At 40.2% G+C, this 71,486-nt stretch overlaps 4 protein-coding genes, 2 long non-coding RNA genes and 1 other non-coding gene across 8 annotated transcripts; 3 read left to right on the forward strand and 4 right to left on the reverse strand.

Annotated features, from left to right (window-relative positions):
* Positions 1 to 8,694: 8,694 nt before the first annotated feature.
* Positions 8,695 to 15,500, reverse strand: LOC141599415 (uncharacterized). 2 transcript variants are annotated; one of them, XM_074419415.1, is made up of 7 exons: positions 15,363 to 15,500; positions 12,011 to 12,231; positions 11,141 to 11,237; positions 10,787 to 10,909; positions 10,413 to 10,493; positions 9,451 to 9,549; positions 8,695 to 9,013 (listed from the first exon to the last, which is right to left on the reverse strand). In XM_074419415.1, exons 2-5 carry the CDS (start codon positions 12,208 to 12,210, stop codon positions 10,413 to 10,415), a joined length of 501 nt encoding a protein of 166 aa, XP_074275516.1. In that variant the 5' UTR covers positions 12,211 to 12,231; positions 15,363 to 15,500; the 3' UTR covers positions 8,695 to 9,013; positions 9,451 to 9,549. The 2 variants fall into 2 exon arrangements, with proteins under 2 accessions (XP_074275516.1, XP_074275517.1); XM_074419416.1 differs by lacking the exon at positions 10,413 to 10,493.
* Positions 12,485 to 14,464, forward strand: LOC141602527 (uncharacterized). Its single transcript, XR_012524505.1, has 3 exons — positions 12,485 to 12,662; positions 13,101 to 13,159; positions 14,131 to 14,464. It is a non-coding gene; the product is annotated as an uncharacterized LOC141602527 (long non-coding RNA).
* A 10,035-nt stretch (positions 15,501 to 25,535) lies between the features above and the next one.
* On the forward strand, positions 25,536 to 26,543 carry LOC141602528 (uncharacterized). The gene is made up of 5 exons (XR_012524506.1): positions 25,536 to 25,565; positions 25,669 to 25,778; positions 25,877 to 25,958; positions 26,080 to 26,145; positions 26,278 to 26,543. It is a non-coding gene; the product is annotated as an uncharacterized LOC141602528 (long non-coding RNA).
* Positions 26,544 to 27,699: 1,156 nt separating this feature from the next.
* On the reverse strand, positions 27,700 to 30,237 carry LOC141600739 (protein FAR1-RELATED SEQUENCE 5-like). Its single transcript, XM_074420985.1, has 4 exons — positions 30,092 to 30,237; positions 28,995 to 29,968; positions 28,693 to 28,896; positions 27,700 to 28,044 (listed from the first exon to the last, which is right to left on the reverse strand). The coding sequence occupies exons 1-4, from the start codon at positions 30,222 to 30,224 to the stop codon at positions 27,700 to 27,702; spliced, it is 1,656 nt and encodes a 551-aa protein (XP_074277086.1). The 5' UTR covers positions 30,225 to 30,237.
* Positions 30,238 to 59,963: 29,726 nt separating this feature from the next.
* Positions 59,964 to 60,797, reverse strand: LOC141600740 (uncharacterized). Its single transcript, XM_074420986.1, has 2 exons — positions 60,336 to 60,797; positions 59,964 to 60,263 (listed from the first exon to the last, which is right to left on the reverse strand). The coding sequence occupies exons 1-2, from the start codon at positions 60,795 to 60,797 to the stop codon at positions 59,964 to 59,966; spliced, it is 762 nt and encodes a 253-aa protein (XP_074277087.1).
* A 1,752-nt stretch (positions 60,798 to 62,549) lies between these two features.
* LOC141600741 (uncharacterized) lies at positions 62,550 to 63,593 on the reverse strand. The gene has a single exon (XM_074420987.1). The coding sequence runs from the start codon at positions 63,591 to 63,593 to the stop codon at positions 62,550 to 62,552; it is 1,044 nt and encodes a 347-aa protein (XP_074277088.1).
* Positions 63,594 to 65,272: 1,679 nt separating this feature from the next.
* On the forward strand, positions 65,273 to 65,379 carry LOC141603698 (small nucleolar RNA R71). The gene has a single exon (XR_012525555.1). It is a non-coding gene; the product is annotated as a small nucleolar RNA R71 (small nucleolar RNA).
* Positions 65,380 to 71,486: the final 6,107 nt, after the last annotated feature.

Raw genomic sequence — 71,486 nt, forward strand, 5'->3', positions numbered from 1 at the left:
TATGTAGGGATACGAATAGTAGCCTCCTGCATGGTAATCAGACCCGACATACCCGTCCCGTTCAACAAACTACAAACCTCCTCAAAAATACCTAGGGTCTCTAGGTCAGTCCGTGCAAGGAAACGGGTGGAGGAGAGAGGGCAACGAAGTAAATCGGCTAACCGTGTCCGGTGAGCCGTGGAAATGAAACGTACCGTGGGCATCCGCGGTAAGGGAGTGAGAGTGCCCTCTCCCGTAACAACAGCCTCAGAAGGGCTGGAAGTGATGGCTAACTGGCTAGCCTGCTGGTTCGGCCTCGGTGGCACCATACCAGGCTGCGGGAAACGAGGGGTGAGTCCTCTGTCCAGCATGGAGAAAGGCCTGGTAGGAGTGGTGGCTGGTGTAGCCTGAACTGAACTCCCGGCTGAGCTAGCTGAGGTGTAAACTGTCCCTGCAGCTGAAACAAGGAGAACCGGTGCTGCAGTGGTGACCAAGGCGGAGCTAATGGCTACAGCAGGAACCACTGGCTCGCTCGCGGACTGACTGGAAGCGGTGCTAGTGGAAGGTAAAGAGCCACTATCCATCCTGCAAAATGTTAAAGGCATGATAAGAAAAGATTGCTGCTAACCGTGGTCAAAACATGACGTTAACCAACATGTGACAGCAAAAGATGGCCCTAACAGTCGAAAAAATTCAACTTCCAGCATGTAAAATTCCAACAATCCTCAATAAATTCGAAATACAGTATGCGAGTGCTTATAAAGTGGCATAGTGATGACTGCTAACAGGGACTAAATGAACAAGAGAACTGCATATGGCAACATATAGGACTACTAGCAGGCGAAAAAGTCGACTCACAGAACAAGATTTCCAACAGTTTATAGCATGTAAAAACGACAGGGGACGGAGAAACGGTTAACAACAGCAGCAAGGAAGCATGGACTGAAGTTTAACAAAGCAAGGCAACATAAGACCGTCTGACAGTCGACAAATTTCGACTCAGGAACCCTAATCGCGGAAATCTTGTGCGAATTTCGAAATAAACATGTGGGAACAGTGAGGAATTGGGATGAGATCATCAACAAGCTAATTAAGGGCATATAAACACAATTAAATCGAAAAAATTTCGACTAGACATGGATTTTTCGAACCCTAATTCAAATCACCTCAAGAAATTCAAATTAATCGAAGAGAAAATGCAAAGAGTGTGAATGAAACACTTACTTGATGATGACGATCCTATAAATGCAATTAAACTTCAAATAACAAAGCAACAAAGGCGGATTTTGATCGAAAAAACCGCAAACCCTAATTCCCTTTAAAAACAGTGAAGATGAACACAAATAGAGGGGAAAACAAGGGGCTGTTGAAGATTAAAGTGCTAGCAATGAATTGTAGGTGACGGATTTGGTGATTGGGCAAGAAATGCAGGGATTTGGGGGTGAAATCAATTGCACATTAAGGGGAAGTTAGACGGAAATTAGGGGTGAAATGAAAATAGAATTAGGGGATAAAGAGTTTTAAGAAAGAAAACTCCCGTGTCCGCTGTTCATTTCACTCGATCGAGTGATTTTAAGTCACTCGATCGAGGACTATTGATGTCCCCTTTGCTCGATCGAGTAAGAATCCTCTCGATCGACCTGTTCCTCTTTGGCTTTTTCTCGATCGAGTACCTAGACAGCTCGATCGACCCAATTTCCACTCGATCAAGTACAAAAAGTACTCGATCGAGGACTTCCTCTTGTAGACTCTCTGGATTTCGTCCTTTTTTCCTCGGATTGCGTGAAACTTCCCCAAACCTGCATAAAACACATCCAAACACATCCCAAAATACCAAATACGCAGAAAATACAGTCTATAGTCTTAATCTAAGCTAAAGAATTGTCTAAACTAATCGTCCTAATTAAAACGTAATAAAGCAAAGTTTAAAAGAAATTCAAACGAATTGTCTATTACAATGTGTTACACGGGGCATTTCCCCGTTTAATTCCCATCAAAATTCAGTAGCCCCTTGGTGGGCTTCTGACTGGAGGACGTCACTTCAGCGATACTGACCGTCCTCTTTGATTTCCATGAGCTTGAATTACTGTTTGCAAGAGGAGGAGGAACGTAGTTCCAATCTATGTAAGTTCGAACTTTCTTTGTTCTCGCTCCTCTATCATCTTCTTTGGCATCCTTGGCTCCAGTTTGATTGACAATGGTTGCGCCGTGTCCCTTGACAGCTCCTTTCTTGCTTTCATCTGTACCTGCAGTAAGGAAAACAGACGAACTTTCCTCCTTTTTGCTCTCAGTATGAGGCGGAGGGTTAGCAATAACAGCAATATTCCCCAAATTTTCATCTGGAGTGTCAATAATAGGGTCAACAGAAGAGAGGGCATTGCAAGGCTGAGCTTGCATGGGAGCCCTCCGGAACTTGACCGATGAAAAGTCGGCTCCTCGTCCCCTACCTGAAAGGTCAAAGTCTTCCCCCCGACGTCTATTACTGCACGGGCAGTGGACAAAAATGGTCTCCCTAAAATGATAGGGGTGTGTGCATCTTCGGGGATATCTAAGACGACAAAATCAACGGGAATAAAGAACTTCCCGATCTGAACAGGTACGTCTTCTGCTACACCTAGTGGCCGTGATAGACTACGGTCGGCCATCTGAACAGTCATACTGGTACATGTCAACTTTGTCAAACCAAGTCTCTTAGCCAGAGACAAAGGTAGGACACTTACGCTAGCGCCTAAATCGCATAGGGCATTATCAATCAATCGCATACCGATGTGACAAGGGATCGAAAAACTACCCGGGTCTGATTGCTTAGGGGGTAACTTATTTTGAAATAGGGGTGACCCTACCTCAGTCAAAGCTACGGTCTCATTATCGTTAATACTCCTCTTACGACTCACAATTTCTTTCATAAACTTTAAATAAGAGGGTACCTTAGTCAGCAATTCAGTGAACGGCACGGAGACTTCCAAACTTTTCAAAAGTTCAACAAATTTGCCAAATTGTTGATTAACCTTGGTATTCTGCAGCCGCCTCGGGAAGGGAACCGTGATTGGTATCTCGAGTCCCTTGTTCCTCGCTTCCAAAGTATCTTCCGGAGCAAGTTCGGTATCTTTTGGACGCCTCTTACCTCTCGAACGAGGTCTTTCCGGTGATTCCTCGCTTAAACGAGCACTAGCAGGCTCTCGAATAAGCTTCCCGTCATCAATACTGCTCGATCGAACAACTTCTCCAGTCGGTCGAGCAGTTTCTTCTTCAAAACCAGTCGATCGAGCAAACTTACCACTCGATCGACCAACCTCATCATCTGCTTCACTCGATCGAGCAGGAATGCTACTCGATCGACCAGCTTCTTCACCATTTCCACTCGGTCGAGCATCAAGAGGTTCTCGATCGAGCTGTTTCTTGTCTGACAGCTCTTTATTCACGCCTGAATACTGTTCATCATCAATGACAGCTTCCCTCGGGTCTGATTTCTGTACTTCCGGTCCCTCATAAGAAAGACCGCTTCTCAACTCTATCAAATGCACCGTCTCATTTGGGTTCTTGTCATTTTGAGTCGGTAAATGACCAGGCTTCCTTGAAGATTGATTTTCAGCCAGTTGGGCAACTTGAGTCTCAAGTGCCTTGAATGCCGTGTCCTTCTGTTGTAATTGCTTTGCAATGGACTGCATCATGGACTTTAACTCACCCATCTCACTCACCCCACTAGATGACGAAGCACCTTGGTTAGGAGGGTTGAAAGACGGAGGCTTCTGATAGCCTTGTTGCTTCTGGTGTGGAGGAATATATGGCTGTTGCGGCTGATTTGGAGGGGCGGTGGGTTAGCAATAACAGCAATATTCCCCAAATTTGTTAGCAAATTTGTTGAACTTTTGAAAAATTTGTTGAGAAAACAGTTGTACCCTCTTGTCAGAATTGAGAAGAGGTTCGAAGATGTACAATCGAGAAGAGTTGTTTGTTCCAGTTAGTATTTTCAGACGGTGTTTAAAAAAGGGAATTTTGTGACCGTCTCACTCCTCCACTCTTATTCTATATTTTTTGAGGAGATTGTGTTTGAGTCTAGTGAGTTTTGTGCCAATTGAAGGGCACCTGTGTTTAGTCTTTCAGTCAGTTGAGATCCGGATGGTTTATTATGGTCCTGTTAGGAACTAGCTTGACGCTTTTACCTCCACATTTCCATAACTTGTTTTGCCTTTTCTCACCTGAACCTCACTATTCCCATTTTATTTGCAAACCCTCGGCTGTGACGGACATTATTGGTTGGAGTGTGTGCATTAGTACTTGAATTGTCTTTCATTTTTGTTGCATGCATGCTATGTAGGTCGCAGTTAGGTGAGTGACTGTCTTTTCTTCTCTCTTTTACATATAACATTTGCCCTTTGCTTCATGAGAGAAGAGTGACCACGTGAGAGTCCAGTTTTGTTGGTCTTGCAAGGTCGATAGGTCACTTTATTTACGAACGACTTATAATTCGTTTGCGTATTGACCGCTTAGCTTTAATCGTTGATTTTTTTTGCATTAAACTGGTTCAAGTAGACAAGTTAAGCTAGCTCTGAGTTATCATTTCCGTTCCATTAGTTTAGTTTTGAGTTTACTCGAGGGCGAGTAAAGGTTTGGTTTGGGGAGATTTGATACGTGCCTAATGTATAGTCTTTTTAGCCTATTTCAGCACGTATTTCTATGCATTTCTATACTGTTTTTATAGTATTTTGCCCCGAATTGGCTACTTTGGTGTATTTGGTCCTTTTTGTAGGAATGATCGCGAAAGTGGTGGAATCATATTCCTTTTCGTCCTTTTTGCATGCATTTAGAGGAGACGGGATTGTCCCAGAGTAAGATATTGTACTTGGAAGCATCGTTGCACGCACTACGAGGCACTTGGGTGAAGACGTGAGCTGAATTGAAGATACAAGTGCTCGATCGAGTTGTTTGCTGGTCGATCTAGTGATTTCTAGCCCCCATGATGCTCGATCGAGCTACTCCTCAGTCGATCGAGCAAGCTGCACATGACTAAGTCCTCGATCGAGTAACCTGCTGGTCGATCGAGGGACTTCTGCCGAGTTGTTGGGTTACCGTAGTGAACCGAATTCCCGACATGTCCCTCTCTTATTGATAGTTTTAAATCATTTTCCTGCTTTTACTGCTCTCTACTCTATTTCTCTTTCCTTTCAACTCCGTAGTTTAGAACCAAAATTCAATTCAACACCAATTGTTACCATAGGATTAGAAATAGATAGCTGTAGTTGCATTACCTCCCTGTGGATTCGATACTCGACTGCCTCTGCTACATTTTAGTTGAGACCGTTAGGTTTTATTTTTGACAGGTACGCGACAGACATGTCAATCAGTATCAGAATGATGAGGTAGATGACGACGGGTACGAGCAGCATGTTGGTGACGATGATGAAGAGGAGGACAATGGTGATGAGGACGAGGTAGATGAGGAGGATGGTGATAATGTTGACGATGAGGAGGATGGTGATGATATGGAGGATGATGGATCCGATAATGAGAAAGAGGTGACTGTAGATGTTGGTACAGACCGTGAAGGCACGGTGGCCGCCTCAATTGTTTCGGATGAAGCAGCTAGTGAGAAAGCACTGGAGGTGTCTACACAACAGATAATGGAGGCCGTGCAATTTTACGACTCGGCTGAATTTGCGGACTCTGCTAACAGAGACGAGTACAGTAAGGACACCGACGTGGATGTTGGTAGTACTCGTGAGATTTCCGTTATTTACAGAAGGAGGAAGGTAGATAGAAAGCAGGTGGCTGTTAAAGAACCACCAAAATTTGACCGGGAAATTCTCGAAGATATATATTCAAAAGAAGAGCTTGATGAGGCTGAGAAGAAGTTCTATGCGAATGCTGCAGCTGCAAAGGAAGAAGAGCAGACGATGGATCTGGACGTGCATGTGGTCGGGGATAGTGAGACAGCTGACAATAAAAAAGAGGACGAAGAAGAGCAGACGATGGATCTGGACGTGCATGTGGCCGGGGATAGTGAGATAGTTGACAAAAAAAATGAGGTCGATGGGCCCACCGTCGCTGATCCACCCGTCACTCAACAGCTGATTTCGTCTGCGGAGATTATTGAAGCAGACCGCCGAGCAGAATTGTCGGCCAGAGAAGACCATGGAATTGGAGAGGTAAGAGAATTGGTGAATGTGGCCTCCAACGCTACGGGAGCGGTTGTGCATGTGAGTGAAGTTCTGAATGCCGAGGCGGACAAGGATGATGACAAGATTGGGAAGGGTAATGCTGAACCTGGTCTCCAATGTTCAAGTTCAATAGTGGTTTCTGCAACACTAGACGATGCTTGTACAAGTTATTAACATTGTGTTCCCGGCCAATTTCTTCCCATTTTGCATCGAACCTGCCGCTTCAATGTCTTCATCCCATATTATGGCATTCAATTTCTTTAGAAACACTGAATAATCATCTCTCGCCATTCCATACTTGCTTGGAACCTTGTTCATGATATGCCACATACAATAGCGGTGGCGCGCTGTCTTGAACACCAACGGCACCGCTTTAAGAATACCAGCATCCTGATCGGTGATAATGTACTTAGGCTCTTTGCCACCCATCGCACCCAGAAAACGGTTGAACACCCATTTAAACGAGTCTGCATCTTCATGAGCAACAAGCGCTCCACAGAAAGTGACTGACCGTTTATGATTATCAACCCCCGTGAAAGGTGTGAATGACATGTCATACTTATTGGTGGAATACGTCGGATCGAATGACACCGCATCCCCAAAACCGAGTAGTTCCTTCTAGCGATCCCGTCGGCCCATATAGCTTTACTAAGGCTACCGTCAGAATCAACATCATAGTCAAAGAAGAACCCTGGTCTAGTAATGTGACCAATTCCTTAAAGTGGTCCACGAACATCCGACCGTCCCGTTCATGAATGTAGCATTTCACATCCCTGTGAAAGTTCTTAAAAGAATTCAAACTAGCACCGATGTTTTCAAACCCATTAACATGTTCCTTCAGAATTTTGTAAGTCTTCGTAGCTCCTATCTTGTTTGTTGATTAATGACAATCTTTTAGATGTACGGATTTTAATCATCAAAAACATAATTAAAACAGATACAAATATATCAGTTCAAAAAAAGAAAAGTGTTGTTTTAACAATAGAAAATGTAATTGTAGACTCAAAAAGTGTCATTTTAGATGACAAAAGTGTAATTCTAACAAAATAAAGTGCTTCCTCTATTTCCAGGAACTCCTGACCAACATAGGGGGTGAACTTAGCTTCAACATCTTTGCAAAATTCTTCTTCGTTCGGCTTTCGTTTTCCATTTTGCTCAATATTACCTGACAATAGCGTAATAATTATCAATTGTTTTCATAACAACTTAAAGTAACCCATATATTTGTTCAAATTATATATTCCTTAAAATTACACTTTTCGTTGTAAAAATTACACTTTTGCCTGTTAGAATCATACTTTCTACTATTACAATTATAGTTTATAAACTTGCAGCTTTTCTGTAACAATAAGCCCTTTGGTTGTTAAAATAACACTTTTCTGTGTTACAATTATACTTGTTTCTATTAGAATTACAGTTTGAAAACTTACAGAAATTATCTTTCGCAATCACACTTTTACTAGTAATAATTAATGTTTACAAATTTAGAACTTTTGCCTGTTATAATAACAATTTAACTGTTAAAATTAGGTCAATCTGTTAGAATTATACTTTTTATTATTACAATTACAGTTTCAAAACTTGCTTTTCTGTTACAATAAACCATTTGGTTGTTATAATTACACTTTTGTCTGTTACAATTATCCGTGGTTACAGTTTGAAAACTGACATATTTTGTCTCTTACAATAACACTTTTACCTGTTACAATTATACTTTTATCACATATAATTACTCTTTTATAAGTTGTACTTACGATATTGACAATTTCAATTTAAGATACAAATTTCAATTTAAGATACTTTGGTGGCTTAAATTCACACATTTTGCAGTTAAAATTACAATTTCATCGAATTCACTATTATAAATTTCAAGCCTGACACTATGATGTTGAACTTATTATTCACAGAGTTTAACTTCCATCATGGAGAAGTTTAACTTATTATTCACAGAGTTGATATTGAACTCCATAATGATGGAGTTCATGTTAAAAGAGTGGATTTACAGATTTGCACTACTACACATACCTTGCATTGGTGACGCTTTTTCAGGCGTTTTTCGACGCTTTAAAGCGTCAATTTTATTTTTATCGACGCTTTATAAAAGCGTCAAATTTTGGGCCGTCGGTATTTTATGACGCTTTTTTTAGTCCAATAATTATGATGCTTTTTAGCGTCTTCATGGACTATTGACGCTTTAAATTGTCAACAAATTTGACGCTTTTAAGCGTCTACAGTGATTACTGACGGTTTTTATTGTCAACATATGTGACGCTTTTAAACGTCTTTATGGACTATTGACGCTTTCTTTTGTCAACAAATTTGACGCTTTTAAGCGTCTCTATTCACTATTGACGCTTTAATTCGTCAACAAATTTGACGCTTTTAAGTGTCTTCAGCATCTATTGACGCTTTTATGTGTCACTCAATGAGACGGAATTAAGCGTCAACTATTTATATATTGACATTTCTTATTGTCACGGTATATATTTGCTTTTAGATTTTCGAGAATTTGTTAAATAGACCTATAAGCAGTAGTACTATACTAACTATTACTAAATCATAAAAAAATATAATTCAGTATATATATAACGAAGTAGTACGTACCCACGTACTAATTACGTACTAGCATTCACAACTTAACTAATATAAACTAATACGTACTTTATAGTACTTTATAAACTAGCTAGACAAGCTAACTCCAAGAGCCAACATTTCCACAAAACATAGTCGTTTACTCGTGTTTATACATCCATCTACTACACAAATTTTGCCAAAAAATAAATCTATATAATGCATGACAATCTAACTCGTCGCCATTCTAATCATCGTCTCCTACTACTGCACCTCGACTTGCTGCCAAAATAATGGTTGTGTCCCTGCAACATTAACCATTTATTAGTCATTGTACATAACATGTCCAAAAAAGACCAATATTCTATTGAGTAAACACTAAAATATGCATAAAGAGATTTTTGTTGAGCAATACATACAGTGATATTGATAGATCTAAAAGACCTGACAGAAATATCGTCATATAACTATGGGCACAAGTCCTTTAACTACATTCATGAGACGACAAAGACTAAGGTTATGCTTAAATAAAAGTGACAGGTGAATTAACCTTTTGATCACCATCCAATGGGTGATGAAATGAATACATGAGAATCAAAATGGTTGTAAAGACTCCTCAATTTCATCTAAAATGACGTGCTTTGCTAAAAATATGGTATATGTCTCCATATAAAAAACCATATTTGACCTGAATTAATATGGCAGAAAGTTCTAAAACTATATCAAACAAACAAGTAAATACCTCAATTGGGAGATGCAGATCATCATAACATTATGTGTTTGATATCCATGTTTTTTGAAGGAGATCGTCGCAACCTTAGTTGCACAATTAATGCTCTTTCTGGACATCAAATAAACGTGAGGTCAGAAAAACGACACTGAATCAGCTCAGACAAAGAAGTATGGGATTTATCCAAAGAATCGCTAATATAAAAAGGGTTGACCATAGTTTAGAAGATATACCGTCTAACTCAAGATATAAATACTTCATCCTCAAAGAATCAAAGCTACTCGACTGATTCTAATCCTCAAACATTGATGATTAGATAGGCCAAAGAACACGTATCATTGAGAAAGTAAGCGTACGTATTAGCAAGTCACTAAACTCTAATTTTAAAGAAATCGCAGAACTATCAATTAGAAGGTCTAAAAAGTGTTAACACAAATCCATGAAACATGATCTTGACTAATATACCAGGGTGTTTTCGCACCATCGAAGCGAAGCCTTTGCAAAAACTCATTCACTATATAATCGTTTTCAAAAACTAACATTACAACCAACAAGCATAACGTAGCGACAACATGATGCGACAATAGGCTTAAATTCCTATTTTGGGTGTTTTCGCATATTTGGTTTAGAATTAATCTTATTTACGAATCTCCATCAAACCCATATCCACAACATCAAAACTCTTACATAATTACATCAATAAAATTGGGAAATTAATATCACTTAACACCCAATTTTCATCAAAACCAAGTTTATCACATCAACCCTCTGAAAAAATTTACACCAAAGAAATAATTATAAATGATAAACATTTACTTATAATAGGTATAAACTAATCATGTGAGGGTATATTAATAATTCATACTAGTTGATATTAGAAAAAGACATCTGAGCATCTTGAGAAAATTTAGAAACAAAGTAAAAGAAAGAAAAATACTTTTGTTGAAATCAATAAATTTAAGAATGTTAACAACCTAAATGATAGTTGATGTTGTATCATTGCCAGTGTAACACAAGTTTAAACCCTTAGGTTCGTCTATTCTAGTTCCGTTTACCTGAAATTGAAAAGAAATAAACAAAGAAACTACATAAGTAAACAACCATACATGGATCTTTAAAACCTGCACATAGTAGGATATGGGTCTTATGATAATACATGCGAAAAAACGAGATGAGCTCAATCAATTCTAAAAATCAAAGATGCGGAAATTAGAATAACCAGATATAAACTTTAATCTCCTTTCCGTAAAATTAAATTAACTAATTAATTAAATGATGCAGAAATTAGAGTAACTCGATAGTATGACGGAGAGCAGTCCAAAACTGGAAGATTGTAAAGAAGAGGTACCTGGAGTCCAGCATGACCATCATTAACAGCATTAAGAGCAGATTTGAGTACCCTGATTGCTGTCGGACTGTTCCGTAATATCTCCATGCACCATTTTACCGTCTCTTTCTCCAAATTCTCCAACTGAAAAACACCATAAATCATTAAGAATAGCATTATAAAATCCAAGTTTCAACTGAACTACCCGTGTGATATTAGGCGCTCGAGAAGAATATGACCCTTCATTCCAAGCCAATACAGACTTTTTTTCATGAATAGTCAAATTTAACACTCGGATGCAAACCCGCATTAGATACTTATTAACATTCAAATGTATATATGTATTTTAATGTTAAACAGCTGAAGGAAACTCACAGGTACTACTGTGTTAATGAGCCCCATTATTTGTGCTTCTGATGTTGTGTAGAACCTGGTAAGAAACCACATTTCACGCGCCTTTTTTGGGTCCGATCTGCTTGATCATAATTTTAGATGAAAATCACATACTAAACAAATTTTTGCTGCTTGATTTTATAGATATACATGCTGATCAGACAATGAGTTTGAGTTTATAAACTAACCAAACGAGACATAATGGGGTATGATACTTGGACACTTCATTTTAAAACAAAAAATGAGTTTTTTCAACCGTGTCCTCTATTGTTTAGTTCACAATACATAACCCTTTTGGGTGTCGATGAATGCTAAAAGGCAATCTAAATGTCATGATAAGGTCATCATAGTCCTCAACAGCAGTAGCATCCAGAATCCATAAATATGAAGAAAAAGTTGTGTGAGTAGTCATTAATCACAATAAACATAGACATCCATTTAAGCAAGATAACCAGAATGGAAGTTTGTTCAACCAAGGCACCTTTCGCATATTAAATCAAGTAATAGCAGTCAAGGCTTTTTTTTGTCAAAGACGTTGCAAGTTTAACCTTTATTATGATAAATATTCTAAAGAGTCGAGTTCACATAGGGTGGTATTGAAAATAGACGGAAAAGTGGTAGCTGAAGACATACACAGCTATATTCCCAACAAGTCAAACTTGGAAGCATAATTCTTAATCCGAAACCTCAAAGAGGCCCCCATTTAATCACACAGCTGGCAAAATCATGTATGAAAGTCAATAAACTTAAATGTTTGGGCAGATAGTTAATTCTAGACAGATCACAGAGCAGTACTAGCCAAATTCTCTCAATCAAACAACTGGTCCACAGAACTTGAAATTAAAACTTCACCTAGACAAAGTAGGATGAAGACGAGCCATATGGTAAAGAATGGAGCCAAATAACAAAGGGAAGGCTGCTCCAATAGGTATTTCAGCCAGCAACTTAGAGAGTAGATATGGACCTAACATATAACAACCTTTTGCCCGCTCCTTATCCACAATTGCACGCTCCTTGGGGAACACACCAACATTCTTTGTCAAAGCAGCCATAACAGTATTTATAGCAGCAACCTGACAGTTTCCAAAAGGCATACAAAACAATTAAGGGAATAAGTAACGCAACATAGAAAACGGTTAAGTTAAATAAGCGTTTTTTACAAGTAAAAAGAACGGTCGTCTAACCGAACTGTTCTCTATTTTGAGAAATAGAGAACGCCTCGGTTGAATGAGCGTTTTCTTGAAAGTACAGAGAACATGTGTTGAACTTAACTGTTCTCTATCCACTACCGTTTTCTCATCATAAGCGCCCCCCCTCCCCAAACTTCTCTTCATTTTCCCTTTACCATTAATTTCAATTTTACCAACCCATCTCCACCACCATCATCTCGCCCACTCTCAAATGGGATTGACGTCAATTCAACACGGATACTACACAGCCGACTTTTGAGCCACCGCCAAAATCAGATCCCAGCCACCGCCAAAACCAGATCCCGCCACCGATGGTACAAATATTAACTTCTAATTCTCATCTTTTTCTTACTTTTGGAAATTCATACTGTTCATTCATTAATTAATACTGTGGAGTATGTTTTTTTTCCTTTGACTTCGATCACTTGGAAATGAATATGTTTTAGATTGTTTAAATCATATTTGAATGAGGGATTTTTATTTGATTAAGAAGAAATTAGGGTTATGTTTAATTTGGGGATCTCAATTGATATTCAGAAATGGATATAGTTGGTGATATCATTACAAAAAGTTCTAATTGTTGACTTCCTATAAAATCATTGTTATCAAGTGTACTGTTGGTTTAGTTCAATAAGATGAGAATCAAACCAAAACTTGTCAATTGTGCCTTTTCATTACTACTGTGAAACTCTTGTTAATTGATAAAGATTACACCTTCAACGATTAGCTTATTTAGTTCACTTGTTGTTCAGATTACAAGTCAACTTTGGAGTGTTAAGCGATTTCCGGATTTATTACTCTCAAAGTTGAGGTAAATAGATAATTGTTTTATGTGTTGGGTTCCTTTAAAGGTATGCATTATGATGGATGTGAATAATGTCGTGATTGTATATATACGTATGTTATTGACGTCTTTATACACATCTAGATGCACATTATTGACATAAAATCTCTTATCTATGTATAAACTGTACTTTTTTTTGCTTGTCAGTGAATTAACAAATTTTGTTATGATACTGCACCAAGCCTGTTATCAGCTGTACAAGCATATTGCTTTTCTTGACGGAATAAGTTTGATGATTGTTTGTAACTGTGTGAATTAGTAGGAGTATGTGGCAGGACTTATTTGTTAAGAAAACGGCTTATACACTTCAATCTGTATAACTGAGTATTATGGCCCCAACTTAATATTTTGCATTTGGAGCTTGAAAGCTTAAAGATGACTTTGAATTGGCGAAATGTAGCATCTGTTGCTTGTTTACTCAATTATGAGACAGTTTAGGTGAATTGCTAGTACAAATTTAGGCTTAAGCTCTACACTATTGCCATTCATATTTAAAGGGTGTGTTTGGCTTGATATTTATGTTAAGATCTCTGAGACTGCTTGTAATTTTCTGGGAAAAGTCACGCTTATTATGGATGCTCAGTTAGGTGAGTTTTATGCTTGAAATTGACAGATTTATGAAGTGTACTTAATTACTTGGGGCTGATTCTAAGCTTATCCCAAACTTAAAATTGGGTTAGAGTGTTAGACCAATGTTTCTCCTTGCCTCACATTTTCGTGTATTGAAGCTTAGTATAACTGGGTAACTTATTTTTTTAAAGCTTCACATTACGCCATGGGTAACCTGGTGATCTCGATTCTCTCCCTCCTTGTTAATGACCCCGAGTTCTTTATCACCCATTTGAATGTGAACTTCTTGTGATTCTTATTTGTGTTAAATGTTTGACTGTTTTTTTTTTTTAACTCTTCTCTCCACTTGCTCTGTCTCACGATTGCAGATGAACACACCCAAGTACCCAACTCAGTAAAATGGCCTGGCAGACCGTGCTTCCTTGCTGATATAGTTTTTTGCTATGTAAGTACACTCCTATCATGGGTGCTCATGCAAGTGCAAGATATCAGAAAGTACGTGTTTTTCTAAGGCTCAGAAAGTAGAGACGAGGCGGAGGAAATCATCGCATTAGCTCTAAGTGCTCATAATCACTTGTTGTAGTCTATATTTGTACAGTATATATTATTAGGTGTAAGTTGAACTATAATAATCACTGTATAAACTTTCTTGATAATATGAATTATTTTAACTTAGGTAATATATCTTATTATCTTTGTAGATTGACGGATCTTTTTATTTAATTGTGACATCTTTGAATAATATTTGGTTATATTATAAAATAGCTAATATTTGTTTTATGATTTTTTTTTAAAATATCAAAGAAGAATAGAAACCTGTTGGCTTTGAAAACCGTTCTCTATTCATAGAAAAAGAGAACATACAGTGGACCTCACCGTTCTCTATTCTTCGGCAATAGAGAACTGTTCTTAGATGCAGCCGTTCTCCAAGGGTAGGCATACAAAACGCCTCCACAACCCGTTCTATAAAGAATATAGAACGCTGAGTTAAAGAACGCTCCTAAGGCGTTCTGTATGGCTTATTTCGACTGTTCTCTATGCCTTTTTTTGTAGTAGTGATACTCCATCCGACCCACAATTACTTTCACAAATTCACCTATCTAGTAATTCTCCTATTTAATCTTAAGCAGATAGTTGGCAGTAAAAGTGAAATGAAAATATACTCCAAACTGATAATCAATGATACCAAAGTACCAGTTACAAAAGCATCATTTAGCAGCAAAAACAACAATTAGAAACCAGCAACAAAAGCGAGCCTACACTACTACGAATTTGAGGTTTCAACACAAGTAAAATACTTTATGAAATAGAAATACATTATAATTGTGTTGCAGACCTATCAACTAGGCCGAGTCATACCACGGATCAGGTCACGAAGAGGGTAATTCCCAAATCCGATTGATTAATTATAAATCGAGTAGCAACAATAAACAATTGATTGATTAGGGAAAACATATACAATCAAAACATAAACGTGAATTGAAGAATTAGAATTGACTCCACAATTTCACAAATCATGTATTAATACAATAGCAAATTCCAGAAGAATACATACAATCAAAACAAAAAAAAATTAGAAAATAGAGCAGTAGAGCCGTACCTTTGATGCGTGATAGGAAGATTGTAACTTTGTGAATTGAAGAATTAGAATTGATTGGAAGATGTAGTCGCCCTTGATGACGATCGAAGAAGAATTTTCCAGATTAGGGGGTTAGGGTTTTTCTTTGAGGAAAATGACAGAATAAAACGTATTGTATGAATGGGTTATTAGGGGGGTTTTTGGTGAAATTGAGGAAAATGCGCCTTCCAAAATATTTTTAGGCGGTTTTCAAAATATTAAATTGGAGGGTTAATTTTGAGGTCGACGCTCTATGAAAGCGTCAATGTAAAAGCGTCATCAATGTAAGGTATTTGTAGTAGTGTTGACATATTAAAAAACAAGCTTAAAAAATAACCTAAAATACACTTCCTCATCATATTTAAAGAACTGTTAATATCTAACCTACTGTTTTCATAAAAATATGATATATAAACTAACATGAAGAACATAAAAAAAAAACAATCCAATAATTACCATGGCCAAATGGAACCATTTGCAAATCCGTCATTTTTTACGTTGGACGTTGGTCTTGTTGTTTGTTTCTGAGCTTCGAGGATAATGATGGAAGATGATCAAGGAAGCTGATAATGCAAGCTGATAAAGGAAGATGGGAAATGAAGAAAGTAGGCTTTGCTCTCAATTTTCGCCAGTCTACTGATTTTCTTTTTTTCAAATTGTGTTTTGGTGGAGTATGTCTAAGAAATGTGTTGAGGAAGGTTGTTGAGTGATTATGCATGTGTTTGAGTGTGCACAGTGGGTAATAGCCAATTGCACTGACACATCCCTTCTCTCTCCTGCTCACCCTATTTCCTTTTTTTTTCACGCCTATAATGGGCTTAAAGTAGGCAAATCTCCACTCTCCATTCTCCTAATCCAAGGGCCCTAATAAAGACTTAGGGACTCAAAAGATATTAAGGACTTAGAAGAACTTATATATATATATATATATATATATATATATATATAGATTTGAGATCCTATGAGAACCAACAAGATAATGAGAACCATGAGAACCACTTATAATTGAACCAACCTTTGTAATTAACGCGCGGATCCCCCAAACCCGTCCATCATTTTCATTTTACAACTTCCCCTTTTCACTCATCTCCCTTTCTCTCTCTACGCGACAAACGTTCTAGATCCTTCCGCCATTTTCGAGCATCACAAATCTTCCGATCAACTTCCTCTTCCATCAAAATCTTCGACGCTTTTTCCAGCAACACATCTTGGTAATTCAACGAGGTAAACTTCCGATATTCATGATTAATTTTTAGCGAAATTAGGGTTTCTGTGTTTATGTGTTTCTGTCTTTGCAATTTTTATGTCGCCTAAATTAGTTGAAGTTATGCTTTCATTAATATTTTATAGTCGGAATTATGAATTATGTTTGTCAAATTAGGTACATTAGTTGAAATCATGAAATTAGGAACTGATTTTGCGAAATTAGGGTTTCAGTGTTTGTAATTTTTACATTTGTCGACCATATTAGTTAAATTAGGGTTTGGTGAATTCGATTGGGGAAACTTGGAAATGACAACGACTAGAGACTAATAATTCAATTGATAAACCATACCCGAAATTAGGGTTTCAGTGTTTTCTGTGTTTGTAATTTTTACATTTGTCGACCATATTAGTTGAATTTACGCCTTCATTAATGTGTTACAGTCGGAATAATGAATTATGTTTGTTAAATTAGGGTTTTGGTGAATTCAATTGGGGAAACTTGGAAATGAGGGTTGCGATTCTTAGTTGAAATCATGAAATTAGGGACCTGAACTTCCAAAATTATTGCTAATTACGCTAATTCATTGTCATTATATGGCAGATTCTTAGATTTGTAGTCTTGTTGTTCACATTTTCGCTAATAAACCTAATCACGCAATGATCAAACCCTGATTCCCCATGTTGTTGATGTTTGTTACTGATTTTCTACTAAAATTGTTTACATCTCAAGCTCACACAATGCATACTAAGTAAAGCTACTAACGTTCAGTAACTATTCCATCGAGTCAAGTAACTTTTTACATATTTTCTCCATTTACAAGTATTCCTTCTTTTCAATTCTCGCATACGTAAACATTAAAAAATGGAAAATTGGTGCAATGGTTGGGTAGTCAATCGCGAGGAAGTAGAACAAGAACTTTTTATCCAACATTATGTCAAAGAGAAAACTGAGTCTCTGCCTTACCTTGGTCAAGTTACCACAGTGGAGTTCACGATCGTCGTAATCATCAAGAAATAATGTCTTAAGTGAGCAGATCTTGTGTTACAAATTTTCAATCACCTTGATAAATGCTCTGATAGGGCAAACATGGCCAATGTCTGCTTATTGTGGGCTAAACTCTTTCTTTTCTTCCCGTATTCACCTGGTGTCTTTGATAGCTTACCCGCAAACTTTGCGATTTAATGACATTAATGGCGTGAGGATAGTGCGTAGTCGTGGTAGACTAATTTCCCAAAGATGCAAGTGTTTTATGACGGGTAATATGGCAGCCAAATTCATCATGCATGTACACCAACGAAGAAATGCTTTTGTAACACACATCTCAATCCACTTAATGACGGTCAAATTAAGCAAGTTGATGAGATGTTACGGGATATGCCACCTTTGTTACATGAAGAAGCGAAATCAATAGCAACATCTTTACTAGCTCGTCGAAGGTTGTCTTATGTTGAAGTCGTTGATTTGACGTAGGTCTATCATAAGTTTGTACAACTTTACGCCAACGAATTGTATTTGTACTTTTTGTCGGGCTTTACTAATAATTATGTAATTAGTTTTGGCATTTTGGATTGTAGAAGTTGTTATGAATGTTGGTTTGGCACATATATATATATACATTTTATATTTTTGGTTTGACTTTCACTGACTTATGTTCTTTCATTTCCCAATTTTACTTAGTTTTCATCTGTATTCATCAAGTAGTATTACGCTTTTTACTATTGTTTTGCAACATAATTAACTGTCAAATGCTGCAATCTACATTCATTATAACCATGTGATTTGTACAATAGTTTGTCTTTCAACTGTCTTTACAATTTCCCTGAAATGATTGATAGATATGGGGCGAAAGAGTGTTGCATCAAAGAAAAAAGTTCTACCAAGAGGAGGACGGTCAGTCAAAGATTATTTTCCAAAGAAAATCGAAAGTCGCCACAACTAATTCTGTTGACCCAAGCAATTTGAGTAAGAAATTTAGTTCACTCTTGCACATTCATGAAAACAAAATTCCTTATCAGTACATGACGTCACGTTGCACACGCATGAAAGAAAAATATATGTACATTAAACAACCCTCAACCCTTTCCATGACCAGATTAAACAACCGGCAACATATGTTTATTAAACAATTGTGTATGTGCATAACAATGTAGAGTATGTGCATTAAATAGTTTTCTACATGTTTTAAAATAAAGGGAAAGGGTTGAGGGTTGGATTAGGCGGATCCGCGGTAGCGGTCCGCCTAATCCAACCCTCAACCCTTTCCCGTCCCGTTTTAGGATACCCGCCCCCTACTTTAAATCCCGTCCCCAAAAAAGGGTTCACTCATCCCCTCTAGGGTGTCTTTAGGTCTCGCGGCCGATAATGTGAGAAGGGAAAGGGTTGAGGGTTGGATTAGGCGGATCCGCGGTAGCGGTCCGCCTAATCCAACCCTCAACCCTTTCCCGTCCCGTTTTAGGATACCCGCCCCCTACTTTAAATCCCGTCCCCAAAAAAGGGTTCACTCATCCCCTCTAGGGTGTCTTTAGGTCTCGCGGCCGATAATGTGAGAAGGGAAAGGGTTGAGGGTTGGATTAGGCGGATCCGCGGTAGCGGTCCGCCTAATCCAACCCTCAACCCTTTCCCCTCCCGTTTTAGGATACCCGGCCCCTACTTTAAATCCCGTCCCCAAAAAAGGGTTCACTCATCCCCTCTAGGGTGTCTTTTGGTCTCGCGGCCGATAATGTGAGAAGGGAAAGGGTTGAGGGTTGGATTAGGCGGATCCGCGGTAGCGGTCCGCCTAATCCAACCCTCAACCCTTTCCCGTCCCGTTTTAGGATACCCGGCCCCCTACTTTAAATCCCGTCCCCAAAAAAGGGTTCACTCATCCCCTCTAGGGTGTCTTTTGGTCTCGCGGCCGATAATGTGAGAAGGGAAAGGGTTGAGGGTTGGATTAGGCGGATCCGCGGTAGCGGTCCGCCTAATCCAACCCTCAACCCTTTCCCGTCCCGTTTTAGGATACCCGGCCCCCTACTTTAAATCCCGTCCCCAAAAAAGGGTTCACTCATCCCCTCTAGGGTGTCTTTTGGTCTCGCGGCCGATAATGTGAGAAGGGAAAGGGTTGAGGGTTGGATTAGGCGGATCCGCGGTAGCGGTCCGCCTAATCCAACCCTCAACCCTTTCCCGTCCCGTTTTAGGATACCCGGCCCCCTACTTTAAATCCCGTCCCCAAAAAAGGGTTCACTCATCCCCTCTAGGGTGTCTTTAGGTCTCGCGGCCGATAATGTGAGAAGGGAAAGGGTTGAGGGTTGGATTAGGCGGATCCGCGGTAGCGGTCCGCCTAATCCAACCTTCAACCCTTTCCCGTCCCGTTTTAGGATACCCGGCCCCCTACTTTAAATCCCGTCCCCAAAAAAGGGTTCACTCATCCCCTCTAGGGTGTCTTTAGGTCTCGCGGCCGATAATGTGAGAAGGGAAAGGGTTGAGGGTTGGATTAGGCGGATCCGCGGTAGCGGTCCGCCTAATCCAACCCTCAACCCTTTCCCGTCCCGTTTTAGGATACCCGGCCCCCTACTTTAAATCCCGTCCCCAAAAAAGGGTTCACTCATCCCCTCTAGGGTGTCTTTTGGTCTCGCGGCCGATAATGTGAGAAGGGAAAGGGTTGAGGGTTGGATTAGGCGGATCCGCGTAGCGGTCCGCCTAATCCAACCCTCAACCCTTTCCCGTCCCGTTTTAGGATACCCGGCCCCCTACTTTAAATCCCGTCCCCAAAAAAGGGTTCACTCATCCCCTCTAGGGTGTCTTTTGGTCTCGCGGCCGATAATGTGAGAAGGGAAAGGGTTGAGGGTTGGATTAGGCGGATCCGCGGTAGCGGTCCGCCTAATCCAACCCTCAACCCTTTCCCGTCCCGTTTTAGGATACCCGGCCCCCTACTTTAAATCCCGTCCCCAAAAAAGGGTTCACTCATCCCCTCTAGGGTGTCTTTTGGTCTCGCGGCCGATAATGTGAGAAGGGAAAGGGTTGAGGGTTGGATTAGGCGGATCCGCGGTAGCGGTCCGCCTAATCCAACCCTCAACCCTTTCCCGTCCGTTTTAGGATACCCGGCAACATATGTTTATTAAACAATTGTGTATGTGCATGACAATGTAGAGTATGTGCATTAAATAGTTTTCTACATGTTTTAAAAAAAAAGGGAAAGGGTTGAGGGTTGGATTAGGCGGATCCGCGGTAGCGGTCCGCCTAATCCATCCCTCAACCCTTTCCCGTCCCGTTTTAGGATACCTAGCCTTCTACATTTAATCCCGTCCCCAAACAAGTGTTCACTCGACCCCTCTACGGTGTCTTTATTTAAACAACCTTGTACATGAATGAAAAAACATAGTATGTGCATTAAATAGTCTTCTACATGTATGACGAAGCACTATATGTGCATTAAAATTTTACACCTGTTGCTTTGCTATTTGATGCATTAATGCTAAAATTTGTCATTTTATTTGAAATCTTTGAAACATTACTTCACCAAAAACTTCGTACATCACCTAATTAATGTTGTTTAACATTTTGAGATGATGGGGATGTCTTCTCGTAAACGATTGACAACGAAGCTACTACAATGTAAACAAGTTGACAAGGAAGCTTCTAAACCGTAAACAATTGAGTGACAAGGAAGCTACTAAAACAGAACCAAATTGTTGTTCGCGTCGAGTGAGTCCTCGTACTAAAAAACCAGTTGATGAGGATGTCTTACCGAAAGATGTTGAAGAACCATCTACCAAGAAAAGGAGAGTGTCCTTTCACATCGATAAGAAAGATGCTAGCGGCGTTGCTAGTAAGAAAGGAAGTCCACATAGGAAGTGTGGTAAAGATTATGATACGTTGGTAACTAGGATGAGTCCTTCTTTGATAATTAATTTTATCAAGTCGAACCCGTCTGAGAAGCAAATTGAAGCTATTAAGAGCATGGGTTTTGGAGAGTGTTAAAACTTGATCGGAAGAAATCCATGGCCATTTGGCTAGATGGATTGTGGAGTCTTTCAATCCATTCAGTTGTTCGTTGATGAATGGGGATTTGACTATCACGGATGAGGATGTCTACCTTGTCACGGGAATTCCTATGGGGCCATTAGATATTAATCCAGTTGGGAGGTACTGTAAAGAAGAGGGTTATTTAGAGGTCTGTCCAGGAGATTTAAGGACCAATTTAGTACCACGAGATATTACCAAGAAGGTTTTACTAGAGAAGATGATTGAGCGGCGGGATTGGAGATGATTTTAAGAGGAATTTTCTTGTATACATTACTTCGTTTGTTGATGGGGGTAGCTAGTGATTATCCCAAAGACTCGTATATTAAGTCGCTCTGTCCGATCGGGCCGATGTACCTAAATTTAATTGGTGCAAGCTGCACGAGTCAACATGATTGAAAATGTCATTTCTGGAAAAAGGCGCAGACTAAAGACCTGGTACGTCCTTTAAGGGACCAATTCTCATTTTCTGTCTTATCTACTTGGATAGAGTCGTTTTCAAGACAAGAACGGTCGTTCGATCTTTCCCTTTGTTAGCCAATTGGTCCGACGAACGTATCGTAGAGAGGGTGAAGATGGAAAAACATGATGCAAATTGTTTCGGAGAGGGGCGTGTAGAAGAAAGATTTGTTTATAAACCACCCGTGTTCGAAATCGACAAACGGGTTGATGATGCGGTGACGACACGGGGAAAGGAAAATGTTGAGGGTGTCTTTGGAGTGACAACAAAGGGAAAGGGAAAGGTTGAGGATCCTGAAGAAGGAGGTCCCGTTCATAAGAAAACAACAGATTGTATCAAGGTTTTAGCGGGGATCTTTGTTACTCTTCAGATCGTTATGGTGCATTCTCAAAGGCGGTCATGCAAGCAAAGTTTGTGGTTCCTCATATGGAAGTCGTTACCAAAATGTCGACTTTGGCGATTCGTTATTTGAAGGGTTTTCACTTTCGCAAAGCAAAGTAAAGAAGAATCGAGATGGAAGAAGAGGAAAGAAAGGACGAGGAGAAAGATGACCATGAATTGGAGCAAGATGAGAGAAACGATGAGGGTACAGTGGAGGATAAATTTGATAAGGTCAAGGAGAAAGATGACCATGAAATGGAGGAAGAGGAGAGAAAGGACGAGAGTAAAGTGGAGGAGGGGAAGAAGTATGTGGATTATATGGACTCTGATGAGTTTTACAACGATCCCAACATCTTGGCTGATTTAGAGGGGATTCTGAATAGTGCATATAACCGTGTTGGTGAGGCATTTAAAGAACACCAAGTTACGAAGGAAAAGATGGACAAGGAACTCATGGAGGGACCATCTTTCAGTCTCTTTCACGGTGAGGATGCGTTATATACATCTCAAGAGTTCCGCGAAGCACAGAGGCCTGGTGATATGTGTGATGTTCCCCATGCGAGCACGTCAACTGCACCTGTCATTCCATCCCCTCCCCGTGCAACAATGTCGCCTACACCTTCAATCCCATCCCCTCCCCGTGGAAGCACTCCCGCCGCACCTTCTATTCATTCCCCTCCCCGTGCAAGCACATCACCGCACCTTCCAATCCATCCCCGCATCACCAATACTTATCTCGTCACAATGTCATTGAATGAATCTCCAATTATGCCTTCTTCTCCGCTTGTAGAACTGTCCCCAACCGTCCCCTCCTGGACTCGGAAGTGTAAGAGGAAAGTTGAGTTACGAGCGTTTTTCGTTCACCTTTCTTCATACGAAATGTGAACGTGATGGATGCCTTGAGTCATCGAAAAACCGATGGGTGACTATGCATTTGCCGCCGACTTAGATGAAGGGTATGTATTAGTCTATTAATTTTGCTTTTATTTTCTTCTTATTCAGTATATGTATTATATTTTCTTTCTATAACACTAAGGTTTTATTTTTGTAGCGAGGTTACTTTTCGGTAGTGGCGGCAAGATTCTTACACGATATGATATGAAGACCTTGCTATTTGGTGGTAGCGTTAACATCGACGTGATCAATGTGTGGTGTGATTATCTGAATAATGGAAACAGGTTAAGAGATCGTAGATCAATTTCCTGTCTCTTTCTCACTGAAACAACCGATGTAAGTTTGATATTTAAATTTTGTTGGTCTAAGTTATCAACTTGTACCTTTTTATTCTCTAATACGGTGACTAATTGAAACAACAGATAGCCTCATTGGATATCAACTATAGAGACGTGAAATTGGTAAGTTGTTCAATATTTTAAAAGTTTTAAAAGTACATAATTAAATAATATACAAACCCAACTAACCATTGTTTGACAGGTTTTATTCCCTGTTGTTGCACCCAGCCCACTTCTTCATTGTTTTGATATTGATCATAACTTGTATGAAGTTATACACCCGTGTGATCCAGGATGTGTAGATTTTCATGCCAGTGTTCAATATGTGGTATGTTTTCACACCGTTTGGCAATAAGTATGTTAAATGTCTGATTTAATTCTTATATAGCGAACTTATTTGCTTGGCATTGTCTTCTGTCTAATGAAGAAACAGATTAAGTGCAAAGCTTTCTTCCATGATTCCCAAGTCGCATGCTACATATTTTGTAGTAGCCAAAGAGTATGTTCCGAATAAAAGTTTCTCTGTCGCGCGTGATACTGGAATTTACATGATGCGACATATGGAGACGTACAATGGGAATAAGTGTCGGTATACTTTAAAGTTGCTCAAGGACGTAAGTCTCCATTATTTAAGTCAAATTTTTAGTTGGTGTTTCTATATTTCCGACGCTTGAAGCCATCAACATGCATGTATTAGCTTTGTTCTTTCATGAATCAGCCTTGTATGTGTATTATATATGTAGGTATGTGTATTAGATGTGTAGGTATGTGTATTAGATATGTAGGTATGTGTATTAGATATGTAGGTATGTGTATTAGATGTGTAGGCTCTGCGGTTGATTTTACTTTATATCATTGTTCGTAGAACTGATGTGAAGCGTTACATTGTGAGGGTTTGCAATGAAATTTTTACTTGGCAAGACAACATCGTGAAAGATCAAGTGACGTCTAAAGCAAAGGCTTACAAGAATGGTGTGTGATTCGGTGAATCGTAAATCTATTACCAACAATGCTTCTCATTACTATATGATGACTCCTGGTTTATTAAAAGTGTGCTATGGTTATTTAATTGTTTTGTGTTTTCCTTTTTCTCCCAGGAATGAAGTTCCACGAGACTTGCCCTATACTGAGATGAACACTTGATGAATTTTATTAGGACAAATGTGGCAAATACGGAGTAAGTTATCACTGACCATATAGCATCTTTTTGAGTTGTTTTTGTCCACTTTGTTGTTGTGTGTGCATCTAATTACAATATGTGCATTATTAGTGACATTGTTGTAGACACTCCATGGTTGCAAGTAACCCAAGAAGGAATGTCGACTTTATTTGGAGGAAAATGGATCATGGATATGGTAATTGACCTTGTTGGTCTTCGTTTAACACTTGAAAGACCAAGTCTTGTGTACTTTCCGACAATAATCAAGGTATTCATATTCATCCTTAGTAACCGCTAATGTTTCTACTTGGAATTACCAACATTTTTCACAAATTTTCTCAACTTTCAGGATGTTGTCCCTAAAAACAGTTTTCAAAGTCAAGACATTAAGCTTCAAGATTTTGCCCAAAAGTCTAACCAAAGCTAAACCGGTAATTATCCTGTCACTTTTTAATTTTATTATATCGACGGAATTTACTACTTTGAAAGAACTTAATTAAGTTCTTGCCCAAGAAAGAACTTTATTAAATATCCTGTCTAACTTGTTTGTATATTATCCCGTCGAATCGGTAATTATCCCTCACTTTTTCATTTCCTTATGGGCGTTTTTGCAGTGCTTTCTTCCTCATCGTGTTGACCGTGAACATTGGTTTGCTTGCGTGTCGACTTTGTTAAAAAGACCAACTTTATACTTGACTCAAACTTGCCTAGGCGTCCGGACACAAGATGTAAATTTTTAGTTGAAACGGTATGATTATATCCGTATGCCTTAGGGGTTTGTTACCTCAATTTTGTGTTGGTTTTCCTTCGCTTTTATATTATTGTGTTTTCCTTTTTTTGGTTTTTTGTAGTTATTTCCTGCTTTGGAGATTATTGCAAGAGACTTTCCAGGATACAAAAAGCTGTTGCAAATAAACAATTTTCCGTTTGTGACTGTGGATGTGCCTCGACAAAAGAATGGGTACCTTACTTGTTTAAACTATACTCTACTCGTTTTAAATATTTTCGATGGGATACACACCATTTTAAAGTGTTTAACAAATTTCCTTATTTCAAAAGGTATTCTTGCGGAGTCTATTTGCTGAAGTTTCTAGAAAACTTGAGTTGTCAATCATTATGGTCCGATCAGACTTGTTACGAGGTAATGATGTCTAAACCAAGTTATATTAGTCAAATATTATTCGGCATATTTTATTGCAACACTTTCAATATTTTTTGGTGAAATGTAACACTTTCAATATTGTTGTCAAATATATATGCAGAATTTGGATGAATATGGTGAGAGTAAGATTGTAGATCTTATCAGATGGGAGGAAAACAAGAGAACGGTAATAACAATATCTTCCGAATGCTTTATCTAATTTTGTTTCTATTATTTTCCAATCATTTAATCGCAAGACTTTCAATATTGTTGTCAAGTGACTTTAAATGTAACAATATTTCCCTACCTTTTTTTGTAGGATTATACCTAGGTGTTATTTTTGCAAGAATATGGTGAGAAGGCGTTGTATGTGCTTAGCAATCGGGAGTGGCAGAGAACCTTCTCATTGTCTTTTGTTGATTCTTTGATTTGGGCAGGCATTAGTTTGTTTGTGGACTAAATTTGTAGGTTGCAGATGTGTAGGTATTCCAAGTAACTTTTGCGTGTATGGAAGACCCTCCTACGTGCATGGGAAGGCGTTGTATGTGTATGCAATACCTTTCTACGTGCATGTAATTTGTCGACTTTCGGGTCCGTTTAACGAGACTCGAGCGTGCCGAGGAGGCGTTATATGTGAATGGAACCGCTTTTTAACGTGTGTGGGGCACAATTATGTTACTAGATTATGGCCTTTTTAAATGAGACTTGTAATGAGAATTACCCCATTTGTCAGGGTGTTGTTTTTAAATCCCAAAGTAACTTGCATATTTACATGCATGAAAAGGCGTTATATGTGTATGGAACAGCCTTCTACATGCATGAAAATTTTCAAAACAAAATTACTTGCATTATTTAGAGTTCCCAATGTACTTTGAGCGTGCCGTGCTGGGGCCGTGCCTAAAGTGCTAATAGGATTGGCCCGACTTCTTCAATAATCACTCACATTTAAGTTTCGAGACTTGAAATGAGAATTAAAACCCACATTTAAGTCACATTTTATTGTTGGCATAAAATGATCACATGTTTCAGCTTTTTAATTACCAAGTTTGGAGAAACAATTATCACGTGCATAAAATGACCTCGTACGTGCATAAAATGATCTCGTATGAACATGCCATGTTTGCCAAGGGAAACACGTATCATAGATGAAATCCATGTGCATGGAATAACCTTTTAGTTGCATGATATTTAACGACTTGTCATACACGATGATGATTCAACTAATCACATTTTATTGCTGGCGTAAATTGATCACATGTTTCAGCTTTCTAATTACCAAATTTGGAGAAACAATTATCACATGTGCATAAAACGACCTCATACGTGCATAAAATGAGCTTGTATGTGCATGTCATAATTGCTCAAAGAAACACATGTTTCCTATTCTTAAATCGAATCACAATTTCATCTTCTCAAATATACAATTTAAGAATCGGGAAGCCTCCCGTTACATTTATTACAAAACAATTGTTAACTTCTCAAATGATGCTCAAAAATAATCCTAAAAACTTCAATGATGCTCAAAAATAATCCTAAAAACTTCAATGATGCTCAAAAACAAGTGTTGACTTCTCAAATGATGCTCAAAAATTCCGCACGCATACCCAATTCCTCACTTAAAAAAACTTCAATCTCACACATAAGAAAGCAAATGTCAACAAAGATAAAAATTAGAGGGAAACAAAAAGGGTAAAAGTAGAAAACTTGCGCTAATAAGAGACATCACTTACTCGACTATTTGTCAGTGATCCTTTGGTCGGTCACAATTCCTGCTATCGTGGTTCGCCATCTGCCCACAAGCCTTGCATCTTCTTAGTGGTTTCTTATTGACTTCCCCTGCTCTTTCTCTTTGTGAAATCATTCTTTTTCCCGAGCCTTTGTTTTTGCATTGTCTTGGCGGCAAAATTGTAATTTCGCTAGGCACACTTGTACCCAAGAGCATTCCAATTTCCGCATTTTTGTCCCTTTTCTTTCCAATACTACTATTACCACCATCATCATCGCCGACACTACTTGTTGTTTCTGCAAGTACCCTTTCCTTGAACTCGCGTAAAATGGTTAGTAACTCATCACAATTAACAGGACTCTGTTCAACTAGTGACACACAAGTGAACATTTCGACCACAATTCATCGGTTTGTTCTTTTGTGCATCGATCGATCTGCAATCGCAAGCAATCGCCCATCGAATTGAATATTGGCTGGCGGGTTGCTAGTTTGCTCCACCTATTAAGTAGGTATTCGCTTGGAATTTTCTCAAAACCATAATCTTTAAGGACACAGAGAATATGTCGACAAAGTATTCCATGTCGTTCAAATTTCTTGAATCGCATACTAGTTTCACTTCAATTTGTCTTATAACCCACCTTATAGTCTTTCTTTCTCTCACGATCCTTGACATCTATGCAGAGAATTGCATGATTCTTATCTTTTTGTTTGTCCCCAATGGCACATGTAAAGCATCGCTTTTATTTCCACTTTGAACTCCTCGAAAATTCTCGGAGTGTAGGTTTTCGCACGCATGCTTTTCCGTGTCTAGAGGAGTAGCCAAGTCAGAAATGAGTACTTAGATTGTGCAATCGTTTCGATTGAGCCCATCGTTGTGTATCCATTGCACTCTCAAAGCGCATCCAAAATTCAACAAGGGTCAAATTTGGATTAGTGAAATTGCTAAAAAATGATTTTTCGACTCGGACCTCGAGGTGGTTCTCATCAACCCTCCTAATAACAAGTCACGAAAGTAAGTGGAATCCAAAAATGTCTAATGCCATACTTTTCCTGAAGCCACTCATTATCCGACAACCCATGAGCTTCCACAATGGCTGTCCATCTTTCCTCAAATTCAACAGGCTCCACATCTTCGCCCCAAACACATGAGTTTATCTCTTTCAGAAACTCAGTTTCTCTACATATAACAGGCCCTACCTTCTCTGGCAACTTCTTCAATATGTGCCACATGCAATATCTATGTTGCACTTTATCTTTAAAGACTTTCTTAAGTCCTCCTTCTATCCCCAAATCTTCGTCAGTTATTATACACAAAGGATAACGACCCCCATAGCTTCTAGGAATTTCGTAAATAACCAAGCAAATGACTCCTTGCTCTCATTAATAAGAAGCCCAGCCCCAAAGGTCACACATCTCTTATGATGATCCACCCCTGTGAAAGGGGCGAATATCATTCTATACTTATTTTTCCTAAAGGTAGTGTCAAAGGATGTCATATCCCCAAATAACAAATAATTTTTTATACTAATAGGGTCAGCCCAGAAAACATGTGACAATCTACCTTTCTCATCTACCTCAAAGTCAAAGTAAAAGGATGGACACATTCTTTTTATTTTCATAAAATGCTCAATAAGCATTTGAGCATCCCCTTCTGACAAGAACTTTTTGATATCCCTTGAAAAGTTTTTAAAGTCTTCCAATGAAGCACCCACATTCTGATAACCTCTGACATACTCCTTAAACATCCTATAGGTCATAACTGGACCTTTGTTAACCTTTGAGTTGTCAACTATCATTTTTTTATGAACTATATTCAATTCTCTCGTTTGCGTCAGATGTACCATTGTTAATGGTGTAGCTGGCATATGATTATGCCCTTCACCAAAACCATAAATTTGGTATTTACCGTTAGCAATTCGTTTAAACTTAATCTTAGCAAGGCAACCTACCCTAGTCCTTTGCCTACGGTGTTTTTTGCCTTTGGCTTCACATTCTCCAGCCTTATTACACAAACAAGTTTTATGTGTAGTGACACCCTGTTTATTCTTTTGTGAGCCTTTCCTAGTCACAAACCCACATTCTTTTGCATATGCTTCATAAAAGGCAATACCGAGTTCAAGTGTATCAAAGACCATACCAATAACAGGCTTGAGATGGGTAGGACAACCAAAAATCCGATTCATGTTGCTTGAACCGGACGCCTCCTCCTCCTCCTCCCCCTCCTCCTCTGCATCCTCTATTACCTCTGCCTCCTCTATTACCTCTGCCTCGTCTACTACGTTATCTGCAAATGTGATGAAATTAAAGTAGAGTTAGGATTTAGATTTCTCGGATAACTCAAGTATTCAACAAAGACGGTTATATAGAACAATATCTCGATCATTCAACAGTTCAAATGTAATTGTACCTTGTACGATTTCAGGAACATCAATGTTAAGGGCAGATATTTCTGATATTGATTGAGATGCAATAACTTCAACCATCTGTCCTTCATTTGTAATGCCATTTGTAATGACATTAGAAGAACTGCGCGACCCCATTGAACTAAGAATGTCATTGCTGCAATAACGACGACTTAAAATTAAGTAACTGACAATAAAATCATACCAGGTAATTATTACTACAACTAAATTTAGAATTTTTGATGTACATATCAATAATTTGATACACGTAGCTAATAGTTTGACGATTGTAAAACCTGTCTAATTCATAAAACTGAGCCAACAATATCACGAGTTCAACCAATTTAAGCAATTTCTAATTTTAAAGAACCCTAATTTCTCAAATTACGAAACCCTAATTGCTCAAATTCAACAACTTTAATCGATTAATTGAAAAATTACAAACAGATCAAATCAGAAACCGTAATTTTAATCGATTAATTGAAAAATTACAAACAGATCAAACGATAAACCCTAATTTTAATCGATTAATTGAAAAATTACAAACAGATCAAACTATAAACCCTAATTTGACGCACATAGCAACAATTTAATGCACGTAGATGATAATTTGACGATTGTAAAACCTGTCTAATTCATAAAACTGAGCCAATAATATCACGATTTCAACCAATTTAAACAATTTCCCAAATTACCGAACCCTAATTTTCAAAATCAACAAATTAATCAGCAACTTCGAAATATTACCTTGAATTAAAAGGTTCCATTCATGAAGGACGCGTCGAATAGGCAGATCGTTGAAGAGATTGATGAATCAGTAGTTGAGGATCAATGGTGTTGTGAAGATGGTAATATTCGAGGAGAGAGAAAGAATGATGAGAGGGAAACGAAAATTGGAAAATGACGGAGTGTAGAATGTTTTGGTGGTTGATTTGCGATTTGCGCGCGCGTTATTATTGGTACTAGATTAGATTAAGGTGGTTCTCACGGTTCTCATTATATGGGTGGTTCTCACTGGATCCCGACCCTATATATATATATATATATATATATATATATATATATATATATATAATATTCACTAAATTTAGAAATTTAAGATCTAAAATACATGAAAACAAATTAAATACTACTGAAAACGAGTACTTTTATAAGTTTGATTTTAAAAAATATTTCATTCTATCAAACATAATTAAGTAGAATAATTTTGTTTTCAATATTTATACATTTACTTATGATAAAAAGTATTTCGTAGTTATTATGATAGATTAAACAACACAGTTAATTGAAAAAGTATACCATACTCGTGCAATTTTGTTATACAAGCTTAAAACTAGTTGTTACTGTAAAACCATAGATTAATTTATTTAACTAACCCCGATAAAATACAAGCTTAATTTGAGTAAACCATTAAATACTCCATACAAGACTAATCATCAATGCCGGTCGTCTTTTAAGCGTGCGTGCAAGTAAATCCTAACATATCGGTGTCAATACTTGGTCTAACAATGCAAGTAGCATCGTGCTACCAACTTGTTATAAATAGGTTACCGGCGTTGAGAACATATATCGCACAATAATGGAACTGATAGAACTAGGCGTTGAGGCAACGAAACTAACCCTGGAACTAACCGGGCGGGTTATGGAAAGAAATAGACTCAAGAAAGGTGATGTTCTCCTTCACGAACAGGCGGAACAAGAGAGGCTAGCAGATCTTGTTAGAGGAAGCTTTTCTGACATAAAGGAGCATTGCCTTCACCCGCAACATCCACTTATATTTGAAGAAGATGGCGAATTATTTTCGTACGTACTATATTTTTACGTCTTTTGCCTGCTATTATGTTTACTTTGTTTTTTTTTTTTTTTTTTTTTAAAAAAAAAAAATCCGAGTGGGAGTATCGATCTATTTAAAGTGGCAGTTTTAGTCGGAGGTGAAAATTTTGAAAGATAAAAAGGTTGACAAATATTAAAACCGCTAATTGAGCAATTCCAAAGACCAAAACCCGAGTTTATTAAGGCTTTGTTTGTTTATTGTGTTGATATTATATTTAGTTTTTGTGTTAATTAAATTTGCCTAAGTCATGAAATATAATCGTGTATTTTTACAGGTGTGGCGCTTGCACACAGGAAGGCACAGGCAATCGGTACAGTTGCAAGAGCTGCGATTTCAAATTGCACCACCCTTGCGCAGTCTCAAACGAAATATTGACGAGTTTAATATCAGAAACGATCGAGGTCATAAACATTGTCGATGCTCATCCACTCATCTTGTTCATTGAAAATTCCGAGTACACATGCGGCTTGTGTAACCACAAGAGTAAAAAAAAGCACAGATACTATTGTGTGCCATGCAAGACCTACTTTGACCTAATTTGTGCTAATCATCCAGCCCGATTGTTATCTTTTCTTCACCCACAACATGAATTGGAACTTAAAGCAAGGCATCATTTCAGGTAATGTGCAACTTTTAGTTTTTATAACAATAGTTTGACTAATAACGGATGTATTACTTCATTATTGTCGTTGATTTAGTTTGCTCGGGAGCGAGCTATCACAATGCATGCCCGTAAGGGTGGAAGTCTAGTGGTTAAAATTTGGGTGAAATTCCCAAAGGGCTCAAGTTCAAGCCTCGATAGTCGATCCTCAAGAGCAAACTTGTGGACGTAATATTTATGGCCTAAGGCCTGAGCCTATGCCTTCTACAATTCGAGCCCCTCGCTCTTGGTTGGCTTACCTGATATACGTGGTTTGCAGACTATCATGAATACTCGAGGGTTTATCCAGTGCGCACCTAAGGTAGCGGCTGGTGGTTCCTCGTCACCAAAAAAAAAAAAACATGTTCAAAATATAAATTGACCAATTTAAAAAATGGGGAGAATGTCGAAATGAAGCAATTTGTATTCCTTGTACGAAGTAGTTCCTAACTTATACGCTGATATAAAACAAATTTGTCTAAAAATATTACAGGAATTGTACAATGTGTAACCATGGTGGAGAGTCTAATAACAGGGTGTACACTTGTGATGAATGTGAATTTTTCGTTCACCCAGGTTGTGCCACGAGAAATCAATATGCCCAACATTCGTTACACCCGGACCATATGTTGGTGTTTATGGCGGTTCCGAGCAAGACAAAGGTCAAGTGCATGGCTTGCAACAAAAAGTGCAAACACTGGTGTTATTCATGCAATATTTGCGAAGGTGTATCTTTTCATACAGGATGTATTGGTTCTGCGGTTACAGGCAGCAGCAGCAGCTCTGTACACCAATTTGTTGTTGATATTTCAAAAGAGTGACTACGGGAATCATTGATGCTATCGCAGGAGTCTTTCCTGGAGAGTCACAAATTAACTTTGCCCGTCAACAACTTATCTCAGTGTTCCATTTGTCCCAATAATTTTTTTTATTTTTTTTTTATTTTAATATTCATCATTAAAAAGAAAAGTAAAAAAATAATGAGCTGGAGGTGTATAAATATTTTCAATGTGTAAAATATTACAAGTCCGTGTGATTTGTGAGCAGTTTGAGTGCATGTTTGATTGTTTGGTAACATGTATGATACAATTGCATGGGCCCGGGGGTTTAAACCACTCGTCAAAAAAAAAAAAAAAAAAAAAAAAAAAGTATGATACATTGATAGATTTGCCTATGGGAATTTTTTTTTTATAAAATGGCGTTATTTTGGAAAGTATTTAACGAAATGGGTTTGAAATGAAACTATTTATGTTTTATGGGTCCATGTCAACAATTTTTCTTAAAAGTAAAAACATCTAGAAGCCGCTGAGGTTTTGTTATTTTTTTTCAACAAAGCCTCCGTGCACGACATAGGTTTTCTCTTAAATCACACATGAAGACTTTAATTATGCTACTAATTTTTCATATTTATTAATTTATATACCTCTAATACAATTAGATAATCAACTAATATAAAATTTTATATATGTAACAAAAAGATTTAATGCAAATATTTGATATATTTATTTAAATATATAAGCCTGATTAAATTATGTAAGTAACAAATGTAACTCTATTATTAATGGTCATAATTGTAGCAACATTTGATATATCAAATATGATACTAATCACCCATTTAGGGGGTAATATAATAGCAGCGGGAGTAGTAAACTCACAGTAGCTATAACAACAAATTTTGTTTTGCAATAAAACTGTAACACAACATAGATAAACAAATGAGATTATAATAATATCAGAAAGTTATGTGTACAACCTCTATTTATCCACTGATTCTACAACGATACTAAAGCTACGAGTCTTCGATCTTTGAGGCTCGCTTGCTTGACTTTAGCTTCTTGAGAGGGTCGCGTTGACATGAATCTCTCTTCGATGCTTGATTTTGGTTTGAGTTTGATTTGAGCTTCTTGAGAGGGTCACGTTGACTTGAATCTCTCTTCGATGCTTGAATTTGATTTGAGTTTCCTTGTGTAGGCGGTACGATTTTGTGGTGCTTGTTGTCTACTTGCCAAGGAGATTTTTTTTTGGTAAACGAAGCGGGATTAACCCAAACAACAAACAAAGAGGAAAGAAAACACACTAAAAAACATAAAAAGGAACTGAACGAGGCCAAGAGACGCCCCCAACATCTTGCTCAGTCAGTCGAAAGAGATGACCCGAAGTATCATGAGCTTCAGAAATGGCCAATTGTTGCACTTGAGAAACTCCAATATTCACCAACCAATCCGCACAGCTATTAACTTCCCGATAAATGTGACCAATCTTTACCTCCCATGGTGAATCATGAATGAACGACTTAGAAATTTGAACAAGATGCGAGTGAGCCGAAGGCATCCCATCATTAGTCCGCATAAACCCAGCCACAACCTTGGAATCTGTTTGAATGATAATGCGATTATAGTGTGGTGAGGTGAGGAGTTGCAGGTGCGTTTTCCAGAGCTTGCGGTTCTAGAGGTGACCGACGCTGGCATTGAGTGGAGGTTGACAGTTTTGAGGGTGTGCGGCTAACTTGAGCTCTCCTTCTTTGTATTTTGTTTTTTTGCTCCGTGTGTTGTTTTTTGCTGAAAGGTTTTGTTTTGTTGTATAGGTGTCGACCGTTAGTTATCAGGCTCTGTGGCAGATGGATAACCGCTGGAGAGCGTTTGCTGGTGACCTGGCTGCGAAAGAGTCTCGGCTTATGCAGGTGCCTTTTGTTGGTTATTTTTGTGTCTGTTTGTGTTGCATTTCATGGGTAGATCTTAGCGACCTTTGTTGCGTATTGCAGAGGACTGCGGATCCGGCGGAGCTTGCTCGGGTCCGTGCCGAGTTAGACAAGGCGAGATCGACGATCCAGGTACAGGACCTCGGACTCACCACTCGAGACCAGGAGTTGAGCCGTCGCGAGGAAGAGTTGCGGAGCCGGGATGCTGAGATCGCTTATCGCAGAGCTCAGTTGGCCAAGGCGGAGGAGCTCCGTGTCACGATGGAGTGGGAGACGCTAGAGAGTTCTCCTGAGAGGGCACCAGAGCAGGAGGTGGTGTCTGCTTTGCCCGCGACTCTTAGCGGGACCGAGGCTGGTCCGCCGTGAGGCGTTGAGTAGTTTTTAATTGCTTGCTCATGTTTTGGTGTTTGGTTCGTATGTGGATATATTTTGCTTGAGGCGGTTTGTATATATGTGTTTTTGGTTTGTAGTTTGTTTGTGTTTGGCTTTTTTTGTGTTGTGTTTCGGAGAAGCACAGTCAACGGCTGATTCTCCATTTGCTTCGGCATTTGCTCCTGCATCGTTAGTGTAGAAAACAGGCAACATGTACCACATACGCGTACACGTAAACATGCAAATTATTTGTTGAAAACAAAAAATAACCACGGTGACTTGAAGTTAATATTGAAATTGCTCGCTTGAAAAATGAATTTTGAAAATTCCGCGACAATACGGCACGCTTGGGTTTTTCAAATGGAGTTGTTTTGAAATTATTCGAGAGAGAAAAATTAATTCAAGTTTGAATTAAATTAAATCGCATCGAAATTTCCCAAAATTGATTTGCAACAAAGGAATTAAAACTCAAACCGTCAAGAATGAATTTCAAAAGGATTTTTGTGAATGTATTGATTTTGAATTTTGCGAGATCAAGACTCGAATTTGCAAGAGTGTTTTGAAAAAATTGACGTCATGTATCAATTTTGCGGGAATGCGAAAAAAAATTCAAAATTTTTGACTGACATGAAAACGATCTGTCGCGGATCGGGGCGACTAGCCCTTACCCCTTGAAAAAAAGAGAAAAACCCGTATGTTTAAAGCTGGGTCATGAAAACCGTGTCAGATTTCGTAAAACGTGAATCCAAGGAAATGTGAGTGTGAGAAAACACAAAGATTTCTAGGTAAGCCTAAAGAGGCGCGAACTCCACGGCGAGAAAAAAGAGTCGTTGTTGTTGTGGATTCATTAAGGATCCATTCCGAGGAGGAAGCCCACGCTAAGCGGGCTAGCGAGAAGAATAAGTGGAAGATGCATCCTAAAGGAAAAGACAAGGGTAGAATGGAAGAGTGAAGACCTCCATTACCTGCTTTATTATTATGTTGTATTAGTTATGTATTGTGCGTTTGTGTGTGTGTGTGTGTTAGTTTTATTATGTATGATCTCTTAATCGACATTCTAGCTTGACAAGTCGTGGACTTGTTTAGCTTTATTGTTGTCAAGTTTGTAATCCTCCCTATTATTAATTAAATAAGAGGATTGCTTGTACTAAAAAAAGTTATGAACATTTGTTGTTTCTTCCATCCATCTTGTAAAGGTAATTCGGTTTGATTTGCCCTAAACATTGCACGTGTGAAGGGGATTTTTGTGGGAAGGGAGAAAGGCTCTTTTTGTTTTTTTTGTCTTTTGTTGTGAGGAAAAGAGATGCTTTTTTTTGAAATTTATATGGGTTGTTGTTTTTGTTGTGTGTGGGATGGTTGTATCCTTCTTGTGTAAGAAAGGATTGCCTACGTATTCACCTGAAGAGGTGAAATCAAACCATGCTCATAGTTCAGGTGTTTTGTTTGAGTTGGGGTGTATATTTTTTATTTGGGTGTTGTGGTTGTATCCTTATTGTCTAAGAAAGGACTGCCTACGTATTCACCTGAAAAGGTGAAATCAAACCATGCTCGTAGTTCAGGTGTTTTGATTGCTTGTGCAAATGGATGGTGCCTGATACGTGCATTTTATATAGTCTTTTTAGGCCTCTTTATGCACGTATTTCTATGCTATCCTCGTAGTTTTATGCTACGAAATGCCACGAATATGCTACTTTGGTTTGCTTTGCCTTATTTGTAGGAATGGACCAAAAAGTAGTGGAATCAAGCCTTTTATCGTCTAATTTGCATGCATTTAGAGGAAGAGTGAATTTGGAACGGAAATACTGCTGCTACGGGATGCGTGAAGCCATTTCGGGAACTAAATAGACAAGTCGAAGCTGAAATCAACGAAACAAGTGGCTGCTGAAGTCAAAGTTACTCGATCGAGTGCTTTATTGGTTGATCGAGTGCTTTTGGATGAAAGAAGACCTCGATCGAGTACAATTTATGCTCGATCGAATTGTGCTATTTTAGGATTTGCTCGATCGAGTGGTTATTTCACTAGATCGATTGGTTTGAGTTTAATTCTACTCGATCGAGTAGTTTCAAATGACTCGATCGAGTGGTTTGCTATTGGGCTCGGGCTTTTTAGTCTTATTTCGTTATTAGGTTAAATAAAAATCGTCTTTGCTATATAAAGGACGACGATAGAAACATATGGACACATCTTGGACGCTGTTCCTTGACACTACATAATTTCTTTTCTCTTTACTAATGTTGACTGCTTTTCTCTCTTTTTCCGGATCTTTTCTCTGTAATTCTCTTTTTCCCTTTTCTCTCTTTAATTTATGATGTCTATTATTCTTTTATCTTTCGCTTTTCCCTTAGTCATGTCTAGCTAATTACCCTGCTAGGATTTAGGGGAGTCGATGACCGATGTTAATTCCAATTAGGTTTATAGATTGTTCGTTGTAGTTTAGTCTATGTTGTTAATCACTGCCTTAAACTGTATCTAGCTATTTGAATCGATGCATTTAGCCTTTTTAACCTTGGTAAGCCTTGACCTAGACCGGAAGGTTGGAAGGGGTGAGACCTGCAGTGAACAATAGGATGCTTTAGTGAGGGTGGAAGCTAAGCTAATAGTATTTTAGGGCGAATTGAGACCGGAAGGAGATATTCGTTGCTCTTAGACCGAAACATCGACTGATTTGTGACCTTCGCTGCAATTAACTGACGTTCGTTGATGACCCAACGATCCTAGTTTCCTCTTTTTCTTGCTAATTCCTTTTCCCCTTAATTCTTCTCCCTTAATCTTGATTAGTTTAGTTTAAACAAATTAAAAACCCCATCTTGTGACCATAGACAGGCCGAGTTGACAAGTAGATAGTGACCGCCTCCCTGTGGAGATCGACCCTACTTACTGCTAGCTTCTGTTAGTGTAACTAGGTATTTATTTTTGGTACCTGACGACGGTATCAAATTTTGGCGCCGTTGCCGAGGAGGCAATTATTTTATTTACTTGTTTAATTTTGTCTGTTTTTAGCTTCAAGGGATTTTTCCCTTGAGGCTGTTCTTATCTTTTTCTTTAGTGCTGTTTTGATAGGTCCTACAGGTCCTACCTAGACAGTTCTAGGTAAAAGATCGTCAAAGGGAAGGCTTGAGTACCTTTGACCCTCCACCTATGTTCCATTATATATGCAGCAAAGAAATTGGTTTCTTGTGGAGATGTGGTGTTGCTGGGCACAATGCAGCTGTTTGCTTAGCGGGAAATGACGAGGTCTATGCGTTCAAGCAGCGTAGATAAGCTAGTCAAACAGTTGTAATTGTGCCGCCACATCCACCTTATCAACGAGGCTATCACAAGCCTCCATTTGTCTGGCCACTACAACAACAAGCTCATCCTCCTGATAAACGGAAAGAAGAGATTGCTGAGCTGAAATCTTTGGTGAAGGCACTTGCACTCCAATTATAAGAAGATGATAGACGTAAAGAAGCTCAACTCATTGAGCTGGGGTCTCAAATAGCTCAGCTAGCTGCTGAGTTGAATAGTAGGCAACTAGAGAAGGTATGCGTTACCTATACCGAGAGTGGTCTTTCCCACAAAGGACACGCGTTGCCTAGCGCTGCTGATGATTTGGATGACTCGGATTACGACGGTCTATCAGATAATGACGCTTCACACGAAGACTTATGCACTGTACAACAATTTTCACTCGATTGAATGGATTATAGTGGTCGATCGAGTGAAATAACTGAAGAAATGTTCGATCGAACACATTACACCACTCGATCGAACATCTGTTGTGAGGAAGTACTCAATCGAGCTGATTCATGTACTCGATCGAGTGATTATCAAGAGGAAAGCTCTCGATCGAGTACTAATTTTACTCGATCGACTGATCTGGCCAGTAAGAGCAATGATTTGTCACTTGGGTTCGTCTTAGATGACAATTTTGACAATGACAATGGTTACGGTGAATCTCCCCTTTTCAAAGCCGAGTTGGATGCGCTTGAGGCTGCGATTTACGGGACGGAATCCACTGAGGAGGGTGACGAGAAGACAGCTGAGTCGGTAATTGCTCCTAGAACGGATGAGGTAATATATTCTTTTATCATTGATTCCGACTGTGAGAGCAACCCACCTGAGGTAGTTAGCGATAATTTCATTGTTGTTAGTATTAATAGTACGCTATCTCATATGACTCCTATTTTTTCTTCTTCCGATGCTCTACCCCCTCCCAGTTGGACAAGTAATTTAACAGTTTTTCACCATACTTGTTATCGTAAATTTGTTAATCTGAAACGGTACCCTAGGTTATTACTAATTGCTCCTGAGCTCCTTTATTTTGTGGACAAATTTAGGAGTTGTCATAGGAAATTTGTTAGGCTTAAACGTTTATACATGTTATTTTCCTATGTTGCTATTCTATTATGGTGCTACTTACAGTTTTGTGTAGCACATGCGCAGCTATTTGATCGGTTGCTGCGCGCTTTGAGCTGTTTTGACCAGGTTAAATTATAGAGGCTCGAAGAAAAGAAGGTCGAGCTGGGACCTGTCTGAAACTAGCGCTACCCGGGAGGCAACCCGGAGATTTAAATTTTAGTTGTTTTTCAAACATTTCATTTCAGTTTTTTGTGTGTAATAATTGGTTTTTAAACCATAGACTGGATCGACTAAGCTTGTTTTGTTAGTTTTGTGGGCTGTTTTATTGCGTCTTTGCAGAAGTCTACTGAGGATGACTCGATCGAGCACCTTTTGTACTCGATCGAACCCTTTTGCTGCTATTTCCTCTCGATCGAGTATATATTCTTCTTGATCGAGTGTCTGCTAAAGAGAAGTCCTCGATCGAGAGCCCTATTTCTTCGATCGAGCTGTTTTAGATGCCCAACTCACTCGATCGAGTAATCTACTCTCTCGATCGAGTGCTTTTGCTTGGATTAGCTTCCTGTGACGATGTTTAGTAGCTATTAGTGACCTCCCACGTTGCTGGCTGGTTTGGGGAGGTCCCTATTCGCATAATCTTGTATGTTTTCCGCATCTTCACTCTCTCCCTTTTAGTTTGCGTTTCCTTTCCTTATTTTAGGTACAATGAGGGCATTGTACGGTTTGGTTTGGGGAGGTTATGCATCCATATCTGTGTCTGCATGTTGTTTTTATTGCATTTCTGTTATCACGTTTAATTTCAAAAATCTCAAAATCTCATAAAAATTAAAAAAAATTGAAAAAAATTCAAAAATTTCACGTTTATTTTAGCATGTAGGTTGAGTCGGAACGGTAGATTTCAATGATGAAATCGCTTTATATTTGTCCTTTTGCTTAAGCCTTGCTTAATTAATATCTTATTAGCTTTGTCATTTTGCATATCTATGAGTTAATGTCAAAAATTTAGCTGAACGAATAGACTTGACCTGAAAATTTTGGCAAGCTACTTATAATTTCTAAGATTTAGAGCCGTATAAACTGGTGTCATTTGTGACCAGTTTCATGTAGGACTGAGACTAGTACTCCTTGCATATCATGTATCATTAATTTGCACGTATATGAAATTCAATTGCTTTTTGCCTACATACATTCGGGTTAGTGGTTGGTGTCACATGCAGGGAGGTGCTTACATTCCCTTTTCTTTCATTTTTACCCATTTAACTCCACATTAGCCAAATTTGCCTTTTGACCCTTAACTACATCCAAATTTAACCTGCCTTGTCAAGCTAGTTAATGTATGTTTTGCGCTATATAATTTATTGTGCCAAGTTTGGTTTGTATCATATTGATTTGGAGTTAGTAGAAAAGAAAGAAGGAGGATGAAATGAGAAAAAAAAAGAAGTTGAAAGAACAAAAAAACGAAAAAAAAAAGAAAAGGAAAAAAAACGTGATGAAGAAAAAAAAAGGAAGAAAAAAAAAGTTGAGTTGAAAAGAAAAGAGACCGTCTGTGCTTAGTTTGATTTTGTGACGGTCTTGCTCCTATGTTTTATTTTGATCATTTGAGGAGTATGTTTGGTTCGGTTTGGTGAGTTTTGTGCCAAATGAAGGGCTCATGTGCTTAATTCTATAATTGAGTGAGAATGGATGTTGTTATTTGGTATTGTTTAGGTACTAGCTTGGCCGCCTATACCTCCACATTTCCAAAAATATTTTGCCTTTTCTTACCCATTGCCTCACTTTACCATATTTTATGTAAGCCCTCGGCTGTGACAAGACCTTGTTTGGTTGGAATGTATGTACGGTAGTTAGAATTGTCTATCATATTAGCTGCATGCATGTTTATGTAGGTCGTAGTTTAGGTGAGCGACTATATTTCTTTCTCTCTTACATTCACATGTTCACCCTTTGTTTCATGAGAGAAGAGCGACCCGTGAGAGTCCAATTTTAAAGGTCTCGCAAGGTCGACGGTTCAGCTTTATTATAAACATCCTATAACTCGTTTGCATTTGACTGTTTTGCTATAAGTATTAGTTTACTTGCATTAAATTGGTTTGAGTGGGCATTTGTAGCTAGCTCTGAGTTATCTTATCCGTTCCATTAGTTTGCATTTTGTTTACTCGAGGACGAGTAAAGGTTTGGTTTGGGGAGATTTGATACGTGCATTTTATATAGTCTTTTTAGGCCTCTTTATGCACGTATTTCTATGCTATCCTCGTAGTTTTATGCTACGAAATGCCCCGAATATGCTACTTTGGTTTGCTTTGCCTTATTTGCAGGAATGGACCAGAAAGTAGTGGAATCAAGCCTTTTATCGTCTGATTTGCATGCATTTAGAGGAAGAGTGAATTTGGAACGGAAATACTGCTGCTACGGGATGCGTGAAGCCATTTCGGGAGCTAAATAGACAAGTCGAAGCTGAAATCAACGAAACAAGTGGCTACTGAAGTCAAAGTTACTCGATCGAGTGCTTTATTAGTCGATCGAGTGCTTTTGGATGAAAGAAGACCTCGATCGAGTACAATTTATGCTCGATCGAATTGTGCTATTTTAGGATTTGCTCGATCGAGTGGTTATTTCACTCGATCGATTGGTTTGAGCTTAATTCTACTCGATCGAGTAGTTTCAAATGACTCGATCGAGTGGTTTGCTATTGGGCTCGGGCTTTTTAGTCTTATTTCGTTATTAGGTTAACTAAAAACCGTCTTTGCTATATAAAGGACGACGATAGAAACATATGGACACATCTTGGACGCTGTTCCTTGACACTACATAATTTCTTTTCTCTTTTCTACTGTTGACTGCTTTCCTCTCTTTTTCCGGATCTTTTCTCTGTAATTCTCTTTTTCCCTTTTCTCTCTTTAATTTATGATGTCTATTATTCTTTTATCTTTCGCTTTTCCCTTAGTCATGTCTAGCTAATTACCCTGCTAGGATTTAAGGGAGTCGATGACCGATATTAATTGCTAATTAGGTTTATAGATCGTTCGTTGTAGTTTAGTCTATGTTGTTAATCACTGCCTTAAACTGTATCTAGCTATTTGAATCGATGCATTTAGCCTTTATAACCTTGGTAAGCCTTGACCTAGACCAGAAGGTTGGAAGGGGTGAGACCTGCAGTGAACAATAGGATGCTTTAGTGAGGGCGGAAGCTAAGCTAATAGTATTTTAGGGCGAATTGAGACCGGAAGGAGATATTCGTTGCCCCTTAGACCGAAACATCGACTGATATGTGACCTTAGCTGCAATTAACTGACGTTCGTTGATGACTTAACGATCCTAGTTTCCTCTTTCTCTTGCTAATTCCTTTTCCCCTTAATTCTTCTCCCTTAGTCTTGATTAGTTTAGTTTAAACAAATTAAAAACCCCATCTTATGACCATAGACAGGCCGAGTTGACAAGTAGATAGTGACCGCCTCCCTGTGGAGATCGACCCTACTTACTGCTAGCTTCTGTTAGTGTAACTAGGTATTTTTTTTGGTACCTGACGACGGTATCATTGCCTGTGACAGATCAAAGGATGCAAGAAACATGGCAAGGTGTCGTAACTTAGACTCGATTAAACATGCAATTTCGAATAAGAACTTTTGAGGAATTGACTTGAAAGGGGGATTCCGGTCACTAGTTGCGAAACTAGGGAAAGGTCGTGGGTTGTCGGTGCTAAGGTTCAAGAGTAGTATTTCTTGAGTTGGTCTAGGTTGGTTGGGTTTGTGAAATCTTCCCTGTCTAGGTCACTCAATCTCACTGCGCCCCCGAAAGGATTTTCTTGACCAGGTACCACCCGGGCCAATTGGGTTTGAATTTTTCCCTCGAATCGTCGGTTAACGGTGCTCGAACCGACTTGAGGACCAAGTCGCCTTCTTTGATGTTTCTGGGTTTGACTTTTTTGTTGAATGCCCGTTGTATAGGTTATTGGTATAGCTGGACGTTGTGCAAGGCGTTGAGTCGTCGTTCATCTAGAAGGGTGAGTTGTTCGAACCTTCGACGGGTCCATTCCGCCTCAGGGACTTGACTTTCTAGTAGGATGGGTAGATATGGGACTTCCTGCTCCATTGATTGTACTGCCTCCATACCGTATGCTAGGTAGGAGGGTGTTGCCCATGTCGGTGTTCAAATGGAGGCTCGGTATCCCAGAGTGCGAATGGGAGTTTTCTCGGCCAATCGCGGTTATTATCCTGCATCTTTTTTGTTGATGGTGACGAGTGTTTTGTTTGCTGCCTATACCGCTCCGTTGGTTTGGGGACGATAGGGGGATGAATGGTGTCGTTTGATTTTGTATTTGTCCAACAATGCTTGTGTTTCGGCCCGGAAGTGGGAGCCTTGGTCACTAATGATTTCATGGGGTACCCCATATCTGCAGATGATGTTGTCTTGGATGAACTTGGCCACTTGTTTGGTGGTCAATATTGCATAGGATTGTGCTTCTACCCATTTGTTGAAGTAGTCGATTGCGACAAGGAGAAAGCAATGTCCTTTGGTGCCTATCGGATTGACTTTGCCGATGATGTCGATGCCGCAGATCCAGAAAGGTCAGGGTGATGCCATGGTGTATAAAAGGGATGGTGGTATGTGTTGTATGTTGGCGAAGATTTGGCAATTGTGGCAATGTTTGACATAGTTTCTACAATCGGCTTCCATGGTGGTCTAGTAATAGCCTAACCGCATGATTTTCCGGGCTAGCATCATTGCGCTCATGTGAGGGCCATATTCTCCGTCGTGGATCTCTTCCATGACTTTCTTAGCTTTGTTGTGGTCAATGCAATGGAGAAGGATCCCCGGGAGTGTTGTTTTGTATAGTTGCTCTTGGTTTATCACGAATTGTGATGCAAGTAAACAGATGGCTTTTTGTTTTCTTGTATCATAGTTTGGAGGGAATTCGTTTTTGGTTCCGTAGTTGAGGATGGCTTGGTACCAAGGTTCGACATGGCTTTCGTTGTCGTTGTTGATGGTGTGGATGTGAGCTGGCTCGCTCATTCTTTCGACACACAAGGGCATAGATGTCATGTCGCCAGGTATGTTGACGAGCGCGGGAAGTTTTGCTAGGGCATCGGCGAATTGGTTTTTTTCCCGTGGCAAGTGGAAGTAGTCGATTTGGTCGGAAAATTCTGCTTCCCGGTTAATTTTTGCTTGGTATGGTGCTAAGTTGTCGCTTCAAAATTTTCATGATCCGGACACTTGATTGATGATGAGTGAGGAATCTTCGTGGACTCTCAATCTCTTGATGTCAAGTGTTATGGCTGCTTGCAGGCCGATGAGGCATGATTCGTATTTGGCGGCATTGTTGGTGACGGCGAAGTCTAGTTTGACTGAGATCGGAACATGTCCCCCTTCTGGTGATATTAGAAGGATTCCTACCTAGAAGCCTCTCAGGATTGATGCACCGTCGAATATAGGTCCCATGGGTCGGTGTCGGCCCAAAGGATGTCTTCGTCAGGGAGTGACCATGTGTCGGTCGTTGGATCCTCGTTGACGGAATTTTCTGCTAGGAAATCGGCGACTGCCATTCCCTTGATAACCTTGAGGGGTACAAATTTGAGGTCAAATTCGGATAGCATGAGCATCCACTTGGACAACCTTCCGTTTCGCATGGGCTTTTCGAAGATGTATTTGACGGGGTCCATCTTGGAGTAGGTGTGAACCGTGTAGCTGAGCATCTAATGTCGTAGCTTCTTTGTTGACCAAACCAAGGCGAGACATGTCTTCTCCAGTTAGGTGTACCTCGTTTCGTATTCGGTGAAATTTTTGCTGATGTAGTAGATGGCTCGTTCTTCGCCGTCGACCGTTTGTGCTAGCATTGTTCCCATGGCCGTGTCGGTGACGGTCAGGTACAGGGATAAGGGAATTCTCTGTTGAGGTTGAAGGAAATGTAGATCTATATACATACTAACATACTCATATATGTTAAAATTAATTTGTCATAAAATTAAAGATGGAACTTATGCATGCAAACTAATTAATAAAATGAGAAAGAAACATTATTCTTACAAAGGGTATTTCGGTTTAATGGGCACAAGAGAGATCACCTTTCTCTCTTGTTCTTGAGCTTTCCCTTATGGATGAACCAAGATCCAAGTGTAGGATCTCTCCTTAGGATTTATACCCAAAGCTAACCCTTAATTAAATTAATATTATAGGAGCTAGTACAATATTAATTTAGAAGAAAATTGAACCAAAATATTATGTAACACTTTGAATATTTCGGTTTTGTAGAGAGAAGAAGTGGAGGATTATTTTTCTCTCTAGAATTATATTTTTGGATGAGTGTTAGAATGAATTAGTGATACACAACATTTTGTATATTATTAGGTCAAAATATCAAAAACCATGATGGTTTTTGTCTTCTCAAAACCGGGTGGAAGGGGGCTTTATGGGTGAGCCAATGCATGCAATTGTTGCTCTTAACAATGTTTAATAGGGTTGTATGGCTAGACAATTAGGTAATCATTGTGTTTACTAATAAATTAAACAACACAATGTTAACCTAATACCCCTTAATTTCGGTACAATCATAATATGGAGTCCATATTATTTTTGTCAATTTCTCAATATGTAACATGTCACATGTAGCATAAATTTGTTATGTATTTTTAACATATTAAAAATCAACGTATTATTAAAATACGTCACATACAAAAACTGACTTAGTAATTTCATAATTACTTGTACCAAAATATTTTACCATTTATAAATCACAACAGATTTTATTTATAATAATTCATTCAATTCCGATTGTTTCTTTAAACAATAATTTCATCCGAGTAATGATACAATTCGATTATTCAGACCGTATCTCATTTAATCACATTTCAATATGATACGTAAATTATACTTCCAAAATCGTCCGTCAATTTTCAAGTAATTTAATTAACTCGTAACGTTATACGATTAATTAAATAATCAATTAAGAGTGTTGCCCTATAGGTATGACCTAGGGGGTCAACTGATCACCACCGTCACACACAAGAATGTCAAACTCTAGTCACCAATCATTACCGATATATGTTGACCGATTGACAAAGAAATATTACTTCCCAATTGTATTCTTTATAATGAGACTTAAACATGTGATCATCATGATCAACAATCGTGATCGCATTATTGTCGGAGGACACATATTCCAACAGAGGTGGCATAAGGACATGAGGTTTGTATAGGATTTGCTTTATCCTGTCGAAGGCTTTTTTGTAACACCCCGCGCTTTCCTTATATTTTAAATAAATTTTAAGTAATTTTTATTAAATAATTATTATTTAAAGCTTATTTTCATAAAATATCGTAACGGTAATGATAGTGTAGATTTTAATAATATTATCCTCCGACTCGAGTTATAATAGACTTGGGACGAAAATTCTAGTAGATACCGACTCATTTTGAGTTATTGGGCTTAACTTGACTCATGGGCCTTTTTCCCCTCTTTTCTCTACACAAAACCTCAACTAAACCCTCACAACTTCATCTCTCTCACTTCTAATTTCTGAAATTTCCCAACAACCACATCACCATTGTTGAACCTTCCCTTACTAACCCTAAAATCACCATATCTCACTCAATTCTTCACCAATCTCGTTCCTTTTCGCGCCATTCTCTTCCTTTTCTCATTTCCCTTCTTTCTAAGTAAGAAAGTTGCCATCTTTTCCTCTATTTCGAAATTCTCATCTTATAAGGATGTGGATTCTTGACTTAATACCTTTATTTTTGTGTTTAGGGGAGAACTTGGACAACCCGGAGGAGGATAGCTACATCATTGACGAGTCTTTAGAAGATTGAAGTGCAAAAAGGTAACGGTGATGGGTTACTCGACTTTTATGTTAAAATTGTGTGATTTGTGTAGTATTAGACTCATATGATTGTTAAATTTGTTGTCTTGCATGATTTGTGGTGAATGAATGTTGATTAGAATACTTGAATAACATTTCTCACATGTTTAAGGAAAAGTTTCACCCTTTATTGTCTTTGATCCGTATTGGTTGAATTTCTATCTCAATTATGTTGTTTTTCTTGGTTAGAATCATGCTAGGATAGGTAAACAATTGTTGCGGAACGATTTGTGGTTGTTTGCAAATGATTTGAGAGACGATTTTGGCGATTCACGCGTACAGTGGGTCTCAGCCGGTTGACCGGCCGTCGGCTCTGGACCGGCTGGGAACCCCCTGTATTCTATTTCACTTTTCAAAATGTGTCGTGGGTCTCATCCGGTTGACCGGCCGCCGGCATCTGGACCGGCTGGGAACCCCCTGTAACATTTGGCCTTTTTACAATTTTTTCAAAAATGAGCCATGGGTCTCAGCCGGTTGACCGGCCGCCAAAGCATCGGACCGGCTGGGAACCCCCGTAAGTTTTATTGAAAATCCAATATTTGCTCGGAGTCCCAGCCGGTGGACCGGCCGCCCACAACCGGCCGAGACCCTCTCGATTGTTTTTCTTCGCCTATAACTTATATTAACCAATGATTCACGCATGTATCTTTTCCGTGATTAATAAGTGATCAATTTAGGACATGTTTACGTGATGATCATGCCATTATGGTTACTCTTGTTTGTGATCCAAGTATGGTGACTTACATTGTGTGACGTCTTGACATTCCTTATTTTACCCTTGCGGACCATTGGTTACGGTTAGGTGCCATGTTTCCGGTTTGGGCTATTTTTCCTTCCGCCTCTTCGGACCGGGGGTCACGGTTAGGTGACGAGTTTCCGATTTGGGGTTACTCGACTTTCGGGCACGGTTAGGTGTACCATATTTCGAGTCTTGGATACGATTTGGTATCGTTTGTCGAATCGGGTGTCGTCCATCCCGAGAGTCTGGCCAGGTTTAGACTAGGACCGTATTATGATCGTCGTCCTACCAAGAGGTTGGAGTCTAGAGGGTTGTCTTGTTTGAGTCCATGCTTTGTAATTTGTCTTACATTGGAGTTGAGTCAATACTTGACCGTTTGACCTAATTATTCTTCTCACATTTATGCATAACTACTCTTATTGCATTTCGTATACTAATCATGATCCTCTTGTCACCGTAAGTATTTATTCTTATACTTGTTTATTTAATTACATTCCTAATTACTTGTATTTTGACATATTGTGGCTGGGAGAACCCTGAGTTACTCCCCACTGACTGTGGCTTTCATATGTATTGTGAATGACAAGTTGGTGATGAAGCTTAAGTGGGGAAGACCGTGTGAGCTAGCGAGTTCTTACCTCGGACCTTATTTAGTTATCATTTAATAGACTCACCTACTTTTGAACTATGTTAATTCGTGGGATATCTTTTCCCCAATAAATTGACTTGTGTTGTAAACTTAAACTTAACTATCTAGACTTACCTATCGTGTTAGTGATACCTCGCGTTGGACTTCAATAGAAGCCTTAAAAGTTTTAAAAAAATCACGTATTTCCGCTACGTTTTACTAGACCTTTTAGTTACCTCAACGAGGGGTGTCACATTTTTGGCAGTCGTCGTCCCAATCGGTGTGATCGGTGGCGCGAAGCTTCTTGAAGATGGGTTTCCAAATCGTAGTGAGTTTGGCTATGAAGCGGCCGATGTATTGGACTTGAACGAGAAATCCTTAAATCTCCATCTCGTTCTTAGGCCTAGGCATTTGTTGGAGAGCTTTGATTTTGGTAGGATCGATTTCGATGCCTCTTTTGCTGACGGCGTGTCCCAAGAGTTTTCCGGAGGTGACCCCGAATGCACACTTCTGAGAATTTAGTCTCATGTTGTATTTCCGAAGGCGAGCGAAGAATTTTCGAAGGGCACTAATATGGTCGTTTCGCTCTTTTGATTTGACGATCATGTCATCGACGTATACCTCCACTTCCTTGTGCATCATGTCGTGTAGGAGAGTGGTGGCGGTTCATTGATAGGTTGCTCCAGCGTTGAATAAGCCGAAGGGCATGGCAGTGTAGCAATATGTACCCCACTGTGTAGTGAATGCAGTTTTGTGCATGTCTTCTTCATCAATTTTTATTAGGTTGTACCCAACCTAACATACCCATCTATGAATGATAATAGGGTGTTCTCGCGGTGTTGTCCACCAGGATGTCAACGTGCGGCAGAGGGAAGTCGTCTTTTGGACTTGCCTTGTTCAGGTCTCTGAAGTCGACGCAAACTTGAATTCTCCCATCTTTCTTAGGTATGGGGACTATGTTAGCCACCCAGTTAGAATATTCGGAAACTTTAATGAATTTGGCTTTGAATTGCTTGTCTACCTCTTCCTTGATTTCCAGGGCGCATGCGGCACAACTTTTGCTTCACGGGTTTAACTCCCGGCTTAATGGGTATCCAGTGCTCTGCAATCTCTCTGTCGATCCCAGGTATGTCTTTGTAGGACCATGCGAATACGTCCTTATATTCGTGCAAGAGGTCGATGAATTATTGTCTTTCCGAGGGGTCTAGGGTGGTCCATATCCTAAGTTCTTGAGGTGCATTGTCATTCCCTACGTTGATGGGTTCCATCTCCTCAATGATGGGTGTTCTATGCTCGCATTTGTCGAGTTCTTTGGCTAGGTGAGGTGGGTAGTCACTCAAGTCAAATTCCTCATATTCGTTCAGAATTGCATTGCAGTTAAATTGAGACAAGTAGTAAGCAAACTTAGCATTCATTAAGTCGATCTGAGCAAAAAGCTCGGATAGGACAAATATCTCATGGGGAGTCATAGGCGACGCACTAGAGGAGGTGTCCCCTAGAACAAGCTCTAGGTTGCTACCTTCTGCGGGAGTAGGGGTGACTTTAGTTGACTCGGTCTCTGAGACAACCCCAAGCTTGTGATAAAACAGTGGAAAAGGGACTTTGCCAGGGGTGTCGGGAGTGTTAGGACCTAAGACAGACTCTGAATCAGACTTATCATCAGACTCAGTCTCGTCTTCACTTCCCTCCTTTAACATGGGGCCTTCTCCAGTTGTGATCTTGAGAATGCGGCCTTGGAGATCGGTACACTTAACAGTCTTCCTCAAGCCTTGGATAGCTTTCTCTGGGTTAGCATAAGAGATCAAGGCAGTAAGGTCGAACTGGTTGTCTTTGAGAGCAATGTTTATGATGTCCTCGTAGTTGAGGTGCTTGATGTTGTCTTCTCCGAAAAGGAGGATCACAGCTTGCCCGTCCAGGCAAGGGATCGATTCAAACTTGATCGATGTCGCATTGGTGTTGTTGTCATGGATGAAATAGCAGTCTTAAAAGACTTCTATGCCCAGATGCTTGACCTTTAATATGGGGTCGTATATTGGCTTAGGAAAACCGTTGTAAAGTTCAGACTCTCCCTCGAGGATGAAATAGCCGTTGAGGGTCAGGTGATATGGGCGGAGGATAACTCCTTGGTTTTTGCATTTCCTTACGAGGAGACCCATCTCCTGGATGTCTTCATCGGTCGGCTCATAGCCTAGTCCGAAATGGATGTCGGGGACCTTGGCCAGTTTCAAGGGAGGCAAGGTGTTTTTCAGTGGGTTAAGAGGCATGCTCGGGAAATACCCCTGGCGCATCAGGATGTGGTTGAACGTGAGGTTTGAGAACGGATCACAATCAAAAGGTGTTGGTTCGTCGGTTAGGTCACTCACGGCTTAGAATCCCCACATTTCGTTGTCGATCTCCTCAGTGACTTGAGAGGCTATCCTCTTTTTCATGACAGCTTTCATTGGGGATGCAAGAATTGTGACTATTTTCCCGTTGAAGGGGACCCTAATTTTCTGGTGAAGGGCAGATGTGACGGTTTTGGCAGCATGGATCCAAGGACGCCCTAGAAGCATGTTGAATGATGCGTCGATGTCGACTACTTGGAAACTGGCTTGTATCTCCAAGGGTCTTGTTGTGAAGGTTAGGGTGATAAGACATGCAACCTTACGGCGAGTGTCGTCATAGGCGCGAACTCCTTGATTGGTTGTGACTAGGTCAGCTTCCTTGATCCCTAGTTCATGAGCCGTTTTGAGGTGAATGACAATGACTGTAGATCCGTCATCCACCAAGACCATAGATATTTTCTTCTTCAAGAATTGCACGGTGTTGTATAGGGCCAAGTTGTGGTTGGCTCCGAAGGGAAGGTTGTCCTCGTCAGAGAAGATGATTGGGTTGTTCAGGCCAGAGATGTCCCTGGTCATATGGGCTATCACTTCTTCGGGTGAGGAGGTGGAAGGCACTGTCAGCTTCCCCAAGGCTTGAAGAAAAGCCTGACGGTGCTCAAAGAATGTGGCGATTAGTTGCCAGATGGATATTTCGGCCTTGGCCTTCTGGAGTTGCTTGAGAATTGAGTTCTCGGGGACCCTAGGTTGAATGTCAATGTCCGGGACGATTTGGTCATTGATTGCTGGCGGGTTGTTTGTTATGTTGTTTGGGTTCTGTTAAGGGCGTCTGATGAGTAAGATATAGGTAGGGTCAAGTCTCTTATCACCAACAATAATTTTAACCCAATTTAGTGTGTAAATCGGGGTCGAACCACGAGGATGAAGGGGTTTCCACTTAGCTTAATTAGGAGTCTAGTCTAGTCAAAAATGAAAGGAAGGGAGTTGATTTAAACTACTAGATGTAACTAATGCAAGCAATTGAGAGGAAATGTATACGATTGATTAAAGGCTAGGGCTTTCGGGTTCATCTAAATGGTTTAAGGGGCAACATGATGATTTAAAGGGTCTATGGTGAGAGTTTATCCTAGGATGATGAATCAATGTCTTGATTATCCTAAGGGTGACCAATAACTTTCATTAAGAATCACACCTCTCTTAAGCAAACAACAAGACCACCACAAACTTTCATTCAAAGGAGGAATTAAGCAACAATGAAAAAAAGCACAAGCTTTCACTCATGCAAATCATCAAACACCTTGTGTGCAAGCTTAAGAAAGATAAACAATTTCACCAAAGACTCAAATATTCACACAATCATGCCCATTAATTCCATTTAGACTCCCCATAAACCCTAGAAAGATTACTACTCACTCATGTTCAAATTGTTCAAACAAACAAATGAAAAAGAACAAACAATCAAAAGAGATGACATGGTAAGGATTCCAACAATGATAAAAGACAAGTTAAAATGTAAACAATTGATTAAGCATGTAAATAAGAGAAGAGATGTACCAACAAAGAGTAAAGATGATTGCTTTGATTGAATTAATGAAGAGAATCCTTCAATATCTACCAATACAATCCAAATACCAAATGTAAACAATTGATAATAACTACTACTAAGCTAATTTTACTAAAGGATTAATATTAATTATGGAAATATTAGTGCTTTGATTAAGGAAAGATTACATAAATTAGGGAAAGTTTTCAGATCTAGGGTTGTTGTTTTCAATTGATTAGGGAAGGGGTATTTTTAGTGTTTCATTGGATTAAAGGAAGAAATGAGATAAAGCCCAATTGCGTGTTTTGTCATCCTGTGTCGGCCAGCTGGCTGCCGGCTGCCTCTGCCGGTAGCGTCATCTTCAAATTCTGGGGAAAAAAAGAACTGGTGTATTCCCTGCCGGTGGACCGGCTGCCGGCCTGCAGACAGAGAATCTTCATTCTTGACTTCTTCTTTTACTTCTTCAAGACCTGATGCTCCATGCCGGTTGCCCGGCTGCCGGCCACCTGTGCCGGTAGCGAGTCCTTCAAAACTTCTCCCAAAAATCAACTTGAAAATGGCTAAGTGTTGGGCGTGTGTTCCCTGCCGGTGGACCGCCTGCCAGCCTGCCAGCAGAGAACACCTCTCAGCTACTTTTCTTCCTTTTCTCCATAAAGCAATGTCCCCTGCCGGTGGGCCGGCTGCCAGGAGAGAACTATGCTTCAGCTCCTCATCTCCCTTTTCTTCATACTTAGGCATTGAAATGCCTTCCTTGCCCCGATTCCTCTATAATCACCTTGATTCCTGCAAGAGGGGTACACCTAATCACAGATACGGGAATCGGGCACAAAATGCAAGGCAAAGCACACAAAACCGACTTGATATGAGTCGGAATTCATAAAAGAAGAAGGGAAATTCGGTGCAAATAAATCATATATCAAACCTCCCCACACTTGAACATTACTCGTCCTCGAGTAAGTCCAAAATCAATGCACAAGAGACTACTATGGTGAGCATTAAGAGTGAATGCACAATATAAGCATCACTCATTTATTTTACTACCTAAGCCGATCGAGTATTAGCGTACTCTGCGCCCCTTCAACTCACAATTTGACACTCATGAGAGAAAAGTGCCCTATTGCAAGGCAAGTTGGGTCTTGCTACAAAATTGCGATGCATCCATCATGAGAGCACATAATCAAGCAATAGAATGCATCTAACAAAACGGTCCAATTTCCTCATCTAAGTGGCCGGATTTTCAAGCAACAAAACGTGGTCTTGGTCGGGAGTACCGTCTCAGAAGTGCCAACGGAGGTGCCAACCCCCTAAGCATGGCTCAAGCAACCCTAGTGTGACCAATACTCAAGAAACACATTCAAGAGAGGGGTAAGGGGAAGTAGGCAAGTCCGCCGAGAATTACAAAACCGACACGAGATTCAACCAAAAGACCCATGACTAAGGGGACCTAGGCCAACGACATCCTCACGGTTTTCACTCGTCACTCAATGAAAGAACAAGGTGATTTTTGTGACAAATAGTAACCAAAGTCACTCTCCTAACTCGACTAGCGAAAACGTGCCCGCAATCTAATGTGTAAGACCGTCCTATGTCCAATGAAATGCAAACAATGGTACAATGCACACATTATGAAACAAGGGTTGTAACGGGGCTAGGGAGTAGGACAAAACAGGATTGGTGCAAGCACCATTTGGATATGTGGAGTTCAGATCAAGAATAGTCAACACATCACATCCCATTTCTTATTGCAACACATGAGACACGTCTATGCCCTAACATAGGATTGGCTACCAACACTATGCAAAAATTGCATAAACCCAACTCAAAGTGGAAAAATTTGAAAGTACTCCTCTTATTTCAACAAATGGTAACGTCTACACCCTAACAAAAACTCGGTTTCCCAATTGATTCAAAAATTGTGTAAACCCGACTCATTTTGGAAAAACATCAAATTGCCTCTTTATTTAGCAACAACTTTTTCTACCCCGTTTAATGATGAGGAGGGGTGTTGCTTGCCTTTTTCTTTTCTTGGCAATATATATACATAACACGACTCATTTTTTTGGATTTTTCAAAACTTTTTCACTTTTCTATTTTGTTTTTCACTTTAATATTTCAACCTCTTATTTATATACAACACCAAATGTAGACTAATTTTCGACCCAATGGACTTGTACTTCGCCCATCACTAAATTCCGACTCCACCACCTAGACACTTCTACAAATCACGACCCATTCTTGAAAAAGGAGGGGTGTTTTTGGAATGTAGCTCTTTTAGTGGGTATGCCAAAAGGAATAGGCTAAGGCTCAGAGGGGTGAATCAAAAGAGGAAATCAATGTAAGGGACGAAACTAAGCTAATTTGGCTATGTGAGGCTCATACAAACGGATTTTGTTTCATAACATGTGCACAAAAATGAAATGCAATTCACTGTCTAAGGACGAAATGACACACTTATGCGTCTTGATGTGACACGCCCCGCGAGGAGGCCTACTCTCAAACCTAGATGAGGGTGGGGTATGAATGTGCCCACCCTAGAAGGCTCTACCCTTACCTTTGAGTGGCTAAGTCGAGCCATAGGTCTAGTCTACGGCCTAGGTCTCACAAGGTCGGTCTAAACTCATTGGTCAAGCCCACCTCCCTCGGCTAACTAAGTGGTCACGGGTGCAAGTCACGGGGAGGGGAAAGGCACAATTGGAGATATAGCTCATCATGGGGGTACTTGGTTCCCTTCCTCGACCATGATTATGCAAAACATTTACAAACTAAGTGCAACTAATTCTAACCACAACACATATGCGCATGTGACAAAATGCAAGCGGGAATCGAAAGAACATGAAAATAAACATGCAAACAATGTCTAATCCTAGCATCACGCATCAACACCAAACAATCCACAGGTCTCCCAAGAAGGCACCCAAGGCAACAAAATTCCCATTCTCCTTCAAAATATCCAAGATACCAAAAAGAAAGAATAGTAAAAGGAGTACGAGATAGGAAGGATTATACCAAGCGGTCTTCTAGCTTCTTTTTTCCTCAAATGGTCAATGCGCTATGCCAAAGGTTAGACAAAAGACATATATATATACAATGCAAATGTTTTTGTATTTTTTTCTGAATTTTTTCAATTTTTATGGATTTTTTGAAATTTTATCAAATTTAAAAGTATTTACAAATATAAACAAATATTCACAAGAGTGGATATTTCCCTCCCCGCACTTGAAATTTACATTGTCCTCAATGGAACAAAGTATAGGGAGGGAATGGGAAAAATAAACAACATATTTTTGGTGGTGTTTGATTTTTTCGAATTTAAATACTCCCTCCTATTCACTATTTTCTTCCCTATTTCCTTAAACGGATTATTCAGGTTTTCTTCCCCTTTCTTATTTTGGAAACTTTTACTATTATTTTATTCATCCCTCTCTCCTACTACCAAACCCCACTCAACTTTTACTCTTATTTTATTCATTCATCTCTCCTATCACCAAACCCCACCTAACTCACAATTTATTGTTTAATTCTTAATTATTCATTCCTCTCTCCAATTCACAAACCCCATCATCTTCATTTATTCATTTTTTAATCATCTCGTAAAATAGTGTGTCCACATCAAAGGGGAAAACACCGAATAGGAAGGAGTAACATATTTTTGTTTTTTTTTGGATATTTGAAAATAAATAACTTGTTTTAGTGTTTTTTTTGGGGGCCCTCCTCCCCACACTTATTATTGACAACATTCAATGACGGATGAAGTGTGGTTAAGAGGCAAATTTTATTCAAAATAAAAAGAACATATTTTTGGGTTTTTGTTGATTTTCGAAAATGAAAGATATGTTTTTGATTTTTTTTGATTATAAGGAATCTCCTCCCCACACTTGTTATTTACATAGTGTATGGAGGAGATTCGAAAATAAAAATGCATGTTTTTGTGGGAATTTCAATTTTTCGATTTTTTTTTGTATTTTTAAATGAAGATGCAATGCATGAACTAGGCTACATGCGGTATTGAAATTACAATGCAAGCTATACTATATGAATGCAATATCTAAATGCGACAATATTTTAAAAAATTTAAATCTAATGCAATCCTAGATGAATGCAACTATATGCTTCTATTCTACATATTATACAACTAACTAAATGCATACGAAATTGAAATATGAATGAGAAGTTTGGATTGTAGGGAAACATACTTGACATTTGGATTGGAAAGGGAGAAAAAATAAGCCAAGTGTGAGGCCGTCTAGGACTCATTGTCCTCCTCCTCCTCATCATCATCCCCGGTTCCGAATTCGGACTCCCTAAGGAAGTCGTCGGTGTTCACGGGACCGGAGGAATCGCCGAAAACCATGTTGGGCGCGATAAAGTCTTCCGCGCCCGCCCCCGAGCCACTCCCTACCTCGGGGTTGGAGAAAATGGTGGGGGTACCTCCAAACCATTGAGCATCATGCCCCTCCCCTTGAGAAGTAGGAGGGGGAAAGACCGGGGCGGCAAAGTAATCCCGCCGAAGGTTGATGTCGGTGTAGACAAATGTCCCCTTGCTATAATACCCACCATCCGGCTCAAGGTAGTAAGAAGGGTGGAGGTGGGAAGGATGCTCGTAGTTCCTCCTTATGTAATCATCGAAGACCGGAAATTGACCCACGGAATTGTCATAGTAGATCCGGTCCAACCTTTGTTCAATGCCCCGCCTCTCACTAGCGGCGGTTTGCAAACCCAATCGCATGTCGTTCATAAAGGTGATCAAATCGGCATGAAGTGGTGGCGGGGGAGGAGGAACATGGCTAGATGAGCCCTCACCGAAGTTGCCCCCCCCCCCCCTCATGGTTGAGGTTGGAAGATTTGTGGTTGGAAAGAGGAGGAGGGCATGGTGTAGTTGAGGGTAGAAGGGGTCTCCCTCCGGTTGTCCCTACCATATGTAATTGGGTGAACCGGAGGAGGTTGGGTTTCATCGGCATCCTCCTCAATCTCAAGGAGGTATGTGGCTTCACCGGGCTTGATCTTAAATTTAGAGGCATTGGGAATTGGGACCGAGTTTTTCTTTTGCACTAGCCAATAATCGATCCCATCAAAAGGATTGGTTTTAATCCACTGAAGCTTTTTCGTTATCCAATCCTTCGTGATGTAGGTTTCCCCCCGGATCCACCTTAAGTTGGTTAAGTCCACCGAGCGATCTAGGCACTTGGCAATTCGGGTGATGATGCCATCCACATGGAGAGGGACTTTTTGCCCCGGCGATTTAGCAAGCTTGTTCAAGTGGAGGGCCAAATGATGGCCCACATTAATCTCATAGGGGGTCAGAGCGGTGATCAAATAAGAGCCAAGAATTTCCAATTCCACGACTTTAAATACCCATGGCTCGTGAGTTGCAAAAATGGAGCCCCCCCCCCCCCCCACAAATCGGTGCCATATTCGCATGGGGGCATTGTGACATGCAATTTCCGGTCTTTTGACGCCATTTCGATCATCTAACCCCGAAATGGCTTTACACCCCCAAGAAAAGTGAGCATCCTCGGGTGGCTTATAGTTTGGGGGATTTGAGAGACCGAAAATTCGGCACAATCTAGCAAGGGACATGGAATGGTCCCGGTTCATTAATCGGAAGTGAATTTGGGCAACCAATTGAGTTTGCCGGTGCTTATCTAGGCGAAAACTACTAAGGAATTCCCACGTAAGACGGGGATAGTTTTCCTCGTGCATATCATACAAGCCTTTCATTCCAACACCTTTAAACAAGTCAAAAGTTTCCGTGTCTAAACCCAAATTCCTCATAGTCGGTCGACAAATGAATTTAGTCGGGGTTAAGGGGCGATTTTTGAACAAGATGAATTTACCTTTTTGTGTTTGGGATGCAAACACCACATCCGGAAAATCGGGATCCAGGTTGGTGTCGCACGCCGCTGCCTCGACTAGCCTTTGTTGTGCAAGTGACAACTCTGCCCTTGTCCTCTTGTTTGCCATGATTTTTGGTAGTTTGAAGGATGAAAAAGGAAGGACGAGTGAAGGTTTAATGGAGGAAGGATGTTTGATGGTTGATGGATGAAGGTTAGGGGTGGTTTAATGGAGTTTTGATGTGATTTGGTGGTAATGGAGTGGAGGAAGGAGGAAGAAGAGAGAAGAAAGAATAGAAAAGAATGAGAAAGTAAAGGGGGTGTCGGATAGTTTTGTGCAGAGATTTGTGTGTCCCTGCCGGTGAGCGAACCGGGAGCCGGCAGGGAACACACCCAAGATTTCCAAAAAATCGAATTTTTACAAAGGAAAATTTAACGCGCTGCCGGTGGAGGGCACCGGCTGCCGGTCCACCGGCACATAACACATCCCAATCTTAATTCTTGTCTTCAACGTATCTCCCGCCGGTGGGCCGGCTGCCGGCCTGCCAGCAGGGACTTCCTCTCTGTTGATTTTCTCCCTTTTCCTCCTATGTGGCGATTCCTCTACCGATGGGCCGGATGCCGGCCTGCCGGCAGAGGATTCCCTTCCTTCAACTTTTTCTTCGTTTTTGATAAATATGGATCTCCCTGCCGGTGGGCCGGCTTCCGGCAGGGACTTCTCCTCAGCTTGTTTCCTTCTTTTTTCTTCAGAAATTTTACAGGTCGCTACCGGTGGAGGGCACCGGCTGCCGGTCCACCGACACAGAGTTACAATGGTTCAATTTCAGCGTGTTTTCCTCCTTTGACTCTTCAAATCAATTCCCGACTCCTTCACTTACCCATTTTTGCGAGTTTTCAGCTATCAAACCGACGCCTCGTGTCGGGATTATGGGTAAGGCTAAGGGTCTCGCCTTGCAATCCAAATTTTGTAAAGAATGATAAATCCAAACTATATCAAGTACTAACTATATGCATGCTATGTACAAGTGGTGGTTCTTGAGGAACTCCACCAAACCAAATCTTGTTCAAGAAAAATTTCAATTTGCCCTCTTCTCGGGGAGGGGTTCCCCGAGGTAGAGCACCTTAATCGGTCCTTTGTTGTCACCATCATAGTAGCGCTTGACTCGTTGATAATTGACCCTAAAGGTTCCACCTTCTTCACTCCAAAGCTCGAAAGCGCCGTAAGGAAATATTTGCATCACCTTAAAGGGTCCCGACCACCTTGATTTGAGCTTGCTCGGAAATACCTTGACCTTGGAGTTGAAAAGGAGAACAAGGTCTCCAACACTTACATCCTTCTTCATGATCTTGCCATCATGCCATTTCTTCGTTTGATCCTTGTAGATTTTGGAGCTCTCATAAGCCTCCAATCTTAATTCCTCAAGCTCATTCATTTGGAGAAAGCGCACCTCTCCGGCGGCATCAAAGTCAAAGTTCATCTCCTTGAGATCCCACCAAGCCTTGTGTTCTAGCTCAACAGGAAAATGACAAGCTTTCCCGTACACAAGCTTATAGGGGTTGGTATCAAGGGGTGTCTTGTAGGCGGTTCTCAATGCCCATAGCACATCCGGGAGCTTTTGTGACCAATCCTTCCGGCTCTTATTTGTGACTTTCTCCAAAATGGCTTTAATTTGGCGGTTAAAAACCTCCACGTGCCCACTAGTTTGAGGGTGGTAGGCAAGGGCGGTTTTGTGCCGCACTCCATGTGTTTCAAGTAGAGCTTTGAAAATACTCTTGCGGAAATGTGATCCGCCATCACTTATGACTACTCTTGGGGTTCCGAACCTTGGGAAAATCGTGCCTTTGAAGAGCTTTATCACAACCTTGCTATCATTGGTGGGAGAGACGGCCGCTTCAATCCATTTGGACATGTAGTCCACCGCAACCAAGATGTATTCATTTCCACAAGAGTTGGGGAACGGTCCCATGAAGTCTATGCCCCAACAATCAAAATGCTCAATCTCCAATATGTTGGTTAAGGGCATCTCATTCCTTTTCCCAATGTTCCCAACCCTTTGGCATGCATCACACGATTTCACCAAATAATGAATGTCTCTAAACATGGAGGGCCAATAGAATCCCCCTTGGAGGATCTTGGCAATAGTTCTAGAGGTTTCTAAATGTCCCTCATAAGCGGAATTGTGCACTCAGTCAACAATCTCTAAACCCTCCTCTCTAGAGACACATCTTCGGAACATTCCATCCCCACACTTGCGGAACAAGTGTGGGTCATTCCAAAAGTATCTCTTAGCATTATGCCGCAACTTTCTCCTTTCCCTTGGTTCGAAGTCATCCGGAATGAAGCCATTCACAAGATAATTTGCAAGGTCCGCAAACCAAGGGGTCTTGGTGCTAATTTCCATGAGCCCATCATCCCGTAGCCATTCATTGATGGGTCCACTCTTGTCTTGTATCCCATGATCTTCAACGGTCAATCTTGATAAGTGGTCGGCTACAACATTTTCCGTCCCGGCCTTATCCTTGATCTCTAAATCGAATTCTTGGAGAAGTAGGACCCATCTCAAAAGTCGGGGCTTTGCATCTTTCTTCACCATTAATTGTCTCAAGGCGGTGTGATCGGAGTAAACCACCACCTTAGACCCAACTAGGTATTGCCGAAACTTTTCAACGGCATGCACAATTGTTAACATCTTCTTTTCGGTCGTAGAATAGCCACATTATGTTTGGTCAAGGGTCTTGCTTGTGTAATAAATCACATGGTGCTTCCTATCCACCACTTGCCCAAGGACCGCACCAAAAGCGAAGTCCGAAGCATCGCACATGATCTCGAAAGGAAGGTTCCAATCCGGAGCTCGGATTATCGGAGCCGTGACCAATGCTTCCTTCAACCTATGAAAAGCTTCAAGACAAGGTTCATCAAATACAAAAGGGGCATCTTTGAGGAGTAATGAAGTTAATGGTTTTACTATCTTTGAAAATCTTTAATGAAACGCCTATAAAATCCGGCGTGGCCTAGAAAACTCCTCACTCCCTTCACATTGGAAGGAGGTGACAAGTTTTATATAACGGCAACCTTAGCACCATCAACATCAATACCCCTTCTAGAGACAACGTGACCGAGTACAACCCCCTCCTATACCATAAAATGGCATTTTTCCCAATTTAGGACAAGGTTGTGCTCCTCACATCTCTTCAATACATTAGTCAAATTGTCAAGACCATGATCAAATGAGTCCCCATGGACACTAAAATCGTCCATGAAAATCTCCATGCTTTTCTCTAGAAAGTCCGAAAAGATTGCCATCATGAACCTTTGAAAGGTGTCGGGCGCATTGCAAAGCCCGAATGGCATCCGACGATATGCATAGACTCCTATGGGACATGTGAAAGTTATTTTTTCTTGGTCCTCCGGGTGAATGGGGATTTGGAAGAACCCGGAGTAACCATCTAAAAAGCAATAGTATGCATGTCCCGCAAGCCTCTCAAGCATTTGGTCTATAAAGAGAATCGGGAAATGGTCTTTAAGGGTGGCGGCATTAAGTTTCCTATAGTCAAATACACCTTCGCCATCCCGTCACCGGTCTAGTAGGTAGGGTGGTCCCGTCTTCTTGCTCAACCATTTGCACCCCTCCCTTCTTTGGTACCACGTGAACCAGACTTACCTATTTACTATCCGTTATTTGATAGATAATCCCGGCCTCAAGTAATTTCAAAACTTCATTTTTAACTACCTCGGCCATTTTCGGGTTTATCCTCCTAAGACCATCTACCTTTGGTTGACTCCCCTCTTCCAAGACAATTCTATGCATGCACAAACTCGGGCCCAAGCCCTTGATGTCATCTATGCTATACCCGAGTGAGCCTCTATGAGTTCTCAAGGTTTGAAAAAGTTTCATTTCTTGTGACTCACTTAGGTTAGCATTTATGATCACCGGGTAAGCCTCCCCCTCATCAAGAAAAGTATACTTGAGTGTGGGAGGTAAGGGTTTGAGTTGTACCTTTGGAGGGAGAAAGCCCTCCACTTTCTTCAAAAGCTCTTCATCAACTTCATGATCTTCCTTCATAGCTTCATCATGCAAGGAGATTTGAAAAACCTCTTCCATTTCCGCTTCTTCTCGGGCTACTTCATGCACTACCTCATCAATCACCTCAATGGTGCTCAACCTTTCTACTCTTGGTCCTTTCATCAAATGTGGGAGGTTAAATTCGACATTGTTGCCCTCAATTTGGAAGGTTAGCCGGCCATTCTTCACATCAATGATCACTCCTCTGGTAGCCAAAAATGGCCTACCTAGGATGATGGGGGTATGGCTATTCTCCGAAATATCAAGGACAACAAAATCGGCGGGGATTAAAAGCTTTCCAACCTTGACGGGTACATCTTCAAGCACCCCCATAGGGCGCTTGACAGACCTATCCGCCAATTGGAGAGTCATGGTAGTAGGAGCAAGGTTTTGAATGCCAATCTTCTTTGCAACTTTTAAAGAAATGACGCTCACACTTGCTCCCAAGTCACAAAGAGCTCTTGATATAGGAACACCACCAACTACACATGGGATTGAAAAGCTTCCCGGGTCACCAAGTTTAGTGGGCATTTTGTTAATGATATGAGCACTACATGCCTGTTCCATAGCCACTATCTCTTGGTCACCCAAGACCCTTTTCTTGGTCAAGATATCTTTTAAAAACTTTGAGTAAGTTGGCATGTTCATAATCACTTCCGTAAAGGGTAGGGTAACTTCAAGTTTCTCAAGCATATCACAAAACTTGGCATACTTAAGGTTTTCCCTACTCTTAATGGCTCTTAAGGGATAAGGAATATTAGACACAAGTTGAGAATTGGAAGATACCTTTGGAGGAACCGAATTCTTTGTTACCTTTTTGGTGTGTTGCAAAGGCACTTCTTCAATAGCTTATTCCTCATAAGGGAGGTCTTCCACATATCCATCAACATCGTTTTCCACTTGAATTTTCCCATTTGAAGACTCTTCACAAGGTTTTTTACCCTTCTTGGCTTCACTCACTCTAGCCGACGGTGTTATGGATGAGCTTTTCTTTTCACTACTCATTTCCATCCTATTCCTCTTGGGATCCTCATCAACTTCTACCTCAAGATCTTTGTAGGGGTCCTCAAGCTCTACACCGCTTCTCAACACTACCGCATGAGCATGGTGGCTATTTGAGGCATCCTTGGAACTTTGACCTTGGGCTAATAGACCACCGGGAGGCCTTTGAGGGTTAGCCATAGCATGAGAGGCCATCCTTGATTCCATTTCTCTCATATCTTTAAGGAAGGTAGCCCTTAAGTTTGCTTGTTCTTGTTGGGTTGCCTTAGAAAAATTAGCCATTTCTTGACTATGTTGAAGTTGCATGTTCTTTATTATCTTTAAAAGCTCATTTTGGGAGGGATCACCTTGGGGTTCTTGATAAGGTTGGTTGGCTATGGGTAAAGGGAACCCATAGTCATACCGAGTGTTGGAACTTTGGTTGTTGTTTTGTCCCCCTTGAAAATTACCTCTAGGACCATTGTTGTTGAAGTTTGATCCTTGGCCTTGTTCTTGAAACCCTTGAGCATACCCTTGCCCAAATCCTTGATTAGCTTGGTTCACTTGATTCCCTTTATAAAACCCTTGGTTGCTTTGATTTCCTCCAAAATCTTGGTACCCTTGTGGTTGGTTCCCATAGTTTTGGTTTTGATTGTTGTTTGGCCATTGGTTTTGATTTCCGGGATTACTTCTTTGGTTGGAGAATCCTCCCTCTTGGTTTAGAAAAACTGGGTGGATTATTTGGGGCTTGTGATTGAAGGTGTTGTGGGTTTTGAACATTGGCACTCTTGTAGCTAAAATTGGGGTGGTTCCTTCAACCCGGATGGTAGAAGTTAGTGTTTGGGTTGTAGACATTGGGATTGTTGTAGGGTGGTCTTGATGGTCTTGTATTGTTTTTATAGCTTTGGAAAGCATTAACATCTTGGACATTCTCCTCATACCCACCGTTATAGTTGTTGGCACACATATCAAAAGTGTGACCGCTCCCTCCACAAAGTTCACAACTTGAAGCTTGAACCACTTCCTCCATGGGTGGACCATGTGAGGTGGTGGCTTGGTGCACTTGGTTTCTTTGTAACTTTTCAAGTTGTTTCGTGAGTAAGTCGATCTTAGCATTTGTCTCGGAGTTGGAGGGGTTCTCCTTGGGATATCTTCCATTTCTTCTAAGCACATTGCCTCTTGTACCATAGTTAGCCTCCGAATCTACCATTTTCTTGATAAGAGTCGTCCCCTCTTCATCACCCAAATGATCGAACCCTCCTCCCGCGGAGGCATTCACCATGTCCTTGGTCCTTGGAAGCAAAGTTTGAAAGAAGGTTTGAGTCACGTACCAAGCCGGGATCCCATGATGAGGACAACTAGCAAGTAGATCTAGGTACCTATCCCATGCCTCTCCTAGGGACTCTCCTTCCTCTTGTTGAAAGGTATGAATTTCGTTCCGGAGCATAGCGGTCTTGGATGTTGGGTAATACTTTGCTAAGAAGTCCTTGGCCAAAGCATCCCATGTGGTAAAGGTGTCCGGTGGGTGGACATTCAACCAACGATCCGCCTTCTCCGTTAGAGAGAAAGGGAATAACATCAACCTCAAAGTTTCCTCGGACACTTCATTTCTCTTCATCATGCTCACCTTGCTCTTGAACTTCCTAAGATGGGCATGAGCATCTTCGTCGGGATTCCCACTAAAGCAATCCTTTTCTATTGAGCTCACTTGAGCGGGGTGCATTTCAAAATTATTAGGAGCCAAGGGGCCAAAGTTGATCGGGTTACAAGCATCATTATGGTTAGGCCGGTTGTGATCTCGTAGAGCCATTTGTGGCGGTGGATTTGGTATATGAGGGGGTGGTGTTTGAGGTGGGCTATTTGGAAGAGGGAAGTTAAGAAATGGATTTTCTAGTAGAGTCTCAATTGTGATGTTTGGTTGAAGTGGGGTTGTGGTATCAATGTTTTGTAGGGTGTGTGGGTTTGGTTGATCTATGTTTGCTTGTGGAAGGTTCCGAACTCTATCAAGGGTCCTTGTCCTCAAGGTTCTAAAAAGCCTTTCGGGGTCGGAATTGAAGAGTAGAGCTTGGTGGTTCCTTCTAGGCATCCACTCAATAAACCGTTAGTCTCCAGTGTCTTTACACACTAGGGGAGGGCAAGAAATCACACACTCTACAATGAAACACACAACTACTAAAACAAACTAACAATTGAGATAAGACTAAAGCAAAGACTCTTGATAAACTAAATATAACCTAACGCCATCCCCGACAACGGCGCCATTTGATGAGTAAGATATAGGTAGGGTCAAGTCTCTTATCACCTGTGGACAGCGGGGGCCCACGGGGGCGCTTGGGTAGGAAAAGAGAAACAAGCGTTTGCATTTTTGTATGGAGTCGCCACCAATTTTTATGGGAAATTGGAACCGTTCGAATACCTCATGTCATGTCAAGACATAAAGTAGTGACATGAACACTAAGCAATCGTTACCCTTAGCATTCTATGTCTAGAATGACTCTCGTGGATGCCAATGAACACGGGTGCTCACGGAGATCTGGAGTAAGGGGTGAGGGTACGTATTAGGAAGCTCTTTTGATCGAACACCTAATCCCGCCCGCCTCGATGGGGGCCTCTACTAATGATTAGGGAAGTTATTCGTACTCGATATATCGTCGGTTATATGCATGCAATGCAACATCCAAGTTTTAATCCTAGCATGTGAAGATTAATAATAAGTCGGTGAACAGTTAATTAGCATACAATTGGATCGAAGTAGGATTTAATGCTCATTTACATGTGAAAACATACAAGCAAAGAAAGAAATACAATAATTATAAATTACAATAATGAAAATTACAATAATTACAAGGAATTAGGCGATTTATGTCGAAAATACCTTTAAAACGGCTAATTTGAGAAAACGAATAAAGGAATAAATTAAACGAACAGGAATTAGGCGATAATACGGTTAATAGTTAATTAATACGTAAACTAGATAACTAGGTCAAGGCAAAGACGGAGTTCAGGGACAGAATTCAGCCAGGAACAGGCGCAGCAGAGCTGCGTCCTTTGGAATAGGCGCAGCAGACGCTGCGTCTGTTCCTTGGCTCAGTTCTGGCTGTGAAGCCGTAATTGCAAGCCGTTAATGTCAATTGGTGATTTTAATGATGGATTAAAATTATTTACTCGGATGAAAGTGATTAATAGGTTAACTAACATATGAATGGGTCATAAAAACAATAAAACATGAATGAGACGGAATTAAGATGGATTAATTACAAGATGAAATAATTACAGAAGTGAAAAATATTAACGAGTCCAACAAATTAAATCAATTGATTAGATTAGATATGATGGATTAATGACGAATATATGATGAACATGTGAATAAACAGATGAAAACTATGTCAAAGACGAATTCCAGAAACCCAATATTGATGAATTGAATCTCTACAACCCGAAATTGAATTTAATGACGAAAACCCGCAAATATTGATTATTTGGGATTTAAGTCGGATTTAACAATGAATTATACGTGTTAATGATGATTAATTATATACATGTGAATTATATACTGTTATGGCGAAGAATAAACAAACAAAAGGAATTTGGAACGAATAACAGAGGACGAACGAAGAAGAAAGGAAGCAGGAACTGCGGCAGCCTCACGAAGAGGCGCAGCAGGTACTGCGCTCCTTCGAAGAGGCGCAGCGATTCTTTGCGTCCTTTCTCGACGGTTATCTACTGGAAATCCGTAAAAAGAGGTTTTAAAGCATGGTTTTAGAAATCGGTTTTAATTGGTATTTTCGACATAAACCTTACAATTGTGATACAATAAAATAAAATACAATAAATAAAAGAGAGATTTACACCCTCAGACTTACATGTTGACGAAACGAGAAGGACTAAGATATCGATTAGTGATGCTCGACGCGAATGCAAAGAAAGTGCCCCCGTAAGAGGAAAACGATTAATTAATTAAGTTGATTGATGTGGAGTTGGTCAAATTGGTCGGTCATGCAAACGGAGAGGCTGGTACTCAGAAAGATCCGAGCTTACGTGGTCGAATGTTCAAGCACGTAGGCGCCAAAAAGTAAGAACAAAGTTTAGAATGCAAAGGGAGAAGAGAAGGGCGGACACTCGCGTGAGAAATATGAGGAACGAAGGCTCCTATTTATACTAATCACACGGAGGAATTATGGAAAGGAGAGAAAGATCCGGAAATAACCGACTTAGGTTAAACGCGGAAACTTGGACAAAAAGAAAGCCCTAGGAAAAGGCGCAGCAGGTGCTGCGTCCCTTGGAAGAGATCTAGAACTTTCTGTGGAATAAGCCTGACCCAAAAAAGTCGTTATGACCTCGTAAAACGGGCCTAAATGTCGGGTTGTCATTTTAACTAAATGAAATGCACATTTTATAATGTAAACTTTTAGTTTAGCCTAATGAAGTGACATTGGACTCAAAATGAGACATAATCTCAACATTTTATGACATCCTAACCTTAGGTAGACAAGCACATTGCTTTGACTCGGGATTTGACGGTTTTAGGAAATGAAGACGGTTTCTGACCCAGACTCCAAATGTACTCTAATTACTGCCAAAACGAACGTATCGGCGCGTAGATGACATTTATAAGGTATATATTAATATTTGAGCAATCACTTGATGATAAACTTACGAACTGTCACAAATCGTTCCGTGAATCAAACATGCGGCCCAATCATCACCGGGTGGTTTGCGGGAGGTGCAGAAAATAGGTGTCTACAGAGCCCCCACTTTGACTGAGGCTTGGACAAGGCGAAAGTCAAAGTATAGTCATCAGGTCAATCGAAGATTACAACCTGACGACTATGGCGACGCGAGGCGGTTCAAGGGGTCTGAACCAAGGACCTGTCGTCGGGAACATTTTAGAGTCTGTCGACTATCGGGGAGGGTCTTTTAAAGTCCATTAGACTACGTAAGGAGGCTCGCCAGCCATAAGAAGAGACCATACCTGAGACTTCTTTCTCGAGATGCTTTCGGAGTTGCGTAGGAGCTGAGGGTAAGCGTAGGAGCTAAGGGTAAGCGTAGGAGCTAAGGGTAAGACCTAAAAGTTATGTAAGGATTTGTGCTCGGGTGTGGGGCCCTAAAGGAAAGCATCGACGGGAAGGAGGCTAAATATACATTTAACTTCAGGGGTAACCAAGGTTTGGGTGTAGGAACTCTAAGAAAAGGTGATCCTAAAGGATTATGGTCCTAAGGGAAAAGGTGATCCTAAAGGAATGTGATCCTAAAAGGAAAAGTGTATGAACTCTAGGGAGTTTGGGAACCTAAAAGAAGCTACGTGTGTGAACCTGGGTATATGAACCTAAAAGGACGGATGGTATGGGAACTTAAAGGCTTATGAACCTAAGAGGAATTGGGATTCTAGGGTTAAGTTTAGGAACTACTGGGTTACTAATTCTTGTTTTAAACACGTGCGGTATGAGCTTTCTGAGGTATGAGAACTCCAAAAGGATTTATGGGTTTATGAACCTAAGGATGTTGGTGTGGGAGCTTAAAGGCTTATGAACCTAAAGAAGCCATTTTGGGATCTAAGAATCTAGGGGTAATAATCCTAACCTTGGGTCTACAAACCTAAGGAAGCCATTTTGGGATCTAAGAATCTAGGGGGTAAGAATCCTAACTTTGGGTTTATGAACCTAAGGAAGGAGGCTCTGGTTTGGGAACTTCTGGAGAACGACACCCTTATCACACTCCGAGGGGAAACAAGAAACATTGTGGGTAGCAGGACACGGCTGGGAACTGCTGAGGAGAAAACTGCTTGGGTAGTCTTCAAGAAATGTTGCAAGTAGCAGGACACGGCTGGGAACTGCTGAGGAGAAATCTGCTTAGGTAGATGCTAATCTCCATGTCTTGAGAGGGAAAGTCTATCCGCTTACTCTCGTTGGGAAATATAATAAAGGCGTGTCGAAACACCTGTCAGAGAATACTCGCTCGTTGTGACAAGCAAGGTCTTGGTAAAGTACTGCTTCTGATACTTACCTGCATGGTTAGTATCCACAAGAATGCAATATAATATATGCACGTAAACAATTATCACATGGACCTCGAATGAGGAAACACATAGGTTTTGCAAAAGTTGTTTCTTTATAAAAGTTGTTTAAAACTTGTTCAAAGAAATTCGTCATTTGTAATGCGTTATGCATATTCGATGGGCTTTAGACACGTGACTGACGCGACGTAGACCTTATGTGGACGTGAAATATAGACTTAGGTTGGACTGACGCGACACTAACTTAGGTTTGACGTGACACAGGGATGACTTTGACAGACTTTGCTAAAGTATGCGCAACTCCTAGCCAAGTGTGGGTGACAATGCGTATCAGTTCCAAAGGTATAAGAATTGCAAGAAAGATGAAGGCATATAAAGGCAAGGCATGAGCCATGGATCATCTGTCTACTAGGACTTCTTTCACCACCATTTGCTGTAAAAGAGACCCCTCTTGAGGCACGATGACTTGGAGAATTGATCTAAGATCTTTGTCATTGTCCAGACCGAGCACTAGCTAGACTTAGAGGAATAAAGGAAGGGTGACATCTTGGAAGAGAAGCCCCCAGGATGAGAAGATGACTCTGGATTTTGGTAAAAAGGAGGCTGGGCGACAATAAGGAGCCCCCAGTATAGAGGTGTTGGTTGTGGAAGGGATGTTAATTGAAAATGAGGATGGTTGTGTCCTTGCGGACTGCCTACGTATTCATGTGAAGTGAAATCAAACCAGATCGTAGTTCTGAGGTTTGGTTAATTTTGTTTGGGTGTTGTGGTTGTATCCTTCTTGTGTAAGAAAGGACTGCCTACGTATCCACCTGAAGAGGTGAAATCAAACCATGCTCGTAGTTCAAGTGTGTGCCTAAGCTATGTTGTTAGGACTTTAAAGTGCATGGGTCACAAGGGTATATTCCTTTGGTGACTCGAAGAACTGATTTGAGATAACTCCCTATGATCATAGACCAAAGAGGTATAACTAATTTTGTAAAAAATTCCTTGTCATGTGAGCACACCTAAAAGTGGACCCTAAGGATGAATTGGGTTTGTCCGTTTCGGGTAGCAAAGTATTTGAAGACTCCGTGTCTGGGTCAAGGTGAAACTGGATTGGATATTTGGAATGTGGAGCTCGGACATAAGAGGCTTTGATGAACAAATCTCTGGAGCTTGATTTTGTGGTGTTAAGGCTTGATGGGGTTACGGCTTGTAATGTGGCTTGGAAATGGGGTCTCTTGGCTTGATGTAGCCTAAGCACATAAAGGTAGGTTAAAATGACTTGGGATCAAGTTTCCATGTCTTGGCCCTAAGGGATGGGTATACTTGACGAGCTTGACAGGATTCTCAAAATTCCTAACTATCTCCCCGTAACGGTCTCGAGAAGGACTTAGGATGTGTGATGTATGAAAGGCTAAGTGAGGGTGCTAGCTGACCATGTTCATCGACGTCTTCGATTCTATATAGGCTTCAGAAGTATTTCGTTCAGCACTTGATTTCAGGCTTGTTCTTGATTCAGACTCAGATTCTTGGTCTAGAATATATCTCGGATTTTT

This window comes from Silene latifolia, chromosome 9 (genome assembly GCF_048544455.1).
Source record: "Silene latifolia isolate original U9 population chromosome 9, ASM4854445v1, whole genome shotgun sequence".
In the NCBI taxonomy this organism is placed as follows: Eukaryota; Viridiplantae; Streptophyta; class Magnoliopsida; order Caryophyllales; family Caryophyllaceae; genus Silene; species Silene latifolia.

Bases quoted from the DNA above. Each gene is read 5' to 3' on its own strand.
- LOC141599415 (XM_074419415.1), bottom strand. From the start codon at position 12,210: ATGGCTGCTTTGACAAAGAATGTTGGTGTGTTCCCCAAGGAGCGTGCA. The intron at 11,238-12,010 runs GTGAAGTTTTAA...ATGATCAAGCAG, and splicing joins CTTCATCCTACTTTGTCTAG to ATCGGACCCAAAAAAGGCGC. The intron at 10,494-10,786 runs GTACCTCTTCTT...TTTCAATTTCAG, and splicing joins ATGGTCATGCTGGACTCCAG to GTAAACGGAACTAGAATAGA.
- LOC141600739 (XM_074420985.1), bottom strand. From the start codon at position 30,224: ATGGGGTCGCGCAGTTCTTCTAATGTCATTACAAATGGCATTACAAAT. The intron at 29,969-30,091 runs GTACAATTACAT...TCACATTTGCAG, and splicing joins TGTTCCTGAAATCGTACAAG to ATAACGTAGTAGACGAGGCA. The intron at 28,897-28,994 runs GTATAATAACTG...CACATATTGAAG, and splicing joins TGGGGGTCGTTATCCTTTGT to AAGTTGCCAGAGAAGGTAGG.
- LOC141600740 (XM_074420986.1), bottom strand. From the start codon at position 60,797: ATGTCCAAATGGATTGAAGCGGCCGTCTCTCCCACCAATGATAGCAAG. The intron at 60,264-60,335 runs GTGCGCTTTCTC...AAAATCTACAAG, and splicing joins ACTTTGATGCCGCCGGAGAG to GATCAAACGAAGAAATGGCA.
- LOC141600741 (XM_074420987.1), bottom strand. From the start codon at position 63,593: ATGCCAACTTACTCAAAGTTTTTAAAAGATATCTTGACCAAGAAAAGG.